A 72089-nucleotide genomic window follows, 5' to 3' on the forward strand; every position below is an offset into this window, starting at 1 on the left:
TCTCTGCCATTATCCCATCCAAAACTTGTAACAATAATATTATGTGTGACAATCCGCACAACACAACAGATTAAAGGGATTTTGCAGAGATTGTTTTTTTTTTTTTTTTTTTTTTTTTTTTTTAAGAGGAGTGAGACTTAAACAGAACAAATGTTGTATGGAAATGTCATCTTCTCGGATCTCCATCCAGGTTTAAAAAGAAGCACACAAGTGTGGACCGATTTACTACATTTATTAGTCAACTGTAGCGCTTGATCTGTACATAAAATAAAGTTTATTTCTTCAGGTAGAGAGTCATTGAGAAGTTGCCATAATTCCAGAGACACCTGTGGAAAGGAGAGAGAAACGTATAAGTGGGGGCTCTGGGCATGTCTATGATATGCGTGGATGATTCTGGCAAACTTGTACTTTCAATTACAATGGTACTTAACATATATCCAAACATAACATCCCATGTAACAACTTGTACATTATGTTATCATTATCCTTTATTTATATTGTACCCACATATTCTTCAGCACCTTACTTTACCCCTACATGCATGAAATACAAATACACACTATGTGAAATATGGGCCAAAGGCGTTTACACATTGTGCCTGACTGGCATTCCAAAAGGATTGTGCAATACATCTAGAAACCCAAATGAAATAAATAGGCCATTAAAATGAATGGGCCGTTGACATGAGTGGAGAGTCACAGGATTATTAATTCACTTAATCTTCATTGAGGTGTGAACAAAGCAGAGAGGTCAAGGGACTCCCCTCACCACCAGCCAATGACTCAACAGGCTAGCATGGGAAATCGTTTGTGATTGGCTTAGTGTCCTGTTGGATACCCCGTTTATCAGAATTGCAATCATTGTGTGGCAGAATTAGCTCGCAGAGCAGTTTTTGTCATCTGTTAGCAGTTTAATTTTCTCATTCTATATAGGAGAAGCTCTGTAATGCTTGTATTCTGGATGCATTAGCAAAAGCATGTTAATGCGTCCAGTGCCTATCAACTGTATGTGAACTGTATAAGAAACACTTAAAAGGACACATGTTCAAACTCACAACATTAATATGGATTTTCAGATGAGGTTTGCAATTACAGGTTATTAGTGCAAAAGCAAAGGCCCTAAACCAAGAGCTCCAAATTCTTTAAAATCTGTGTTTAAACTGGATGTTCAATTATTAGATATATTTGATCTACTAGGTTGCTCTAATATTGTGTAGGAAATCAGTTTAAGCAAACAATTTAGCAGCCCATAAGCATATGTATCTAGGTCAGGAATTGAAATCAAAACACACAATATCGAAAATTTGGCACACACTGGACGAGGCCTGAGTAACTAGTAAGCTGTATTTAACACACCCACCCTTTTTCCGAATAAATGTCACTTTGTGGAAAGACCACTAACCGTACAGCCATTTAATCTTCCAAGCTTGCTGATAGAACCAGGATATTCTTGTCCTGATGTATATCTATGTATTAATAGCATAAGTACAACTTTTATGTGTGACTTATTTCTATGATGCCATTGTCTGAGCGGGGAACATCAAACACAAAATTAAAGGTCTTGGTCCATAGATTTGCAGAAAAATATTGTTGCAATTGGCTGCACTGTTTTGGAGTTATTTTGAAAAACGTCCGCCGACCCTTTACAACAACGCATTACCATTGTCCTCTGGGAAATGTGACAGTTGGCAATACACCTGTGCACCTTCTGGGTGACCTGGAACATGTCACCTGCTGGGTGGTCTGGAAACTGTGACAGTTATTTGCAGCCACATATATCAGCGAGTCTTGCAGGGACCTCAATCACAGACTGCAATATTATTTCATTCTTCACTTATTTTCGCTTTGTTTACAACAAACATGCCAAGAGATCAGCCTCAAAGACATCGACATGGTGGAATCCTTACAGGTTGCACAGAGCGACACTGCTTTCCCTTTCTTGCAAACAATAGCAATTCTCCATAATTATTGCATTCGCCATGACAATAAACAAGAGACAAGGACAAACCCTTCAAATGGTTAGCCTGTTTTACCAGAACTGATGTTTACTCATGGACAGCTTTACGTTGCAATAGCCCGAGTGAAAACAGAAACATCTATCAAAATTAAAGTTGACCATGCCCAGCAATGTAGCTTCGATGGAAGAACTTATACATATAATGTAGTGTATAAAGAAATTCTTAAGTTCCTTTAATATAGTGAGTTATTTTTTCCTTATATTCCCTTGTTAACATTTCTACATGTAATGTAGTGTATATAAAAAAAAAAGTTATGGATTTCCGTTAAGTAATCTATTCATTACATTTCAGTTTAATTTAAGGCAGTTACCGTTGGATTTCCCTAGATTTTTTATTAATATAGTATATGTTTTTAAAGTGTAAGTCCACTTTTTTTAAATGTACAAATGTAACTAGGCAACACAGTGGCCTAGTGGTTAGTACTTCTGTCTCACAGCACTGGGGTCATGAGTTCAATTCCCGGTCATGGCCTTATCTGTGTGGAGTTTGTATGTTCTCTCCGTGTCTGTGTGGGTTTCCTCCCACAATCCAAAAACATACCGGTAGGTTAATTGGCTGCTCAAAATTGACCCAAGTCTGTCTAACTCTCTCTCTCTCTGTATGTATGTTAGGGAATTTAGACTGTAAGCTCCAATGGGGCTGATGTGAGTAAGTTCTCTGTACAGCGCTGTGGAATCAGTGGCGCTATATAAATAACTGATGATGATATTCTAGATCTAACTGTTGGCTGGACGGCTTTTTACACTGGCCGGTTCAAACAGCTGACGTTGGCAGAATGATACTGCGGTGTGGGTTGGGGGCTCGGGAAGAGGGCCCGAGAACTAGGTTCCATAATGTACATGATAGATTCACTTGACCACAGGGTATATCTAACCAATGGTTCAATACAGGCTAGTGATAAAATTTGCAGAATAGATCCCGAGGGTCTATCTTGCACATAAAACCCTTTACAAAAATCCTTTAAATATCATCTCATCATTTGACTATGATCTTCTAGAAAATGATATATACTAAGCCTGCAGCTCATCTTGAGAAACTTACTGTCAAAATCAATCTTTTCCACAATGTTTTTGGGTTTGATGTTCTCCTCCTGGTTGCAGATGAAGATCTTTCCGTTTTCTGCTTCCGTCCAGCCATATTTGCTCATCCAGACTCTGAGTTGCGGCTCTGGGAGAGGGGGGGGAAGATACAGCCAGTGATACACAGATAGTAATTAGAGAGCAGTGGTTTCCTGGACATTCCTATAGCTTGGATTGGTCAACCCCCCCCCCCCCTTCAGGACCAGACCAATTTTCACATTTTGGCCATGTGTCACAGTAAATATCTTATTTTTACTTCCTAATAAACATAAGTATTTCTACCATGACCAATATAGTTTCCTTATGGTAGGATAGTGGAATAATACCTAGTTATCCCAATATGCAATCACTGAGTTCTCCTGAGCAGAGACACGTACCAAGTAGACAGACACCACTGTAGGGATCAGGTACAACAGTCTTTATATTAGTCCTAATTTTATACACAGTACAAGGAGAACAATCTACCCGTCTGCACAAATCCTCATGGTGCAAGTAAGTTGGGATAGGACCAGGGTTAGGAAGACAAGCGTTGGGATGCTAGTAGCATTTGGGAAATTTTTTCATGCACAACATATGTGAGGGTTCCACAATGACAAAAGGATTTATCGAACTATGGAGGGCATTAGGGAGTTAAAGGAACGTTGTTGTTTTTTTACATCAACGTTTCCTCTATTTTTTTTTTTTTTTACTTTTATAATTTTGGTGAGGAGGGATCCTGAGGACCTCCCCTAGTGGCTATAGTGTTTTCTGGATCTCATGGAAGCTTAAACGTAAGCGGCTATGAGATAAAGGTTACACAATCCAGTGTTAGGGGAGATATGATGTTTACCTCCCCTGCAATAAGTAAGGCATTACCACATCCAAGGAGATCAGGACGATATTGTCTAGCAACCAGCCTTCCCTGAATGCAGATGCTTTACCGCATTTTGAACAAAGTGCTCACAATGAGCCATGTTCAAGCGATCAAGAGGAAAGGAAGCAAATCAAATGGCTGCTGCCTGCTCCCTGGACCCTTGAGCTGTCAAGGATCCATTAATTGTGGAATAATCATCAATTATATAGCACCACCAATTCCATAGCGCTCTACAGAGAATATTTGTCATTCGCATCAGTCCCTGCTCCATTGGAGTTTACATTAACAGACTAGGGTTAATACTGGCAGCAGCCAATTAACCTACTACTTCCTGTTTTTGGCATTTGGGAGGAAACCGGAGCACCCGGAGGAAACCCACGCAAACATGGGGAGAGCATACAAACTCCACACACACCCCATTGCTGTGAGACAGAATTGCTAACCACTGTCCTGCCCTATAAGGGCCAGTGGAGAAGTGGCTAAAGATGTTTAATGAATTATATTCTTAACAAAAAAAAAGTTAACTCCACTTTACCACCCTGTACCCAAATATTAAACACTATTATTCTTAATTTGTCATTTTGTCAGTTTAAAGACCAACAGGCTCCTCAGTGTCAATTATAAATTTATTTTATCTTTAGTAAAAAGGTAAAGGAATGTACACCTGTGTACAACCCTACCAGGCACACCTCCCATGTACCCTTTCAGCGCGGGTCCCCCTTGTGTCACCAATATAGGACAGTAGCTCATAGCAGAGAGCATCGTCAGCAAGGAGATGATTTAAACACCTGCGCAGTGTGTAAATAGTCAATGCGGCTCCGATTACACAGGAGAAGCATCTTATGTCTCCAATCCCTTCTCCGATTGTCATTCATTCTACATACCCGACAGATCTCCAAGCATCTCGGCCAAAAGCCACCGGTCAATGTGCTGGTAAGTGATTCCAACAACATGGCAGATAACTGTAATGAAGACAGAATCAGTCATTAGGGCAGTAGCAGAATTCTAGTGTGTACTAGAGAGTGTGACTAAAGGAACCACAAGTTCGGACTTTCCAAATAAACATTGGGGCAAGTTCTTTCCCATTCCCAGAGGGTTCTAATGCGGGCAACCACCGAGTTTCCAGACGTTTAAAATACAACACACAGCACAGCATGCTTTACCAAAGCCCAGAGAGTTTGGTTCAAGAAAGTGCTAGAGGGCTTCTTATACACCCTACTGCACAGAGCAGCCCTCCAGTACATATAGTACATGAAACGAGCATCTCTGAAACAGGAATTCCTTACGTTACATAAATAGTTACTACTTCTAGCATACGTACATTTCCTGACAGAGTCCTCAAAGCCGGCAATACCATCAAGTAGATCTAGATTTTCGTCCAGGGCTTGCTGGGAAGAAAGGAAAAAGAAATCACGATAAAACTTCATGGTGGCACAAGGTGAGTTTGGGAGGGTGAAGGGGATTGGGTCAAGAGAGGAAGAACATCATGTCAACAGCTTTGGGATCCAATGTTGAATTCTAAATGTACTTTATTTTAATTTCATTTTTTGTCGGGTACAAGTATATGTTTATTAAAACACAACTGTTAGCAAAGGACCTACTTGTTCAAAAAGAATATTAAAATACAGCAACCAGTCAGTAAGGTCAGGTACTGTAGACCTGATGTCTGACTACAAACAGACTGGTCTATGTAATCTACCTAAGTGTTTAGGTTTTTTTCCCCTAGGGTTGGGGAGGAGGGCTGTAATTTTCAGTGTGTGGAAAACCTCACATTAACATTAGTCTTGTGTGTATCCCATACATTTGTAAAGTATGAATTCTGCTGTGAGACAATGCCATGGATCCATCGCCCTTCCTGTAAACAGCCGAGTCCTAATGTCACCTTTCAGTCTCCCTCCCTCTAGTTTCTAGTTTTCTAGTCCTGTTTTAATATGCCACTTTCCAGTATTCAGTAAAACTTCTTGATATGTAGAGATTTTATGTCATGTAATCTGTTCCTTCTGCTCTACATTATAGATGAGGAGTATCTTGACAAGTGTTGTAGCCCATGCATTATTGTAGCAGCCCTTCTCTGAACGGAATCTTGTTAATACATTTGATTTTAGGAGAATCATAACTGTACACAATATTAATGAGGTGCCCTATACAGCGGCGATATAACCTAATTTTCCCCGCTTCCTATAAAAACAAGTACCCAAAGTATTTAGAACACATTCCTCACTTTCAAAAGGCAGTAACTGAAGCAGAGTATATAAATCTGTTCCCATTCTCAGATCACTCATACCGTTCCTATATAACCTGTTCTCACATATGTATTTTCCAGTGGATCTCATCAAGGGCTCTGTGTATTGCAATGAAGGACACTTACCCAAAAGGACTGGAAGTGACAGGTCTCTAGGAGGTCCCCCAAATACAGGATCTGCCTTATAGGTCGCTCCTCTTGCTGAGAGCCCAGGAGTTAAGGAAATTGTGTAGATAAAATAAAGTGTGAGCACAGCAGGGGAGCAGCGGCCCCATCCCAAATCGATTCAGTAGTATCTAAAATCTGTTCCAAGCATCACCAGACGCAGAGGGACGTTCCTCCGTCTGGCTTGGCCATTTTTCAATCAGGTTACGTAAAACGCTCTTAAAAGATTAAAAAACTTTAAATTCAAGTTGCTTTATACCGGAGCTGCCTTGAACACGCACATTGGTGAAACATTTCAAGACCTTATCAGAACGGAAGATGGTAAAGAATTGGGCAGATTGTGGGGAATTTCTCCTTTTGAAAACCCCATTATTAAACAGAAACATCAATCGTGAGAATATTATTAAGCCCTTCAACTGCCAACATGACCAGGTCCCAAATGAAATTAAAATGATTCCCAAATAGAGTTCAACCTGAAGACACAGAAAGTAAACATCTCTCAGTGCGAAAGGTCTGAACTTGGTGGGCAGACCAAACTAACAGATCTCAGAGTGGCCTATGTTGAATCTATGTTACCTAAAGGCCAGTGACCCCAACATGGGCGATTCACTCAGGAATTTACTCTGACTACTTGCCAACTTGGTATTATATTTTATGTTACAAATTTTGAGTAATCAGCAGGGAAAGGATTTCAAATGAATAATTTACTATTTTACCTATATAATCCCAATATAAAAAGTTATTTATTTAAAAATACTGCCTGGCATGGAAAAACATTACTTTGATACCATAACAAACAAAAATGTTATTCTGGGTTTAATCAAAACCTCCGACATTGGTCTGATCATGAAATGAAAACATACCATCAGTCATTATGGGGTTAATGAACAGTGGATCATACATCTCCCATGTTTGGAGATCATAAAAGGATACATGAGTCTGGTCGATCATACACTTGCAGAGCGTGAAGTCTGTGTGCGGGAGATTGGTCAAGGCTTTGAGGAGGATCTGGGCAGTGACTGTAGTCTGGAAGAAGGCTGGATTGAACTGATAGCTGCAAACAAAGAACAAGAGTCACACGGAATTCCTACAGTACAACAAGGTATCCGCACCAAAGAAAGAAAACCACTCCTATTTGTACACAGGCTCGACTACCATTTGATAAATACACAGACTCTAACAAGAACTATACAATCAAAATGTAGTTAGCTTACGGATATCCAGCTGTTGTGGAACTACAAGTCCCAGTCTACCCTTCCCGTGTCTGCCTTGTGGCCCAACAGCTGGAGAGACATTGGCTCTTCTATAAAACAACTTGATTATATATTTAAATAATTCTTCCAGGGTTCTGTTATAAATACACCATAATAATCAGCAGAATTTATTTTGCACTTTATATTTCTATTGCTGCTCTGGAAAAACATATAGACAATCTATAGAAAGAACCTTATTTATGCGTATTTCTATTTAGTAACATGGGAGGAAAACCAACATTTTTACTAGTTTGATGGAGCAAAAATATCTTTCACAAATTGTTAAAATAGTTTTTTAAATGCAGAAGACACGTACAGTTTTAGAACAGCCAGATTTGCTTCTAGATCATAAGCGTTTTCCTTAGCTTGGGTCTCCACATAGCGTTCTAGAGTTGCCAAATTTTCTGGATTGTACCTATGGAAGAAAGATATACACTAATAAAGAACACAGACATAATAAATATCTATTGATATGACATCACAAAATTCTGAAACACTATGTATTGGGAAAAGGGAGGCTAGTAAGACATAAAAGACCAACAAGCAAAATATAAAACATTATAGAAGCGTAAATGCAAGGATAGCAAGAAATTAAGTACAATATTGTACATAAGTTGTAAAAGATAATGTATATAACAAACAAGTGCTGTGCATAAAATATTAAGAGGCACAATACAAAGACAGACAGGTGGAAGAAGGTGGGATGGGACAAGATGACATGGGGAGAGGGGGGCTCTGCTCTTGAGAGCTTACAATCTAGTGTTTATCTAGCATAATAAAATGTCACTAGACTATGAAGTACCATGGCTTTCCAAGATATAGACTACATGCTGCCAAAGTATAGTATAGAGCAGTGGATTCCCAACTTTTTCAGTTCAAAGCACCCTTAGGGTCTCCAAAATGTTTTCAAGACACCCTAAACCAAAATAATTACCAAGTAGTCCCCCGCCTTGCTTTACCACTTGCCCTGGCCAAGGCACCCCTGTGAGATTTTCAAGGCACCCCAGGGAGCCTAGGCGCACAGTTTGGGAACCACTGGTATAGAGGAAGCATAATGCACTTTAAATAATATGGAAACACAAGATAGTGATGAAGAAATCACTACTGGGAGATAGTTGCAAATACATTATTTTTTTTGTAGGTAATGAGAGCGGGCTATGGCCTGCGGTATAAGAAAAGGAGATGGATTGTTTTGTGCGTGTGGGGGGGCTTGATACCCTCTAGTACTGAGGATCTCTGGATTTTGGAGGCAATGGACAAAGTAGGGATCTGGAGGTTTCTGGGAGTGAGGGGTTAGGAGTGATGGATTAGGGACGCTAAAGGTCAGGACATAACCCATATTCTGGGTTATGTGTGCTGGGATCAGGGATAAGTGGGGTGTATGATGATTTGCTGGACTGGGGGTGAGTCATGGTGGATTGCAGATATACATTGTTAGAGATTATGATCTGTGGGCATGGGCCTGGTGGGCACTGATAGAGGGGAGCTGAGAAGTTATCACTGGTCAGTATGACCATCTGGCCCTGCATATAAAGTAACGTGACCTCCTCAAGTGCTGAGCTACTACTATGTGCTATATACACAGCCAGCCGGCCATACACCGCTATTCACCTGTCGATGCCCCGAAGTAATGTCCCCACATTTGCTCTCATCTGCTCGAACGAGGCCATGTTGCTTACGGGTGGGAGAGAAAGAGCGGATAAGGAACCGGGCAGTGACTTCCTGTTCCTGGACGGCGCCAGGACGTTGAATCTCTTCCGCCCACACTTGAGTCACGTGTGTGGCAGATCATGACGCATGCGCGTGTATAGATGACACCTTCTTACACCCAAATGAGTGCAGTAAAATGGCGGCGTGGTTTCCGGTCATTAATAATAAATGTTAGGAAATGTAACCATATGAAAAAAAGAAACCTCTACAAACCATGCTGAATCTCAGACGACTGTTGTGTGTAGCTGGGATGTTGTAAACCAATATGTCTCTGAATTGCTATTAGGGCATCCAGTACCTCTGTATCTGTACTGTGCCCTGGAAGAGATCATGGGAGTATGATGATCACTCTTGTGAGTTTACAGCCTTGTATTCTTGCAGTTTATTCTAAATGCACTTATCTGTAAGGTTTAATAAGTCTAACTCTAACAGAAAAAGTGGAGGTGTTGCCCATTGCATCCAGAGTCTATATAAATTTCTAGAATGTACTAGATACATGATAGCAAGCATCTGATTGGTTGTTATGGGAAATCTCCACTTTTCCTTTTTAGAAGTTTTGCTAAATCTACCCCTTCGCATCTACTCTATTTATACTTGAACGTAAGTACCAAAGAATTCTCTTGCGATCATGCCAATAAGTCATGTTGATGGATGCAGCCATTTAAGTACAAACTACAGTGCACAGTGAAAAGCATTCCCTGGGTGTTTGCAATTATTATGTAACAGAAAACTATTCCCCTCATTGATAAACTGCCTTGCCATTGTCTAATGGAGTTGTACCAGTTTTCCATAAGTAATTGGTATTTGTGCCCCTGATCTGATTAGGACCGTGTGCACAGTCTGAACTCAAAAATCTTAGGGAACCAATATAAACGTTCCAGATCCTTCTGCTCTTTTAGTGTGTATGATGTACTGTATCAATGTTGTTTAAACACATTTATATTTTGGCCATCCATTACTTAGACAAGAACATTCTAACAGTCAATATTGGATCATACATAAGATTTATTAATGGCTATCAAAATCAAAACAGTTTTGTTCACAGACAAAATATGTCTATCAGTGTTAAAGCTCATTAAACCAATTAAGATTACAAAAAAACCCAAAACATTTTCCCTATGCAGAGGCACTGATCTAGCTTAGTGCAAGTACACAAGAAGGTGAACACTGAAAATAGGCAATACCCTGTCAAATGTATTACACAGCATCATCCTCCCTGTATTATAGGCCAGTAAGCCTTCCCATAGAATGTGCAGTGATCTCCCTATTATATCCTGCTAGTCTCTATTGCTTTTCCCCATATGTTAAACATTTGGTACAATAGGAAGCAGGGGTTCATATTAAAATTCCAGTATTTCCCCTCAGGTTGTAGTGCAGTCATGCAGACGTTTTCTTGTTACCTTATAGAAGGGCGACTTAAATATTTATTGGTTTTTTTTAACCATTTTATTATTAGGAAATAAAAATTCTGGTGTATATTGCTTTGAATACACGACCCTAGTTGACATCCAGTAACAAAGGCTTTCTACACACTGTTGACCTTTTAAAGCCAGAGCTGCAATGTTATAGTGCACCTGCCACCTACTCACAGCAAATGCTGCCATTTTCTGGGCTAAACCAATATTCAGTCTATCAATTCACTAGAAACCAGTTGAAGTGTCTCTGCAATATTATTGGCTCCTAGTGGATTGGCAGGCTACAGTCTGATGACAAAATGGCCACCTTCACCGTGTGTAGGTGACTTTGCACTTTAAAATTTCCCTTGTACCACAGAAGATGGTCTCTGCTACAATTATCCAAAACACACAATGAATATATATGCATTTAAAATCATAAATAGGATTTGAACATTTTGGATTTCCAACACTACAGTCATGAAATCTCAGGTTGTTTTTGCAACATCCTGAATTGCGTTGCTTATTGCGGACACAGATTCTATTACTAGAGCTGGGTTTGTTAAGGCTGTAAAGTGGTAGCTGGGCCTATCAGAGCAAACCCTTGTACAGTAGCTGCAGGGACACTGCTGCTTAAAACAAAGTCAGAAAAAAAACAAAACATTATTCAGGAACGAAGACCTTTCTAACACACCATGTAGAGTTAATCTGTAGTTTGTTTTTAGATACTAGTGGTTAATGGGCATAAACACCAGAAAGGCACAGAGAGAGCGAGACACAGGGAAATAACACAGTTTACACACCAAATGAGGATAGCCTACATTAAAGAGCACCTACAGTGGAGGCAGCCATTTTGTGGTCCAATATTTATAAGAATGATGGCCAACACAATGGCTGCCTTAATAGTGTGCAGGCTACATGGTGCTCATTAAGAAAACGGTTATTGGCACTTTACACCTGAGTACAGACCAGTTAGTCTAGTCACAAAGTTATATCCGAGGTCCTGACATAGTATCTATGGCAGCTTTAAGTAAACTCGTTACATGCATGTGAGGCTAAACACAACATGGTTCCTTCTACAATAAGATTCATGCAGATATCCGCGGTTCCAGGATTACTGCAAAATCTTCTCACGCAGTAGGTTTATATTCCAGTTGAAGAATAAGACAAATATACACAGATTTCCCCAGATCAAGTAATGTCTTCTTATTCAGTGCTTAAGTGTCTGGATATAAAAAGTGTTGAGTGAACAAAACACACACACGCTCAGTCTTCTCAAAAAAAGTCTCAGATCTGACTGGAAATGAAGGTCCTGAAGCAGAGCGTATGAATGCTTATCCAAGGTTCTTACTTCCGCAATTTGGAGAGTGGTCATAGCGATGAATTAATCCCATTTTTTCGCTACACGTTGAAGTTTGCCGTCGACAGCAAGAGATCTTTTGCCTGTATTTAAGCATTGATGTACTCGTTTTCTCAAAAAAAAAAAAAATTTATTGTGGACAATAATTAAACTGGAGTGTTCTATGCCAAGTACAAGTGGACATTACCACAGGATTTGAGGACAGTCGCTGTGAAACCATATCAATGAGTGTGGTATATTCAGGACAGCATCTCTTTTCCCTATACCTGTACAACCGAGATGAGTTTGCTTTGAAGTGCAGTTTAAAAATAATACCAATGTCCTTTAGACAAATTTTACAGCGTCTCTGAGAACCAATACAGTGGTGTTCCATTTAGAACAGTCACCAGGCACAAAACAGTTCTCCGATTGCCACCTGACCAATTTTGGGAAATGTAGCTTATCGACATGCGAGTAGTCTACTAACTCCATAACCCATTCAATAAAGTCAACCTAGACTTCTATGACCTGGCTACGTTTGAAATGTCTCAGACAAGCGCCACAGTTAATGTTTAGTGGTTGTTAGTGTGTCAGTGAAGGGTGATCACTCAGGCCGTTGATTCCTGCCCCGGGTAGCACCGGCAGCAGCCCACAGAGGCGAACTCTATCTCGGGTCTGGTGGTCTCACCCTCCAAGAGGACATCGGCAGAACTCTTCCACTCACTGATGACGTCTTCTACTCGGGAGACGTAGAGAAGTGTTAGGAGAACGCCAAGGAACTAGCAGAAAAAGACAAGTCAATAAATCTCAATATAAACACAGACAATGTTAAATCATTTCTAGGTTTTATAATATCTATTTCAGGGCTCACCTGTGGGAGGAGGATTCCCAGTAACGCCCCAGCCATGATGGTGTAGTTGTCCAAGAACCAAATAAACACTGCATTTGTACAGCCTCTAACATGGATAAACTTCTGAGCAGTGACTCTCTGAGGACAGGAGAGGGAGATCAGTTTGTCGGAGTGATGAGAGGAGGCAGAAAGCAGTGTCAAAGAGAAGAGACGTGTGCCGGAGAGAAAGGGGCTTTAGAAAGATTGACTCGTTTCAAACAATTCACATCTCAGTCTATTCACACTCTCTGCGTTCAGCCAACGACCATCTCCTCTCCTCCACCCTGATCACCTCTTCACATTCCTGAAACAAAGACTTCTCCAGAACTGTCCCCTCTCCACTGCAACAACCTCCCACGTTCTATCCAACTGTCCCCTAATTTGTGCTCCTTCAACGGGAACTTAATACTAATCCATCCCTCAAGGCCTACCAGCCAATCCACCTAACCCTCTCTCCATACTCTAATCTTCAAGTCCTTCTTCCCTGTCCCTTCTCGCGCCTCCTGCGCTTAATCCCTACTGACTCACCTTGTGTCTGCAGTCTAATTGCCCCTCCTTTAGGATGCAAGCTCTTACGAGCAGGACCCTCTTCCCTCCTGTCTCTATACCGTTTCGTCTGCTCCAGCCTCACTTCCCACCTACAGAGAAACTGTTTGTCTCTTAGTGGAGCTCCTCAGTGCAAGACAGGGTCTTCTACTTAGAACGTGAAGCGCTCCAGAGACTGCCAATGACAGCGGTGTCTTTCGTTATAGGAACTTAAGGCTTACTGGCCCAACTAGAGGATTAAGTAGCACGATAGAGGAGATTAAAATACACTAGAAAGAAAACCCATGACAGGGAAGAGAACATACACTACATATAAAAGCAGAGAAAGGTCACCATCATATACATACATCATACTTCATGGCCTGGTATCCACACAACGTGTTCATTACAACGGTCTGAAACAAACAAGAAGATTTAGGCGCTGGTTCCTAGTATGAAGGGTTAACATTCCTGGTGTTGTCAGACTACAATCTAGGTTTTTTTATTCTCTAAAAATAAAGTGATAAACACCTGCACAAACAGCCATTAAACAGTATAAGTGAGATGTGTACGTGCTTACGGCCTACTTGCATTGTATTACTCCCTGGATCAGACATTCCTGGCAATGTACAGATAAAGCGAACAAATGCTACTAGTTTTGCAGCCACGTAGAAAAATTAGATTTTATTTTGCAGGATGTGATTTAAATAAGCCGGCAGGGATGGTGCAGGCACATTTAGGGACGTGGTGCTGTTTTATAGGTGAATGAACAGCAGTTTTACCTCCACCCAAAAAAATTAAATAAGATTTTTTCCCCCTTCATCCTATACTTTTAATGATACACATTAAATTAACAACCACTGTATATCTGCCAAATAAACCCCCAAATACCTTGTTTATAGTACAGTGATTTAACCCAGTTTTATTTTACAGACTTGTAATAACATACATATTGCAAAAATTTATCACTTTTCCAAATGTAATGAAGTATTCAACACAAAGGGGCATATTCAATTCTTTAGTTTCCCTGCGGCGTTAAAACTATTACGGTAATTGTAAGCTGGATTTCAGCTCGCAGCTCCCTGAGCCGCAAGCTGAAATCCAGCGTGAAAAGTACCGTAATACCGGTATTTACGCGCGTAATGACGGTAATAGTGTGCGGAGCGCGAGATTTTTCGGCGTTTCTTCCGACAATTGAATATTCCCCAAAGTGTACAATGCTTTACATAGACTACCAGGTTATTACCTTGTTGGAGATACAGCAAGTGTAGGGAACACCGCACGCAAGAGGGCCGGGCGCTGTGCAAGAGTGATACTCGTTCTCTTCCCAATCGCTGTACTCTGCTCCCCCACAACATTTGAACTGGAAGCAGACAGATTTCAGATCAGGACCCAACCATTAGAACAGGATAGTAACTGGCTCTTTAACTTTATGACCATTGTGTAGCGATATTAGGCAGAGTAGTTTACGGTCATTGCCTTAGAACAGACCTGGCCAACCTGTGGCTCTCCAGGTGTTGTGAAACTACAAGTCCCAGTATGCCCCGACAGCTATAGTCTGGCTATCTCCTGGTAAAGCTTGCTGGGGTTTGTAGTTTTACAACACCTGGAGAGCCACAGGTTGGGCAGGCCTACCCTAGAATAGGTCAAATCTGCTGAGCTCTCCACATCCAACATAGTTTTATCCAGAGAGCAGCTTTATGTTGTAGTATAGGGGGCATGAAAATAAATACATCTGTCTAAATATATAACTGCACGGCTAAAATACAGAACCAGAAAAGTTAGACATTTAAAGCAGTGCATTTAGTAAAAGCTGCAGAAGTGCATGTACAAGCTAACAAATTAAAGTCATCTGAAGACGTAGAGCCTGATTCATTAAGGATCTTAACTTGAGAAACTTCTTATTTCAGTCTCCTGGACAAAACCATGTTACAATGCAATGGGTGCAAATTAGCATTCTGTTTTGCACATAAGTTAAATACTGCCTGTTTTTTCATGTAACACACAAATACTTATGTGCAAAATAGAAAACTAATTTGCACCCCTTGTATTCTAACATGGTTTTGTCCAGGAGATTACTTACTCAATTTTTTTTACTTAACTTTCCTTAATGAATCAGGCCCGTAGAGCTTTAATAATTTACTTTTTACCTTAATTAGCTTTGCCATTTAAATTTTAATAAGAAAGGATCAAAAAGCAAAAATCTACAGTCAGTCCACTAACTGCAACTTTTATATATTAAAAGACAAATAAAATTAATAGTAATATTCACAACTGTGTAAACTGTCAGAATTTATGATATTTCAGATAATATAGTGCATTCCCACAAAACACAGACTATGGATACATTAGTAGACTTCCTACAATTCAGAAGTCACTTCAAGTCTGTTATATATGTAAACTGTCGTTACTGTATAGGTTTCTCTATATGGGAATCATACCATTCAGAAGATGTTTCACATTGCATCAACTAGTATTTTATCTCTAAAACATATTTATTTAATTTAATGGTGTTGCAGGTACATCAGTGTTTCCAGACATCACAGTAAGTATACGGTACGTGTGAGCTTTCACCTGTTTCTGCACAAAATCCATGATATTTTTGAAGTCGAGGTCATCATAATAATTCTTTATTCCTCGCCGAATGTTCTTGTTCAAGAAATCCATGGTCTAGTAAGGGTAGAGAGCAATTATAATTAATCTTTAGAAAGGATGGGGAGGGTAGTAGGGCTTACTATTCTTTCTACATAAAAGAGTAAATATCACAGGGCAGGAGGAACCAAATTTCTAAAGGAAAATGAAAGCCTAAAAAAGCAGAGTCAGAAAAACAAGGGTTTTCTTTAAATAATTTATAAGTTTAGATAGCCCGTGCGGTCAGCGAGGAAGGCAGGCAGGGCATATTAAACGCCATGTAAAATGATACAAGCGGGGAACAGAAACGACTCACCTGGTTTTTAAAGATCAGGGCAATTACCCCACCGCTGAGCTCCAGTAACAGGCAGACCCCCAGTGTGTACATGAACTGCAAGGTAGAACAAGACGGTACGATAAGGGTACAGTAATCTGAACATTACAGGTTACTGGGGATGAACAGAATATACAGACTCGTACCACTTGGAGCAGGCACAGATTATCTCGGAGCGAGGCTAGGACTCCAATGAAGGACACAACGAACATGACCACACCCAGGAGGATGAGGATGATGGCAGGGGCAAGGAAGGCTCCTTGTAGAGTCTTGTATTTCTGCCTCTCCACTTCAGCGTATATCCCAACAGTCAGGACAAAGGCACCTATAAGCTGGGTAGGAGAGGAACAAGAGATTGGAGCAGACAGACAAATTCTGGCCTGCCGTGTATGCAGGCTAGTGGAATGCGAGTGAGCTCATCTACTACCAGTTATATACCAGTGTATCACCCAACGCTGCAAGAACCTAAACATGTGTCAAATTCAAATGGAACTAAAGAAAGACAAAAAAAAAAAAAAAAAAAAAAGCATGATTTCTGTTACTCTATTCACATCTATGAAAGTCATATGTGGATTAGATACTTGCATATACATAGCATTGATCCACATGGAGTAATAGACCGACTGTAATTTTCTGGGCTTGCACTAGAGATGGTCACTGACCCCCGTGTTTTGGTTTTGGATTCGGTTTTGGATCTGGATTACCGTCGTGTTTTGGTTTTGGTTTTGGTTTTGCAAAACCTCCATTGCGTGTTTTGGTTTTGGTTTTGGTTTTGTTTGGTTTTGTTTTGCTATTTTTTGGGAAAATCCATGTTTTTGGGCCTAAATTAACCCAATTTAGTGCTCCAACTGTTTTAGAGACAAGTAATCTAATTGTTGAGGTAATAAATCATCCCAAAAAACAGTTTAATTCTTCGTTGGTAGGCCTATTCTACACACAAAACAGATTGTCTTCCTCTCCATCTATGCATATTGGCAATGCAGCCATCGTCTTTGAATGTATATTACACCCTACACTTATAGTTAAATATGTAAAGAAATGGAAAAAGCCAGTTTGGTTTCTGTCTCTCAAGGCCCCCCTCCACTTGTATAAAATACCAAAAAATTCAGCCATTATAGACTGTACAATATTAATTGACATGGAGAAAGCCAGTTTGGTTTCTGTCTCTCAAGGCCCCCCTCCACTTGTATAAAATACCCAAAAATTCAGCCATTATAGACTGTACAATATTAATTGACATGGAGAAAGCCAGTTTGGTTTCTGTCTCTCTAGGCCCCCCTCCACTTGTATAAAATACTAAAAAATTCAGCCATTATAGACTGTACAATATTAATTGACATGGAGAAAGCCAGTTTGGTTTCTGTCTCTCTAGGCCCCCCTCCACTTGTATAAAATACTAAAAAATTCAGCCATTATAGACTGTACAATATTAATTGACATGGAGAAAGCCAGTTTGGTTTCTGTCTCTCTAGGCCCCCCTCCACTTGTATAAAATACTAAAAAATTCAGCCATTATAGACTGTACAATATTAATTGACATGGAGAAAGCCAGTTTGGTTTCTGTCTCTCTAGGCCCCCCTCCACTTGTATAAAATACTAAAAAATTCAGCCATTATAGACTGTACAATATTAATTGACATGGAGAAAGCCAGTTTGGTTTCTGTCTCTCTAGGCCCCCCTCCACTTGTATAAAATACTAAAAAATTCAGCCATTATAGACTGTACAATATTAATTGACATGGAGAAAGCCAGTTTGGTTTCTGTCTCTCTAGGCCCCCCTCCACTTGTATAAAATACTAAAAAATTCAGCCATTATAGACTGTACAATATTATGAAAAATGGACAAAGCCAGTTTAGGGTCACTCTGTCTATGACACCCTACCCTTAAGGATAAATTGCCCTAACAGCAGCCTTTCAAGATGGTATGTGATATGGAAATGCCACAAGTCCCTTTCCTCTTTGGGGGTAGATTGCACCCTACACTTACATAGAAAGTTTTAAAAAGATGTTATCGGCATCATCTTCAGCTTCATCCTCACCCTCATCAGTGTTATCGTCATCATCACAGACTATCAATTCATCGCCGCTTGAATCCGCCATTAGAGAACAGTCAGTGCTTGCATGTCTTGGATGGTGAAGGCCTTCCTCGTGGAAGATGTAGTTCATTTTTATAAACATCATTTTCTCCACATTTTTGGGAAGTAATCTTCTACGGCGATCACTGACTAAGTTCCCTGCTGTGCTGAACACTCGTTCAGAGTACACACTGGAGGGTGGGCAGCTTAGGTATTGCAAAGCAAGTTTGTACATGGGTTTCCAAATAGCTTGCTTTTCTTCCCAGTAAGGAAAGGGACTGTCTGACATTTCCATATCAACTACCTCTTGAAAGTAATCCTCCACCATCCTTTGCATGTTTATACTCATATTGGATGGACTTATGGGCAAAGTGACACTTTTTTTTGAAAAATCCTTCAAACCAGCCCAGATGTTAAATTGTTCTCGTCTGCCCCCTGTGTCTTCCCTGCTTCTTTTTTGGAAATTTAATTTTTTACGAGCAACAGCTTGAGAAAGTGAAGGAGGACACGTCGTCAAGCCGAGGCCCAGTTCAGCGGCCAACTTGCTGAGCAATAGCTCCTTGCAAAAGTTCACATCTCGCTCATTTACAAGTAAAGACTCAATGTAGGTTTTAAACCTTGGATCAAGCACAGTGGCCAAAACGTACTGATCCGAGTTCAAGATCTTAATAACTCGAGGATCATTGTGAAGCGAATTAAGTACTTGATCGACAAGGCCAACATACTTTGCTGAATTGCTTGCTTTCAGCTCCTCCTTCATTTTCTCAAGCTGCTTTTCCAATAGTCTAATTAAAGGAATGACTTGGCTCAAACTAGCAGAGTCTGCACTGACCTCACATGTCACAACTTCAAATGGTTTCAGCACCTTGCACAGCACTGAAAGGATTCCCCACTGTGCAAGAGTGAAATACATCCCCCCTCCTTTCCCAATGTCATGACTTGTGCAATATGCTTGGATGGCTTTGCGCTGTTCCTCCATCCTCTGAAGCATGTACAGGGTGGAATTCCACCGAGTTACCACCTCTTGCTTAAGTTGGTGGCAGGGCAAGTTAAACTGCTCTTGGAGCTGCTGTAATCTCCTACATGCTGTGGCTGAATGCCTGAAATGGCCTGAAATTTTACGGGCCACCGAAAGCATCTCCTGCACCTCACGGTTGTTTCGTAGGAAGCTCTGCACCACCAAGTTGATGGTGTGAGCAAAACAGGGAATATGTTGGAAATCACCCAGCTGTAATGCTCGCACTATATTGTTGGCGTTATCTGAAATGACATACCCTGGGGAGAGTCCGAGTGGTATAAGCCATGCATCAATCACATCTCTCAGTTTGCGTAACAAATTGTCAGCCGTATGCCTGTTAGTGAAGCCGGTGATACAAAGAGTGGCCTGCCTGTGACAAATGTTACGTAGTGGTGTACATGCTGCTGCTGTTCCTGCTGGTGAAGGTGAATGACCAACCCAGTGGGCTGTCACAGTCATATAGTCTTTGGTTTGGCCACTTCCACTTGTCCACATATCTGTGGTTAAGTGAACAGTGGGCAGAATGGCATTTTTCAGCGCAATCTCTACATTTTTACACACTTTTTGGTATAGTTGTGGAATAGCTTTACGGGAGAAATGGTGTCGCGATGGAATTCTGTAACGCGGACACAAAACCTCAATTAACTGTGAAAAACCAGCTGCGTTTATGGTGGAGATTGGACGCAGATCTAACACTAACATTGCAGCCATGGCGTCTGTGATTCGCTTGGCGACTGGGTGACTGCTGTCATATTTGCTTCCCCTCGCAAAGGATTGTTTCACAGTTAATTGCTGAAATGTAGGACTGCTCATTTTATTCACCTGCCTCTGGGATGACGATTCACCCCCAGCAGCAGCAACAGCAGCAGCAGGACTAACGCTTTCTTCAGAGGAATCAATAATAGTGCCGGAGTCATCCAGCCTTAAGTGGGATGCCGGGCTAACTCCGAGCGCTACTGAGGATATTGATGAGGATGGTGTGGTGGGTGTATTTTGTGGCCGTCGGTATGTCGGTGAGCGGAGGGTCTTAGCTGATGAGGGAGTGCTTGTATTCTTTTGGGAAGAACTTTCAGCTTTTCCCAACACTTTGCCATGAACTCTCGTTAAATGGCGTAACATAGACGAGGTTCCAAGATGGTTAAGGTCCCTCCCTCGACTGACTGTGGCTTCACATACACTACAAATGGCTATACAATTGTTGTCTGGATTTGGGTAGAAATAATTCCACACATAAGAAGTGGATTTTTTTGTTTTATGCCCAGGCATGACAATGGCCTTTTTCTTGTCACGTGCCAGAACTGCTGCCACTGGTGCAGGACTTACACAAACAACCTCATCCTCATCAACATCCTCATTAGCGCCCTCGTCGCCTACACAAATCTCCCCCTCATCCTCTTCTAATTCCAAAGTGGCATCCTCAATTTGGGTATCACCGGCTACACTCGGGCTATTAAGGCACACATCAGCAGAATGCTCACGATTAGACATCCCACTGTTGGATGGACTCTCCACAGGGATTGTTGTCATTTGTGAATCAGAGCAAATATTCTCCTGTAATGCCTCACTGGTATCTTGCAGCTCAGCTTTGACGCGTAACAGTAGTTGTGCACCAATTGTAGGCTGGGTAACTTTTTGGGATCTGCCACTAATAGCCAAAGGTGAAGGCCTCATTCTCTCTTTGCCACTGCGTGTGTAGAATGGCATGCTTGCAATTTTTTTTTTATCGTCACTTAACTTTTGCTCAGTTACACTTCGTTTTCGCTTCAATACAGTAAATTTTTTTTTGGTTTTTGTTTTTTGCACTAATTTGAAAACACTCTGTTGTTTGACATCGCCTTGGCCAGATGACGTACTGGGAACACTAACATCAGGACTGGTGACAGAACCTGGTTGCTCATTTAGATCATATGTGGACTGCTTTGAATCCATTGCGTAGATACTGCTGACAGATATGACTTTTGACAGCCAGAAATATTAATGCACAATTAGGGAGGACACCCCAAAAACACTGAGGAGTGCTTAAAATTATTGAGTAGATACTGCTGACAGATATGACTTTTGACAGCCAGAAATATTAATGCACAATTAGGGAGGACACCCCAAAAACACAGAGGAGTGCTAAAATTTATTGAGTAGATACTGCTGACAGATATGACTTTTGACAGCCAGAAATATTAATGCACAATTAGAGAGGACACCCCAAAAACACTGAGGAGTGCTTAAAATTATTGAGTAGATACTGCTGACAGATATGACTTTTGACAGCCAGAAATATTAATGCACAATTAGGGAGGACACCCCAAAAACACAGAGGAGTGCTAACATTTATTGAGTAGATACTGCTGACAGATATGACTTTTGACAGCCAGAAATATTAATGCACAATTAGGGAGGACACCCCAAAAACACAAAGGAGTGCTAAAATTTATTGAGTAGATACTGCTGACAGATATGACTTTTGACAGCCAGAAATATTAATGCACAATTAGAGAGGACACCCCAAAAACACTGAGGAGTGCTTAAAATTATTGAGTAGATACTGCTGACAGATATGACTTTTGACAGCCAGAAATATTAATGCACAATTAGAGAGGACACCCCAAAAACACTGAGGAGTGCTAACATTTATTGAGTAGATACTGCTGACAGATATGACTTTTGACAGCCAGAAATATTAATGCACAATTAGGGAGGACACCCCAAAAACACAGAGGAGTGCTAAAATTTATTGAGTAGATACTGCTGACAGATATGACTTTTGACAGCCAGAAATATTAATGCACAATTAGAGAGGACACCCCAAAAACACTGAGGAGTGCTTAAAATTATTGAGTAGATACTGCTGACAGATATGACTTTTGACAGCCAGAAATATTAATGCACAATTAGGGAGGACACCCCAAAAACACAGAGGAGTGCTAAAATTTATTGAGTAGATACTGCTGACAGATATGACTTTTGACAGCCAGAAATATTAATGCACAATTAGAGAGGACACCCCAAAAACACTGAGGAGTGCTTAAAATTATTGAGTAGATACTGCTGACAGATATGACTTTTGACAGCCAGAAATATTAATGCACAATTAGAGAGGACACCCCAAAAACACTGAGGAGTGCTTAAAATTATTGAGTAGATACTGCTGACAGATATGACTTTTGACAGCCAGAAATATTAATGCACAATTAGAGAGGACACCCCAAAAACACTGAGGAGTGCTAACATTTATTGAGTAGATACTGCTGACAGATATGACTTTTGACAGCCAGAAATATTAATGCACAATTAGAGAGGACACCCCAAAAACACTGAGGAGTGCTTAAAATTATTGAGTAGATACTGCTGACAGATATGACTTTTGACAGCCAGAAATATTAATGCACAATTAGGGAGGACACCCCAAAAACACAGAGGAGTGCTAAAATTTATTGAGTAGATACTGCTGACAGATATGACTTTTGACAGCCAGAAATATTAATGCACAATTAGAGAGGACACCCCAAAAACACTGAGGAGTGCTTAAAATTATTGAGTAGATACTGCTGACAGATATGACTTTTGACAGCCAGAAATATTAATGCACAATTAGAGAGGACACCCCAAAAACACTGAGGAGTGCTAACATTTATTGAGTAGATACTGCTGACAGATATGACTTTTGACAGCCAGAAATATTAATGCACAATTATGGGGGACAACCCAAAAGCGCTGGGGAGTGCCAAATATGAAGAAAAAATAATAAACCTCTATCCTCCTCTCTGCACTAGCGATTTTGGTTAGAGCAATTGCAAGAACAATATTGTATTCTTTCTCTGTCCCTGCTCTAATTAGCCTATGACTACACCCTGCTCTCTCCCTCTGTCAAATGGCGATGGATTGCTGTGGAGGCGTGTATTTATAAAGTTGAAGTATCGCGAGAACCGAGTCCCGAGATCCGACGACGTCACAATGACGTTCGGCCTCGATTTGGATTCGGAATTGGCGGGAGAGTACCGAGCTGCTCAGCTCGGTACTCGGATACCCAAAGTTCGGGTGGGTTCGGTTCTCGGAGAACCGGACCCGCCCATCTCTAGCTTGCACTAACTACATACATAAAAACAACTATGGAAACAAGCACAGAGAAAAATCCCCTAGTGACAAAGCTGTTAACCAGTAAAAGAGCTATTCTACTTGTGCATAAAATGCAGAAGTAGCCTTGGTTACACACATTTGCAAATATACGATAAGCCATCTACCACGTCAAGGCACTTCTACTAATAGGCTGGTCCTAACAAAGAACAATTAAAGTCCCTATATTGAGTCACACATTCATGTGTTTTTAAAAACACATGAATGTATGAAATAAAAACTACAAGAAATTAAAGATTTGTGGGTTTTGTCGCCCGTTTTCCCCTCAAATTAATGTCATAAAGATAGATTTAATGCCCAGGGATATTTAATCCAATATGCCACCAAATGAAAGTCTTCTCTCTTCAAAACAAACATATTTGGTTAAATTAAGAAACTAAAAAGTTTTTACCAGCAAAGCCAACACAATGCAAAAGTTGTTCTGTCATTAGGGCGCAAGCTATGGGGGCTAGCACTTCTGCCTGACAGCGCTAGGGTCGTGAGTTCAATTCCCGACCATGGCCTTATCTGTGTGGAGTTTGTATGTTCTCCCCGTGTTTGCGTGGGTTTCCTCTAGGTGCTCCGGTTTAATCCCACACTCCAAAAACATACTAGTAGGTTAATTGCTGCTATCAAAACTTGACCCTAGTCTGTGTGTGTGTATATGTTAGGGAATTTAGACTGTAAGCTCCAATGGGGCAGGGACTGATGTGAATGGGTTATCTGTACAGCGCTGCGGAATTAGTGGCGCTATATAAATGGTGATGATGATGATGAAGCTATCTACAGTCATGAAACACTAGCGATTTTCAATATATTTCTCTATTTATCACTATGAGGCATGCGTAAATATAAATCATCGGGTCCAGTAGAATAGTTTGGAAGGGTCAATGCCGATCCTTCCGCCAGCGTCCCCCCCGCTCTGCTCTACAGGCCCATGTGTCAGATTCCTGTCTGGTCTTCGCTGAACCAAGTTGGTTCAGCCAATAGTAGAACTGCCACCATTATGTCAGCTACAACAATGGCTGTAGCTCCGCCTCCATCATATATACATACAGCGTCTTCGGTATTCTATTTATTCACTTTCTGTAGGACAAACACCTGAACATTTTACAGAATTTAAAGGTGTTGCACATACTGTACTATAGGAACATACTCCCTACATTACAGGGAACTTTATTTGCTCTTGTTCACAGTATTTCTTATATGTAAAAGCTTGCAGTGAATTTAACCTCTTCAGCACCAGTTTGTTGAGGATTATATTGCCCGAGTATAATATGACAACTATACTATTAGATACAGTTCAGCATGTAGCTACTAGAATTGCTTTGCATGGGTGGCACAAGTTAGATTTGTCATATATACAGGGTCTGCACTCCCAACAATTTGGAAGCATCTAAAAACACAGTAAGAGTGGCATCATGTCACTCAATAAGTACTTTTGTTTTCCCGGCACCCTGTGCCGAGTGCTGGTACACCCTGGGTATTTAAGTTAAACATACATCCTGTCTCATTGGGGAAGAAGAGTTGAGTCTAATTATTTAGACTACTTGAGAGCACCCCACACGTTCCCTATCGTGTACTGCGACGCTGCACAAACTCCATGTCATGGCGCAATGCCGCACTCCTAGCCTGTCACCAAAATGGCAAAGCGGCAACATCGACTCCAACCTCTCTGCCCGTCTCCCTTACCACACACATCTAATATCCCTTTCACATTGCCAACCCGGCAAATTCCTGGGTCTGCAAAAAAAGCAAGAATGAAAAAAATGTCCACTTACCATTTAATAGATAGGTAGTATTTCCTCTCGCTAAGGTCCGGCAGCTACAGGAAAAAATTACATCACTCTAATGGCCAGGGTGAAAATTATGCAATAGCGGACCATACGCTTGTATAATGTAATCCAGGTGTAGGGTCTGCTATTGCCGCTTTACATGCATAATTTTCACCCTGGCATTAGAAGTGATGTAATTTTTTCCTGTAGGTGCCGGACATCAGCGAGAGGAAATACTACCTATTATATGGTAAGTGGACATTTTTCAAACACTTGTCGGTGGACTCAGGTTGAAAAACCCAGGTCTCACCGTTCAGACTGGCATCTACCCGGGTCGAACATGGGAATAACTCTGCAAAAGACCCGGGTCATCGGACCAGGGCAGATGCAGGGGACCCGTTTACATTGAGCCTAGACCCGGGTCGTCGTGGCTCGCCCGGGCAATAATCCGGGTTTTTCAGCCAGTGTGAACCGGGTATTAGTAGGCCATCCCTGATAACATCACATCAACACAGACAAAAAACACACACAACATTGTAATGTACATCTGTCATCTACACATGGTACCAGGAGACGATTTTGTGGGCTGAAGAACTTTTAGTCAAGATGATACAGCCTAAGGCTGGATACACACTACAGAAAATTTCTCCCGATGTGATATTTTTAACGATTTTACCAACAACTGAAAGTCCCGATCATCATGCCACTCCATGTGTACACACTATATACGTTTTACCTTCAGATCTGTGCTCTTCATCTGTCATAACCATCGGCTGAAAAGATCGTGACTCTGTGCACTTGATGGAGACCAGGGGATATATTTACTAAACTGCGGGTTTCAAAAAGTGAAGATGTTGCCTATAGCAACCAATCAGATTCTAGCTGTCATTTTGTAGAATCTACTAAATAAATAACTAGAATCTGATTGGTTGCTATAGGCAACATCTCCACTTTTTCAAACCCGCAGTTTAGTAAATATACCCCTGGTCTTGAGTGCATACACACTGCAGAAGTGGAACCCCATCGTTCCATCGTTGAACGAGATATTTAGTCCGTTTATAAATCAAACAATACAATATGAATTGTTACGATCTACAAGCAAACGGTTGTTTATCATGTGATTGGCCCAATAATCAGGTGAAAAACCTGTAGTGTGTACCCAGCCTAACAGTCAACTGTCCCCAATTTTAAAGATCCCTATATTCACGATTGACCCAACTGTGCAGCACAATTCCACTGATGTTACATATTGAATGAAATTTCAATGCTTTTTATTCCCTAGACTTTATAAGCATATATTTAGTAAAGGTGGACATTGTAAATAACAGCTTATAACTAGGTCTACAGTGAACACGTCCTGAAGGCAGTTGTAGTGCACTCTGGCTTATCTAGACATACACCTGACCTGCTGCAAAGTGTCCCTGAAAAGGATATAAATTGACAAAGAATAAAAGTAACATCACTGAAGGAGTAGATTTACTAAGCCTTCTACAAACGAAAAGTGGAGGTGTTGCCCAGAGCAACCAGACTGCATTCTCTCGGATATATTAGTACAGCCCACAGAATTGCTGTTTCTACTGGGTATAGTTGATAGTTACGCGCTTTTGTAGATAAATGCACAATCTCTGCACCAAAGTGACCATGGAAACTATTTTCCAATCTTTGCAACAATAGAGACATAACATTACACAAAACAATTAATTTATCAAAATGTGTGACTGGAATGCAGCGATAACCGGTCTCTGCATACTCTACATTATGTGAAGGAATGTCACAGACACCCTTACAAGCTTAGGCCTGACTAAAAACCCCCTTCCCCCAGCTCTTTGTAAATGAAAACATGGGATATTTAGCTATGTCATGCCCAAACACATAACGAGACATGTTATCTGGTGGATGTACAGTTATAATAACCAAGCAATTTAATTTGTATAATACACGAGTGATAAATGTATAAACTGAGTTTTGATGTCTAGCTTATAATTTATCAACAGAACTCACCTTCTATCAGTGTTCTTTAGGAAAACTTAAGCAACATAAGGAGTAACACACCTCTACTATTAGAAGTGAAACTACAAGTCCCATCATGCCCTGCCAGCTATCGGCTGGCTACCTACTGCCAAAGCATGCTGGAGTTTGTAGTTTCACAACACCGGGAGAGCCACAGGTTGGGCAGTCCTGCTGCTGTGTACAATAAATATACAATTTATATAAAATTTACTATAGGAGATAAATTGATTAGCATTGGTCATGAATTTATTTAGCCATTGTTAGAAACTCTAGTGTTGAAGCAGGCAACCTGTGGCTGTCCAGCTTTTGTAGAACTACAGATCTAAGCATGCCCAGCCATGTCAGGCTGGTTATGCTGGGACTTCTAGTTCCACAACAGCTGAACTGTCACAGGTTGCATAAAGTCTAGTGTCTTAAAAGCAAGAAGCACAACCCCAATACGTGACAAAAATGAGCACAAAGTAGTTTATCGGTCTGATATTTATATAGTGCTGACAGTTAGTAACGCATGTGAAGGGATTTGCACTAGCATTGTGTGTTTGGAGGTATGGCACAATTCGCAGAACATTATCCTGTAGGTGTGTCTGTAAGCTGTGTGAAATTAGGTTGTTGCTGATAATAAGGCACACCTTGCTGGGACAGGTAGTGATAAGGGGGGGTCAAAAAGCAATATTCTAAAGCACGGCAGGAAAGGGGGAGAGTTCTATGGGAAAAAGTTTCTCATTCTCTAGAAGTGCAGTCACTTGGTGGAATAGTGTCTCAGAAGAAGTGGAAGTGCACAGTATTAATATACTGAAATATTGTGCAGTGAGATCACCCAAACATCCAAGTTCAGCGTGATAGTCATACAAGGTGAAACACACCTATCCTCAGAGCCAAGCAGCCGCTTAAAGGATCCCCTTGAACTGGTCTGGCTGGTTTCATCAATTTTTTCTTGTTGGGGTTTAACCTGTACTCGAAGTATGTATAATCCTGTAACGTAGTAGCCTTTCACATTACCCATGACACAGCAGATTCTTATAAACCGGACAACCGATTACTTCTCTATAAGACCATATCCCACCATGAAATCTACACCAATTACATTTATAAGCATAAAGATGGACATAATAATGTAGAATTCAGGAACCTGTCAGTCAACTGTAAAAGCCGGCGGGGCAGAATCTTTTAAGGAGTCAGGGAAGATCCATTGAAATTACTCCTACAAGTTAAACACCCGCAACGGTTTGCTTAAGGCAGAGAGCTACCAGCAGCTCATGTTTTCAGGATGTCTTTAATCATGCACAGGTGAGTTAATCTATTTGTCCTGGCTCAGTAATGATCCCACCTGTTTCTACAGATGGAAATCCTGAAAACATGACTTGTTAGTAGCTCTTGAGGTTTGGGTGTGACTTGTGAGCACCTCTAGTTTAAGGTGTGCAGGCTACCTGGCACTTGCCCAGATCACTACACTACACTAAACTAAAATACATAGATACTAGCCAAGCAAAGACTAATTGATCCCCATGGGCATCCACCCCCCCCCCCCTCAAGTAACCCTCATCCAGGTCCCCAGAGGAGCATCTTACCCAGAATAAGGTGCAGTATGCGATGAGTGTAAATTTCAAGCACAGATATGGAAATCTGGAACAGTATCGGACCTCTTCGGAAGCCATGAGTACAGGTGAGATCCCCTCTCTCCGAAAACACTTAGGTACAGCTGTCAGTGCACAGGTAAACTGCACAGTCCAAAAGAAAACTGAGTGTAGCAGATAATGTATGACTAAGGGTGTGCTGATTGATTAGTGAGAGGTGGAGCCAGGCTGTTTACTTTGCTAGGCACTGTTGCTTGTGTTTAGCAGTGGGAGGATGCTGTGTAATGTGACATTGTGTAGTGTGAGGGGCTGCTGTATTGTCAGAGACATAAACAGGAAGCCGGGATACCCATGAGAACACAGCATTGCAGGCACTGTGTGTGTGTGTTATTGCTTCAGTGTAGGAGGATCAGCTGTGTGTGTGTGTGTGTGTGTGTGTGTGTGTGTGTGTGTGTGTGTGTGTGTGTTATTGCTGCAGTGTAGGAGGATCAGCTGTGTGTGTGTGTGTGTGTGTGTAGGATCTTGTTAGTTGTGCAATAAGCGTCTGCCTTTTGGAACCAGTAAAACCAGTTAGTCACCAGCTCAGTGCAATGGGTGATCCTCTGGCTGAATGAGGGTCTTGCCCTGGAGAAGGACTGGCAGTCACATGTGATTGGGTAATCCAGCTTGTGGCTGTGCCTCCTCCCAGAGTGTATGTCACTACATAACCCACACAGGCTCACTGCTGACTCCTAGTTATCCTGAATATCTAGATTAACCCCCTGGTGACCAGAGGGAATCTGCAACTCAATGAGTAAAACATTTTCTTTTTAATGTTTTTGTGTTGTTAGCTTTTTTTTTTTTTTTTTTGTACAAAAAATAGAGTTGTTATTTGGATTAATGGATTAAATATATTTTTATTTTATTTTATGGACTTTAGATAGGAAAATATGGTAATAAAAAATAGTAAAAAAAAAAATAGTTTTCCTTAATTTTTCCCATGGTTACTTTTATGTGATTAGCAAAAGCGGAGAAAATTACTTCAAAATGTTATTGCCAAGCTCTCCAGATAATTGTTTTAATTGTTTCAACCAGAAAGAATGGTGTTATTCAATTTTTGTTTACTTTTTTTTTTGTTTCTCCCCATTTTTTTTTTTTTATTTGGTTTTACCAGGGTAGATATTTAGACTCTACTAGGTGTCCCCCTACTTTTATCACTGAAAGAACCAATGGAAATTGGATCTAAAAGTAACTAGTACAGCCTATTTTTTCCCATTTGCATGGGTCATATCTCCAGTTAACACACGGGGGTAGATTTACTAAAACTTATCAAATAGACAAGTGGAGGTGCTGCCCATAGCAACCAATCAGATTCTAGCTACCATTTATATAGTACATTCTAGAACATGATAGTTAGAATCTGATTGGTTGCCATGGGCAACACCTCAACTTTTCCGATTTTGAAAGTTTTTATTAAATCTACATTACTGTGTTCAAAGAATAGCAACCGTGGGTCCAGGGAACACTATTTATGACTCCTTGTCCCATCACCTAACATTTCGGCTGTTGGTGACAAGGAAGGGGGGGGGGGGGGGGGCGGCACTGGGCTTACAGGCCGTTACGGCAATGTCTAACTGCTTGTTTGATGCTTTTTATAAATAGCACTACAGCTTGAGTCCCCCACCATGTGTGTGTATATATATATATATATATATATATATATATATATATATATATATATATATATATATATATTTATTATTATTATTACCGGTATTATTATTTTTAAGGATATAGCTACTTAATACTGGCACTGCCCTCGGCAGTGAATACTACCTACGTTAGTGCTTACACACTTCTTATGTGCGTACACCCTCTTTTGTTATGTTTACTGGAAGAGAAAGGTCTTTCATAAATATCAAGTAGCATAAACAGAACATTAGATGGGAAAAATATAAATTAAATCAACATAAAACCATCTACTCGTGTCTAGTTTGCTAATGTGCTAGATACAGGTCTGTGTTGAAAGTTGTGGAAACTTTTGAAAACATTAAATTCTTACATGTAAATCAGAACAAGATTAATCTGTGTAACTCAGAATTAATTCCATGTTTTCAGGAATTGTGAAAAATGATCTCCATACAATTTTAACATTAATATCCCCCAATTCACAAGGTGACTTGCAAATTCTACTTTACAGTCCAGCACCACATTATAACCGTGTCTAAGAAAATAATAAGAGTTGGACAGCTCTTTTGGCTTAATGCCATACTAAGTTGAGGGGAGATGTGAAATCCTGACTAGTATATTTTCCAGTATGCTAGAAAAGATCTCCTGCTTAGCTCCATAGACGAAGGCAGTAAAAAAAATATCTATTTAATCTATTTATCCTTTGCTAATGTACATCTCCAGTGCAAGAAGGTCACTTCACCATTTATATGGCAGCCCTAGAATTATTACCCATTGCATATGCAGGGCATGGCACAGACCAAGTGCTGACTCTCACCTAGTGGCTTACTGTTTCACCCTTATTGGGGCTAATCAGTGTAGGGTAGAGATTCTCTGCTAAGCATATAGATTACTTGCAGTGAGATGGAACCTGCAGTCTCAAGAAAAGAGAGACTTGGTTGAGGCACTTTAGAAGTTAAGGGGGAGATGAACAAGAGACAAAGAACGAGAAAGATAAGGGGGACAGACGAGACATAAAGGTTAGACGTGAGATGAGGTGGGGGCAATAGATGGAGAAGCCGCCAAAAAACATATGACTCAAAGGTGGAAGACAATTTATAGAGGGGGAAAATGGCAACATAGGTACAAAGCAGGGATATAAATGACTTGGTAAAAGATGTGATTTTTGTGTTTTCTGTGTGTAGTGATTCTTATTAAACTTGGTAATTTTTGGGTTGCGGGCAAGCTGTGAGTGGGGACCAGGTTCAGATTTGCCCATGTTGCCCACTTTTCAACAGATGCTATAATTATGTTTTATTGGTGCCAATTTGTTCTGTATTTTAGACCCTTGGGGGTATATTTAGTAAACTGTAGGTTTGAAAAAGTGGAGATGTTGCCTATAGCAACCAATTCGATTCTAGCTGTTATTTTGTAGAATGTACTAAAGTGATAACTAGAATCTGATTGGTTGCTATAGGCAACATCTCCACTTTTTCAAACCCGTAGTTAAGTTAATATACCCCTTGGGGTTGATCTCCTGCCATGCCCACTTGGCTATTTCCAATGCTTTCAGATCTTGTCTTTGGACCATTCTCTACACCAATGACATTGCTGCTATACATACTTTGTAGAAAGTTATGCAACGTGAGCCTACCACATATCAAGTGTCGATCAAAAGTGTGGCTTCCCTAATAAACAAAAATCGTAAAAAAATAGGCAGAACTTGTAAGATAATCATCACCCAAAATGAAGCATTAAGTGCAGCTATCCCATAGGTCAATGTTTTATGCGCCAAACACACGTCTTGATAAAGGGCCCTGTGTTCTGGCCAAAAATTGACCTATGGGACATCTGCATTCATCAATGAAGGCAAAAAATAAAAAATAAAGCGAGAAAGACTGATGGGAATTTACTATTTATCTTCAAATGTGTCATGCACAAGTGGTAAACCTCACATCAGTCCTCTTTTGGAACCTCAGGACAAATTAGACCACACCCGTTGATCCACCCAGATCACACCCTGAGCTGCAAATTCCTTGCCGACTTCTAGTTAGGTCACACCAATTTTACATTTCAAAAATTGGTACTTTACAGCCAAAATTCGAGACTGTTTGGGAGGTCTGCAATGATGAATCACTTTAGAAATAACGTAATGTTTTTACATTACAGCCATCTTTAAACTTTGGACATGTGCTGCTTTTTATAAGAGTACCACTGACCAGAGCTAAAACTTGGCATCCCTTAAAAACAATCACCACCCTCAATACGATGCCAGACTGAGGATGGCAATATATACTTACCTGTAGGGGGCAGCATTTTGCTGATTAAAGTTAACCCAGACTGACATACATATGCCAAGAACTAAATATCACACAGTCCCACAATTATGTATCTCTCCCAACATTCTAAAGTAAAAGATTGGGACAAAATACACAATACCTCTGCTCCACTCAAGTCACACCCCAGTCTACACGGGTGTAGTCGACAGTATTTACAGCAACATAAATAATCTGAATGTAAACACAGCGACATGTTAAAAACACAGACTTAAGTATACACAGACTCAGCACAGTTCCGAAGTGAGGGGAGCCCGACACTTTAAAAGAATGACACTTTGAACCGAGACTTGCATATTTAAAGCGGCAATGCAATGGACCCGATGTACGATCATGTAATGTAAGTATCCTAATCCTGGTACGGTAACGTTTATATTTACATTACATGAATGTACGCTGGGTCCATTGCAACCGAGACTTGAATATTTAAAGCGGCAATACAATGGACCCAGCGTACATTCATGTAATGTAAATATGTTCTTTACCGTACCAGGATTAGGGTTAGGATACTTACATTACATGATCGTACACCAGGGGGTAAATGTATGAAAGTCCGATTTCTGCAAGTCGCCGGAAATCGGCGACTTTGCAGCTAAAATTTAAAGCAGCAATGGCTTGTAAAGGCAAGTTTGCTAAAATTTAAAGCGGCAATGGCTTGTAAAGGCAAGTTTGCCTTTACAAGCCATCGGACAGAAATCGGGCTTTCATACATTTACCCCCAGGTCCATTGCATTGCCGCTTTAAATATTTAAGTGTCTGTTCAAAGTTATGTTATTTTAAAGTGTCGAGCTTTCTTCACATCGGAACTGTGCTGAGTCTGTGTATACATAAGTCTGTGTTTTAAAGATATCTGTGTTTACATTTAGATTATTTATGTTGGTTATTACAGCATCATTAGAGCAACTACCACCGGTCTACACAGCTAGACCCCATTTAGCTTTGGCTAGCTCCCCCCCCCAAAAAAAATAAAATAATTAAAATTGTGAATGTCCCATACAAATCGAGACTGTTAAGGGAAGGGGTATGTATTGTTCACACTAGTTAAGATTTTGGTGGCAATGTCCTGAGTTTTGACCCCTTAAAGGGTAGGCATCTTGAGAAGTGCGTATGTGGCATATATGGAACATGGGCATGGTTGATCGGACTGGCAGACAGTGGGTGAGGCTTGTTTGTTTTTCTCCCGTTGGGAGGCATGAACGTTGAAAGGAGCAAATAGGAAAGTTTGTCTCTATGATATCAGAGTTCAAATGAGGGCTGTCACATTGGAAGATACACAGCAGCATTTAAATTAATCCAGAAAGCTCATGATTTATTCCTAGAACGTAACTCGAGCAAATTATAATATACTTCAACATATAGAAAACTCCCAAACCTCACAAGGCTGGTTCACAACTGAAAGATGTATCCTGGGTGTTTTATTACCCCATATGTAGGTAAACACTGACTGTGTTAAAAACAACAGATGGCTTCTATATATAGGTACAGAAAGGGCAAAAAAACAATGTATTAAGTTTGTGAGCAAAATAATTTTCCAAGACTGGTGTCGTTTGTTTTTTACTGCGAAACTGTCACCTACACACAGGGGAGACCACAGTGTTGACAAACCAATATACAGGACAAGGCAGCATATAAAACGCTAGGGGGCCGATTCAAATCTGCCGAGAATAACGCGGCGTTAGCATTTTTACCATTAATACAGTAAATCTGCGCATAATTACCCTTAATACGGTAATTTCAAAGGTGGATTTTTACTCGCGGCTCCCTAAACTGCGAGATTAACTCCAGGTTAAAATTACCGTATTAACGGTAATACTTTTAACGCTGCGCTATTCGCGGCAGAATTGAATCGGCCCCTAGGAGCCAGTGACATCGCTAAAGAAGTTTGACTATATTCTCATGAAGCATAGTGCAATATATTATTTTAAACATCCAGATATATAAGGACACAATATTAATGCTTGTACTCAGTAGAATTATCCATGCCTAGAGCATGTCAGATATCATAGTGATGTTTAAAACAAACACACACACACAAGCCTTGACTGAATTAGAGCTATTGCTCTCTGTTATCAACTATTTTCTTCTATTAGAATCGCAAGTTTATCTGAAATATCTTCATGATAATCATTACATTATACCATACATGCCATTTACATGATATTGTATGCTCAATGGTTCTTTAAACCGCTGATTTATTACTTATCCCCCAGCTGCAGTGGGCGAGGTGGGATTAAATTGTTAAGATTATTTAGCATAAAATTACGACTCAACTCATACCAACCAATAGCATCAGCAGTCATTGAAAGCTAATATCTGATTGGTTCCTATGGATTACTGCACTTTTGCACCCACTTGTAATTCATGTCTGTACTGGAAAATTGCACTGCTGTGAATAGAGGCAGATACGCTGTTGTTTATTTCTTGGCAGATGAAAGGACAGCAATCATCAAAAATAAAACTTGTGCTATTTCTAAAGTTTTGCAGATATCCATCATCATCACCGTTTATTTATATAGTGCCACTGATTCTGCAGCGCTGTACAGAGAGAACTCATTCACATCAGTCCCTGCCCCATTGGAGCATACAGTCTAAATTCCCTAACATACACACAGAGACTAAGGTCATTTTTGATAGCAGTCAATGAACCTACCGGTATGTTTTTGGAGTGTGGGAGGAAACCGGAGCACCTGGAAGAAACCCACGCAAACACGGGGAGAACATACAAACTCCACACAGATAAGGCCATGGTTGGGAATTGAACTCATGACCCCAGCACTGTGAGGCAGAAGTGCTAACCACTTAGCCACTGTGCTGCCCAAAGATGGGCTCGACTTGAGCCCGCTACGTTATAGATATTATGAGTGACAAGTCCCATCTAATCCTTCTCCAATGAGCAAGATGCACAAATCCATGTTTAGTAGATTTGCCTATACAGTAGTTCCATTTGGATTGTTATGTTTGAGAATGCAGACCTGTAAAATCTACCAATTTTTGGTGAGTCACCTGCATCCTCACTGTTGCAAATAACCAATTATTAGTTAGAAAAGAAGCGTTCTCCTGTAATCCTGTATAGAACAAGCAGCTCCTGCTGCTGCTACCACTGGGACTAATCCTTCCACTGCCAAAGTAGTCTTCAACAATAATGTAGGTAAAGGCTGAGTGATGGAGAAAGGAGAAGTAACTGTAATAGCTCAAGTGCATTCAATAACATTTCTTAAAATAAGAGAATCACTCTTACAATATCCATGTGAGATACAGGCATGAATTGGTTAACTTTTGACGTTCTCAGCTTTCAATTCGGAATCCTCCCTTCCTCTGGCAAATTTAAGAACACTCCAGAGGAAAGAAGGTTTCCTAAACACGTAGAAGAGAGTGCCAGGTGTTAACCCATCACCTGCATTGCTTTTGATAGCAGTCACTATAATGCACTATATATTGTATAGTGGTCACTAGGATGCTCTCTGTATTGTACACAGATTTCTAAAATGCTCTCTCTATTGTAGGTTGGTCACTAGAATGGTCTCTGTATTGTAGGCTGGTCACTAGGATGGTCTCCGTATTGTAGGTTGGTCACTAGAATGCTCTCTGTATTGTAGGTCAGTCACTAAAATGCGCGCTGTATTGTAGGTTGGTCACTAGAATGCGCTCTGTATTGTAGGTTGGACACTAGAATGCGCTCTGTATAGTAGGTTGGTCACTAGAATGCGCTCTGTAATGTAGGCTGGTCGCTAGAATGCGCTCTGTATTGTAGGCTGGTCGCTAGAATGCGCTCTGTATTGTAGGTTGGTCACTAGAACGCGCTCTGTCTTGTAGGTTGGTCACTAGAATGTGCTCTGTCTTGTAGGTTGGTCACTAGAATGTGCTCTGTCTTGTAGGTTGGTCACTAGAATGCTCCCTGGCATGTAGGTTGGTCACTAGAATGCTCCCTGGCATGTAGGTTGGTCACTAGAATGCTCCCTGGCATGTAGGTTGGTCACTAGAATGCACCATGGAGTGCAGGTTGGTCACTAGAATGCGCTCTGTATTGCAAATTAGTCACTAGAATGCTCTCTGTTTAGTAGGTCATGCTTGCCAACTTTATGTACATGGCATCCGGGAGATCCTGGGGAGGGGGTGTGGTGGGAGGGGGCGTTGCAATTCACGTCATTTTGTCCTTCGCCTCCGTGACGGAATTGTCATTTTGTCTCGGGCGGGGCTAAAATGACGCGATTCCCAGCAAATTAAACAAGACATGCCCAAAGGTTTTTGGTTATACTCATTTATTTATGTGGTGTCCCCCAAAATCAGATTTTCATCCTTCTGGGTGAGGATTCAGAGGCGACCCAAGCTATTAGTGTACAGATTGTGCTATTTTACACAACGGCAAATAGGACACAGAGCAACTCTCTAGAGTGCCACATCTATAGATGTTCATCTCCTGCAGTCCCCAGTACCTTGCTGTGAAAGGGAGGTGGGCTTCATTACAGGGGTGAGATTTATTGTAGGACAATAGCGCAATATGTACAAAAAAGTAAGTAGTAATTGCACCAAAACTTAGCTGCTCGCTCTACGCTGGGTGAGATCTGGTGTAGGTCAAGTTTCTATTTCATCAAAACTTGAAAAGTTAAAATAACATCTTTGCAGTATTAGATAGATAAATATACATTTATCTCTCAAGTGCGAAAGAACCTGTTGTATGTAAACACGTGTTATTTATTTCTGTTTAACCTCTCGAGATTCTGTAATGCATTTTCTATGGGAAAAGATGTTTCTTAGAAAAAAAATTATAAAAAATAAATAAAAAAAATCAGTGTTTCCTGTCCTTCAAGCAATGTTCAGGCAAGTAATATATTGTGAATATGTGGTGTGTGCCCAGCTTAGTGGTGATTTTAGGCATCTAAACTCACCATTAAGGGGATGGTGTCACATTATTATTTTTATGAAGTGGATTGCCAAATGTTTTTTGCAGGGTTGGTGCTACCATAAGCTGAATCTTGGAGCTTGTCTAGGGCACATCTAAAACACAGGGTGAGAGACATAGGTCTAGATTTACTAAACTGCGGGTTTGCAGAAGTGGAGATGTTGCCTATAGCAACCAATCAGATTCTAGCTGTCATTTTGTAGAATGCACTAAATAAATGAAAGCTAGAATCTGATTGGTTGCTATAGGCAACATCCCCACTTTTTCAAACCCACAGTTTAGTAAATCTAGCCCATAATGTCACTCATCCAGTGTTTTTAAGTGGGGGCGCCAGCTGCAGACATGGAGGAGAAACAGCTGATAGCGTCTTACCTATGTCCCTCAATGTCAGTGGTGTGCTGGCAGTGTGCTGCTTTGCTATGTTTTGACAGACAAGAGCCACACCATGATGGTGGCACACCGCCGGAGGGAGGGGACACCAGCGGGGGTGCCCCTGGCCTATGTGCCCGTCCTGGTCTTCTGTCTGGTTAGCTACTGGCAGATGGCCCCATATCTGTCACTATTAAGTCACTTTTAAGAATGCTGTGTATAATTCTGGTAAAATGTTCCTCAATCACGTCCTTATACCTCACTGGAAAGAGGAGCCAGTAAGAAAAGCAAAGTAGAGGGACTGAAAAACGTACTGGAGGCTGCCATCTTGGCCATGTCTTAAGGATGGGGTATGTACATGGGTACTGTACCAACATGAAGGATATCCTTCTGTAAGTAAAATATGGTGAAATATTATATTGTAAATTTATCCCCATCCCCCCACCCCCAAAAAAAAAAAAAAACACACAACAATTTTGGCCCTCACTTAAAAACGGATGTTAATTGTTGTTGATGAAGCAATAATTTTTATTGGTTAATAAAAAACCAAACAGAACAGTTGATGGAGGTTGACTTTTAAAGTTGCCTGTTTGCATACATGGGGGTAAATGTACCAAACTGCGGATTTGGCAAGCTGCCAAATATCGCCGACTTTGCAGGGGGAATTTAAAGCTTCAATGGCCTTTAAAACTTGTCTTTTTGTATTTTTCTAAAATAAGGAGCAGGATTCATGCTATATTTAAACTTGATTTTTCTCAGTATCTACATTCCTTTAATTTACACAATTCCTCACTTTATAAATTATGTGTATATTATAATAACTGACAGGTAGCTACTTTTAGATCCAGGTTGTACTGGGGACCTCGCCTCGTGACTTCACGTGAATTCACTGCAAATGCAAAATAGCCCAACTTGTTTCTGAAGTAAACTGTTAATATCATCTAAACTGTATAATTACTATCAATATACATCAAAGGCTGCATATTTCTGAACTGAGTAATATAAATGAAATAAATGGAATGCATATACTTAAATATGTCTCAGTTGTACTCTATTGTAATCCCCTGCTGCGGATTACCACGTTAGGAGGGAGGTGCTTCTCTAACACAACATAGACTGACACACTTGGCAGACTTGTTTTGCAGAAATGCAGAATGAGGGTTGGAGTTTTCATACACAAGAGGGCCTGTGATGTCACAGTAGCTCAACTGACTGCATTATCAGTTTTTGACCTGCTTTAGATCTCAGTAGAACACTGTTTAAATATGTCAGAACTTTCAGTTGTCTGCAATGTAATGGGGTGCTAATACTTTTTTTTTTTTGTAAAGCATACAACTCAAGCAGTTTAAAAAACTCTTAACAGTAGTAGTACAGCCTAACTGCAGTTTAAAGCTAGACTATTAAACTGTGCTCCTCCTACTTTTTCCTATGCTATAAGCATTATTTTAATTGGCTGTTGGTGTGGACAGAAGTTTTGTAGAGGCACCTAGATTCAGTACATAAAGTAGAACCATATATGTATTAATCTATATTCCAAGCACAAAAAATAGTAGTGGGTGTGGTCATACAATTGGGGGGATGGCTATGCATCATTGGAGCGTAGCTAGCAGGTCAAAATCACTAGGCCCTGAATTCGCCGGAGTGTGACATATATGTCCAAGCACTCCTGACTCTCAGGACATCTAGCACCACAGTGTAGTATAGAAAGAATGCAGTGTGTACAGAAATAGTTCAGTCTTGGCCTGCACCTTACATTGGTCAGAACACTCACCAAAAATTGGCATTGTCCCACTAGAATTACAACATTTCACACTCTCCTACTCTCTATCTGTTCTTGTCACTTTCACCACCTGTGGCTGCAGGTTTTGTTAGTTGCGGCTTGTCTGGATGCTGGAATGTTGGGGGCCCTATTTGGGGAAAAAAATGGGTACATTTAGAAAATTCCAAACAGCCCTGACGTTAAATCAATACCACCCACAATTAATAATTAGGCTTTCCTCCAGCTCCAACATTAAAATAATAGTATTCCCATTTAATAAATAAACCTATTTCCCTCCCTACAAACAGCCCCAGCAATAAATTAATAGCATTTACATTTCACAGACATACCTATTTCCTGTAACAGTCACTGCCATTAAATAATTCATAGGCACATTTAATAAAGAGACCTCATTCTCCCCAAACTCGCCTCCACATTCAATAGCCCCCAAACCACCCCATCTTAAATTAATAGTTCCCAGTATTACATTGCCCCACCATCACCCCACAAACAAAATAGCACCCATTAATTAGCCACCACCTACCTCACACACACTACATTGCCAAAAGCTCCCTGTGCCATCACACACACCTCCATCATTGCCACGCTGTGCCTCCTTATGATCTCACTGTGCCCCTTCATCACAACCATGCTATGCCCCCTTATGATCACACTGCGCCCTCCATGCTGCTTTTGCTCCCCCCCTTCTCCTGGCACACCTTCATCACCCTGTGCCATGCGGCTTTTGCCCCCCTTCACACTCTGCCATACTGTCCCCCCCCTTCATCACTCTGTGCAATGCTGCTACCCCACTATTCGTCATCACCAAACCAAACTGTGCCTTTCTCTCTCTCCTCCCCCTCCCTCTTATAACGTTGTGCCTTTCCTCCGTTCCTTTACTTACCTTTGTATTGCTCCTCACTGAATGTCGGGCGTGATGTGATGACATCACGCCCGACATGCACTGCAAACGGAGGAGGGAAGATGCTGGTGCCGCTGTCATGTTAGTATTTGTGTACTCACATGATTGCGGCGTCGGTGTCTAACCCCCCCCCCCCCACCCCTCCCGCAGCAGGAAAAAAAAAGTCAAGCAGATTAAAAAAAAACAAAAAACAGTCGGCAGTGAGAGCCCGGGCTGACCCCCCCTGGCATGCCCGGTCAAATAGTGTCCACCTCCCCCCCCACCCCCGGCCCTCAGTGCATGCCAAACTCAAGCGCACGCAGCTACGTCCAATCCAAGCTCTGGGCATCTCTCAGCTACTTGTTTTTCAGCCGTATCTCCAGCTACAGGTCTGGTCTAAGTGCTGCTTACTAATGATGACGGCTGTGTATACAGCTATAACAGGTGTATGCAATCAGTCGCAACTGTAAAAAATTATTTTATGTATAGTAGACATTAAGGACATCCTAATAATTGGTTTTTTTTTTTACCAAGGAAAAATAAATTCAATATTTTTTTTTTCCTGTGCGTTCTGTTGGATGTATCCTGCAATGTTCTGTGTAATAAAGCAGACCTACACCCGTATTCATCACCACACGTATCTATGTGCCGGTGTTTGGTATTTGCCTGTCCGTATACAATAATAAACCTTCATCTTCACCCTGGAGTGCTGGCTGCTTGGTATACAAGTGAATACTTTGCCTCTCCTGTGCCGTGCATCGGCTCTCAGTCACCTAGCAGTGAAAATAAATACATATTGTATATTCCAGTTAGTGTGGACATAAGTGCAGGTGTAAGTTGAGCAGTGCAAACAAGATGTTTTGCTAAGCATTGGGCACCAGACCAACAGTCTCATAAAACAAATAAAGGGCATCATTTTATTGAACCACTCAGTATTGACTTGTCCCAGGGCTTGATTTTATGGTTGCAATAAATAATAAAACATGATTTACATCTCCTCTCCTTCTGTGCAGTTATTTGCTTAAATTTGTAATAAATGGGTAGATTTGCATGAACAAGTCTCTCCGCAGATTCTCTCCTGCACAATCCTTAAGCTGCAATGAGATAAATACGTTGATTATTCACACTCACACTTGCATCATTAGCCTGTGAGCTCTCCTATGCTTGCAGACAGCAGCTCTTCTCTCACAGCCCCTGGCCGGGCTCTGTAGTGCCACAGCTTCTCACTGTTAATTGGCTGGCTACTCCTCTGGCATACAGGCTGGCACACCCAGTTATCTAGACTCTCTGGCAGCCCCCAGTAGATCGGCTCTCAGCCAAATCCCGGCCTTCTTCTGTCACTCTGGGTGGTTACCTCTGTCCCAGCTGCAGGCCTACGGTCGCTCTCCCTAGCAATTTACTTCTCTCACATGCAGGCCTGAGGCCTTCACTCTGTCTATGCAGAACTTTCTTTTTGGGACTTCTGTTCTCTCTATGGCCAAATACTGCTGCCCTCCGTCCTCAGGAGCAAGAGCGCCACACTTTTTTGGGTTGTTGTTGTCCATTGTGTTACAGGGCCATCTTTTCCATTGGGCATGAAGGGCAAGTGCCCGGGGGCCCCATGGGCAAGGGGGCCCCATAGGCAGGGCTCTTAATTAGAATAAATAATCCTGCAAAAGAAAAAACCTGCAAAAAAACCTTCAAGGGTCACTGAGCAAGTACATCTATCTATCTCTATATATATCTGTATCTCTATACATCTATATATATATATGTATGGGCCCTGGTGCACTGCTTTGCCCGGGGGCCCATAATGTTGTTAAGATGGCCCTGTTGTGTCAAAAATGCATATAGTTTAAGCTGTCATGTTGTCAAATGTAAGGAAATGGTATGTTTAATTTTGATTACTGTTTAAAACTCTTGATAAAACTGAATACCCCTGTGAAGGGCAGACCTCAGCCCCCCCCCCCCCACACCCCCTGATGTCACAACTGCTGAGGAGAGAGGGGGCAGTACTGCTCCTTCATTGGGCACATACACAATGGAAATAGCCAGACAAGAGAGTGACATCATCATACCTGCCCAATGAACAGTGGTGTTCTCTACTGGTGCAATGATGTCATTACACACACATTGGCACTTAGGACGTAGGGAGGGCAGGTGGGTTTAATAAGCCCACACTCTGTGCTCCCCTGCTCTTGCTTCCATGGCAGACATGGACACAAGTATAATGTCGCCTTTCTCCACCTCCCCTCATCACTCTCCTTTCTTCTTTTTTCCTACCATTGAACATATGAATTGATTGTCGGATACATGGGGGTGGCTGTGGTGACCCTATAGGCTGCAGAGTAATGTTATGCAGAAGTGTTATGAGTAACAGATGGGAACAGTGAATATATGAGAACAACCTATTTATGGTTTTTATGTGATATAATATATACATATAGTGATGGTATGGACAGGGACGTGGAACCGCTGCGCCAAACCTTCGATTCAGACTCCTTTATTTTTCTACTGTCTGAAATTTACTGTAGTAAAATGGTAGTACAGCATTTCATCACCACTACGTAAATCATCAGGGTACTGTGGAACATAAAATATATTTATTTGATTACAATTTCTGAACAAGAAAAGTTCCCTAAATTCATGTGAAAGTAAATATAAGTTATGTGCATTTAGTAAATAAGTTGTTTTTTTTTTGTTTTGTTTTGTTTCTTAACTACAGAATATCTAAAATGAAGACAGAACATAAACTACTATGAAACTCTCTTGGTACATTTCCAGAAGCTTTCTTCTACATATATATACATATATACTTTGTATGGTAAATCTTAGAGAAATTTTTGATTAATTACAGAAACATAGGGTATTTCTTTACTAAAAATATGTACAACATTAGGATTAATAGTCCACAAAATATATGTAGAAAAGCAAAAAAATGCAATGGTATCTCAAGCCACCTTAATAAACTGTTTAAGCCCTAGGTTCCCAAACTGTGCGCCGCGGCTCCCAGGGGTGCCGCAGCGATGTCATAGGGCTGCAGTGGCCAGGTAGAGAAAAAAAACCCCAACAAAAAAAGCTTACCAATCTGGCGGCCCCGAGGACCCTGCATCCTCCTCTCTCCTGCCATTTGTCACTGAATGTCAGGCTTGATGACGTCACGCACGACATTCAGTGACAAGCATCCCACAGAGCGGGAAGAGCGAGGGTGCAGAGCGGAGATGCAGAGGTGGCAGAGCGATGGCGCAGAGCGAGTGGATGCAGAGGGGGCGCAGAGCGAGTGGATGCAGAGGGGGCGCAGAGCGAGTGGATGCAGAGGGGGCGCAGAGCGAGTGGATGCAGAGGGGGCGCAGAGCGAGTGGATGCAGAGGGAGCGCAGAGCGAGTGGATGCAGAGGGGGCGCAGAGCGAGTGGATATGATGCAGGGGGCACAGTGTGTGTGGAGATGATGCAGGGGGCACAGTGTGTGTGGAGATGATGCAGGGGGCACAGAGTGAGTTAGCTGTAAATTATTCTTTGACAGAAATATAATTGAAAAAAATATATAAAAATATTATTTTCCGTTGGATTTATGTGTATTTTTGCATACAACTAAATAAGTATTTCTGTCCTGACCTAAATACTTGTTACGTTTTTTGACCCAACTACTTATAAAATTGACTGCTCGGTAATTATTTTGGAGGGGTGCTTTGAAAAAAATATGGAGACTCTAAGGGTGCCGCGAACTGCAAAATTTTGGGAACCACTGGTTTAAGCACTGCGGATATTCATAATATACATTTATTATATAAACATACAAAAACCTCACATAAAACTGTGATAACACTACTCAGTGTCAAACCATATTGAAATCACAATATTAACTAAAATGTATATAGAGAAAGCACAAAAATATATAGGTGCACCTATATTCAATATCTCTTGTATCTCGTTATAATTGAAGCAAAATGTTGGTATCAAATCAATGAAGTGTCTTGGAAGGAAAATTTATACCAAACAGTCTCACTTAATCATGAAGCGATATTGTAATAAAGGATTAATAGTCCCTTACAACAGAGCCAATTTCATGTAACCAGATGGACATTTAGGCATTTGAAAGCGGGGATTACGATCCGCAAGGTCTAAAATTAAGACAGAAGTTACTACGAAACTTTCTATAAGTACATTTCCAGAAGCTTTCTTCTAAATATATACACTACTATATGGTAGATATTAGAGAAATTTTTGATTAATTACAGAAACCTAGGGTATTTCTTTAATAAACATATGTACAACATTAGGGGCTAGATTTATTAAGAGGCGTGTTTGGCGGCGTTTTTAGTAAATCTGGAGGGGGCAAAACCACCGGCAAACTAGCCGAAAAGCGGCGGGTTGAGCAAACCACCCTTTAGTAAATCTAGCCCTAGAGGACTAATAGCCCACAAAATATATGTATTTGAGCAAAGAACCTAAACAATAGAATGCTGTCAGATGAAAATATAGAATACACAGCTACGCATTTAGGGCCTGAGTCATTAAGGAGAGCAAATTGTAAAAAAAAGAGTAACTTTGCACCTGGGCAAAACCATGTTGCATTGGAGGGGGAGGTAAATTTTAAAATGTGGAGAGAGAGTTATAGTTGGGATAGTTCATGTCATAGATTAACTTTAAATTTCAATGTAAAAATAAAGCTATCAAATATTTGTGTGATAGCTGAAAAACAACCAGTATTTATCTTATGTGCAAAAATATAAACTAATTTGCACCCCTTGCATTGTAACATGGTTTGTCCTGGAGAACATTTACTAATTTTTTTGTCTTACGGTCCTTAATGACTCGGGCCCTTGGTATTTCTAATACATCTATGAGGAATTTGTCATCAGAAATGGAATTACCTCAGTCAGGTGGTTCTTCATGGATTCCCCTAAATCCGATCTAATTATTCTAAGAGCAGAGAACAACCTCTCAACACCAACTTGGGTCTGTGACCACAGTAACCACCAGGGCAACATCTTGGACAATTTTAGGATATACGGTAATGGCCTCTTTGGGTTTGGAGGAATGGTTGTCTATGTGGAGACTTTTTTGGACTCTCCTTGTGATCCAAATATTTTTCAGTTTCATGAAGGGGCTGAAGACATTGCGGCAACACTAACCTCTTCCTCCTGACATTCCTGTAACCCATTCATCCTAACTGCTACCTCAAGCAGAGCATCTTTCCCTTTAGTCATCCGTTGGTCATCCAGCAGAATCCGGTGCATTGAGTCTGCTTAAACAGCTGCCTAAAGAATGTTCTTTTCTTGTAATATTTCTAATAATAGGGCCTCTCTAAGTTTCATGGAAGCATCAAAGCCATCTGCAGTTGACCCTCCTCTTTGGGATTTTTGATACATCGGGTTCCTCCACTCCTTCAAGAAAACGCCTGGAGCCAAGTCCTCAGCTTTGTAATATTTAGTCCCTGTGGGTGATGGAGCAACTCTTCCAATTCCGTCACCTGTGTCCACCGACCTTCGCTTAGTGTCACTTGAGGGCTGGTCATGTCCACAAGACACGGCTTCAGGTCAAGCAGGCGCTGAATCATTAAGTAGGTATTGCCCCAACGTGTATAGATATATAGAATTATTTCTAAAATAGAACCCTTGTAATTACGATACAAATCTCAGGTGTGCTCACTTTATTCTGCCATGTACAGTCTAAGGAGCCAACTGCAAGAAGGTTTTGTAAACTTATATAGTTTTTAGTTCTTTTGTGTAATAGCATTGGTATATGATAACCTAGACTTTTACTATAAAATGCTGATGAGCGTATGCCCTCTAGTGGTGGCAAAACTAGACACATCTCTAGTTTTTAGTGTTTGTTACCTTTTAACTGTGCCATTAATCGTTGTTATTACAGTTAAAAAAAAATAATTAGTGAATGCAATGGTGGTGCCCACTGGTGATGAAGCTGTGTGGCCAGATAACATTATCAGATGCATCCCCCAGGAAATTTGTAATAGAGAGAGAGAGAGCTGTGGGTATCTTTATTACCCTCTCAACGCAATATCAGTAAGGCTGGTAACACGCTGGCATTAAGAAATTGTCAGTGGCACTGCCTGTTAAACTCGATCAGTGGAAGAAGTCAATGGGGAACACTTGCAGTGAATGTGAGTAAATAGAGCATATAGCGTCGAAAAGACAACAATGCCACTCCCCACTGCAGGGGCCAATGGGTACGGGATGATTAGAACCAATAGGTAGAAAGTTTAAAAAGGCTGTGTAACAACGAAAATAGCGTATAAAACGCAAATTGCATTATGTCTCAATAATGAGATTAGTTATTAGCAATAAAATATGGCACTTGCCTTGTAATTATTAGGAATAAAATACACATTTCCTACTACAAATGGCAAGCCATCCAAACTGCTTTAATTGGGATATTCAAAGGCCTAGAAGATTATTATTATTATTATTATTATTATTATTATTATTATTATTATTGTAGATTTGTAAGGCACCACAGTGCTCCGCAGCGCCGTACAGTAGGGAAAACAGGACGTACATAAAACAAGGACATACAAGGTAGACAAAATAAATGCAGACATGAAAACAAAGGTTATGAAGGACCCTACTCATTAGAGAGCTTACATTCTATGGGGAAGAGGGCACAGCTGAGGAGCGCATGGGACTTAGAAGATCCATTATTAATTGCAGCCGACCTTCTGAGTTGTTTTTCCATAATGGTGAGATGAATTGCCTTTAATAACTATATAATCTACTCAAAGGAACATAGGGGCAATCTACCTATGGTTACTGGTACAACATCTCTTTTTCTATATGAATTAGGTACTGAGAGTTGGACAGTAGTGGGTTCGATTGTGCACTAACATGAGAATTTGTAGGCTATTGTAATGTTTTTTTCTTTTTTGTTAAATGGATAATTGTGCTCCTGTTTTGTAGAATCCGAATCTGTTATTTTGTTCTCTGTTCCAGGGTATCCGCACACTGACCTTGCATAGCATAGACTCCATTGAAGTCACCTCAACTTGATATTTCTAGCAGAAACTTGTCTAGTGGGTACTTCTGCGATGCTAATGGAATTCTGAGTAGACGGAGCGCACTGGTTACTGGGGTAACGCCATTATTTATCATTTGGCCTGGGTGAATTCAGGTCTACGAGACAAATCCATCAACTCAATTTCCACACAACAGACAGCGGAAGTATACACACAGGTTGGTAAACACGGTCAGGATGTTCATCAAACTTAACATAGTGGAGTAAATGTATCAAGTTGAGAGTTTTCCGGCAGGTTTGAAAAAATTGTTTATCAGTGCGCATTAATTCCAGATTTCTGTGATCCGTAAGAACGATCGCTGGATGGACAGAACCCTCAAGAAGATGTCTCTGTTCCCCAAAAAAAGACACTTGATGGCCAGGAATTCCTTGTTTCCAATATCAATTCTTACCTGATGTCCTCTGGCAAGGAAAATAAGTACAAGATCTTCTGACCTATATCAAGCTGAGCGTTTTATGGTGAGTTTGAAAAGTGGAGATGTTGCCTATAGCAACCAACCTGATTCTACCTGTCATTTTGTAGAATGTACTAAATAAATGACAGCTAGAATCTGATTGGCAGTTTAGTAAATCTAGCCCTAAGTTTTGAAAGAGTTTCTGCACTGCAGTTGGAGTGAAGTTGATTGGTCCTTCTTTCCATCCACAATCTAATGGACAAAAACTGAAAGGATTAATCAGATTGAACAATACTTATGAGGTTTCATCCGTTACCTTCAAGATGATTGGATAGATTTCCTACCCACTGCTGAATTTTCTTACAACTCTGAACACAGCTCCATTTCCCAAAATCCTTTCTTTGTCAACTTTCCCAGTTTCTACACCAATACCGATACTGTGACCGATAGAATCACAATTTTACAGGAAACTCAAGAGAGGCTTGAGACTTTGAGAGAAGCTCAAGAACATTATAAACCAGCTGCTGACAGACACCGTGTGCCCAATTTCCATATTGGAGACAGTCTGGCTATCCACTAAAATCCTCAAGCAACAGATACCTTCTCTGAAATTGGGCTAGAAATATATTGGACTGTTTAGGATTCTATCCCAAATTAACCAACCAAGTTGCTTTCTGCTTAGAGCTTCCAGCCTCTATGAAAATGCATCCAGTATTCCATGTTTCTTTGCTTAAACCTTTTCATAACCCCTTTCCTGGTCAAATTCAGGCCCCACAAACCACATGTCATTGTGGAAGGAGAAGAAAAATGTATTCCTGAAAAGATCCTAGAGTCTAGAATCCACCGAAATAGATTACAATATCTTTTGGAATGGAGGGGATATGGTCCAGAAGAAAATGCTTGGGAGCTAGCATAAAATGTTCATGTCTCTAGATTAACTAGAACGTTTCATCTAAGACATCCCAACAAGACTGCTTCTGAAATGTCCAGATTTGATTGCGGAGTTTCTGTCTCTGAAGGCCACTGATCTGCTGACTGAGCTATTGTGGCTGCTGGACAGCTCCCTGCCTTTACTCTGTGTTCTAGCTCAGTTTAAATGCTTTCATGTTCTAGCTCCACCCTCTGCCTTCCTATATTAGCCATGCCTATACCTGTCTTACTAGCCAGATGATTGTGCTCCTGCCAGTAATCTAGTTCCTGCTGCTGTTGCTGCAACCTGCCTCCGGTTATCCGTTTTTTGTATACCGACCCTTGTTTGTCCTAAACTACGCTTCTGCCTGAACCCTTATTTGCTTCTCTGTGTACTGAACCCGGCTGCTTTTGACCATTTTTATATGAACCATTAGTGGCCTGGTCTTCTTGCCATTGGACCCCAATCCACTCTCCAGATGGTTACAGAGAAGGCGAACCAAGCGACCATTAAGTTGGAACATGACTCCATTATAATTTCACCGTCCGCACTGTGCATACGCCAGAAAGGGACCTTCGCCAATTAATGCAATTCATGTTAGAACAAAAAATGCTCTTACGACTGCCACAACTTTAAGGGGCGGCATGGAGTGGGAAGGGGCGGATAAACGTAGGAAATGTACATAGGGCGTTCCAATGTGGATGAGGCAAAGTCAAGTCCTGGGCATCTTGTAAGTAAGCTTTTTTATTTTTTTTATTTTGGGCGTATCTCTTGCACAAGCTACGGGGCAGGTGTAAGTGCTGACTGATAGTGAGATGGTCTTTGAATTAAAAACTACACATATGAATGCCACTAGATGGCACAGAACGTGTTTGTGCGCAAGTAAGAGACTATAAAAACACATTGTACGTACAGTACACATTAAGAACATCATCATTTCTATATGTAATGTACAATTTAAAAAAAAATATTTGTACAAAATTGTGCTCTGATGTGACTTTACATTGCACATATACATGTGAGTATCCTGTATTCTGTTCTGTCTGTTAACATACGGCACATAACGTTTAGAAAGAGCGTCAAATCAAAACGCATCTCGAAATCCGCATGGACTTGAATACAGGCACAATGACACTCCAGTTCCATGCTCTTTTCTTTTTTCAACCAGAGGTTGCGTGCAAGTTGCGTTTGGATACGAATTGGGCTCATTATCTCTCGTACAGCACTCTCGCACATGCTCACATCCCTCTTCACTTATTCGAAACTCATGCATGCTTGCTCTCTCTCTTTCTCTCCCAACATATACATATAGACACGTTTACACATACGCAAGCACACATTATTTCTATCTTTATGCTCATATGCAAAGATACTGTCACGGCTGACTCGGCAGAACTATGGATCCCCGAACTCTGCTGAATATGACTGAGCTCTCTCACGGGCGCGGAGTTTAACGGGTACGTGGTTTTCACCAAGGAACCCCGCAAGGGGGTATGGACTTGGCGGCACCTATTCTGCAGGTCGCGGCCCCACGAGAGAGTATACAGCAGATAGGTAAGGAGGAGCCAGAAGGAGGTAGGAGACTCACTGGAACAGCAGTGGTACAATGCTGGAGAAGAGCAGGCTGATACCACAGAGGTAACTCTGGACGGCTGCAGAGGAGTCACGGAACAGCGGTAGCTCTGAGAGGCAGCGGAGTGAGAGAACCGAGGCTGGCACCATACAGGTAACTCAGGTAGTGGTAGAGGAGTCACTGAAACAGCGGGGTTCAATGCTGGATGAGAGCAGGCTGATACCACACCATGCAGGAAGACAGGAGCCAGATCCTAGAGCTACAGGAAGTAAACTTGAAGAATAGGCATTAGGTGAACACGGGATGTTTAAATAGTGCTCCACGATCCCGTGGCCAATGAGGGAACTGCGATTCAGCACATGTGCAGACCAGACTGCAAGATGGTACCTGCTAAGAGACTGATGCCCAGATATGCCGACATCACCGCCTGTGAGGGGAAGGTAAAGGCACAGGTGCCCGCAAGCGGGACCGGAGCGTGACCGATATACACACTAAAGGTTCCCTGTAGTTAAATTTATACACACAAAGGATTGATAAAATAGTGACTTAATATCATAATAGAGTAACACGTTACTGGGATTTAAACAATACTCACTTCTGAGAGTGGTTTAGTGACATCTTATAATATCTTGCCTAGTAAGCTATAATGTTATGTATCTAAGGATTATATCATATAATTTATATGTACCATATATTTGATCTGAGTTATCTCTATAAAGTAAAATATTTTATGTTTGTCTGGTTCTCTGATAACAGAGGATAGGTATTTGTAATATATTATAGTGGGTTTGATAACAGAACGGTGGGAATTTAGCAACTAACAAGAATTTGTGTGCTATTGTATGTGGAGGTCAATAGATGTGTGATATTTGGGCAGTATAGAACCCGGTCAAACAAGGGAATTATTGCATGAGTAGCAATCTCTGATTCTTAGTTGGGACACCTGTCTTGCGTTGTAGTGGTACAAGGCCAATGTTTAAAAAGGTTGAGTAAAAAGATGCCTCATTAGAACGTGTGAGATGTCACGGGTGTGTAGGTAATTTACACGTGATGAAAAGAGAGGATAAGTTGCAAATTGCGTTATGTCCCAGTAATTAATGAGTTTAGTTATTAGTAAAAATGATGGCACTTGTCTTATTAGGAATAAAATACACATTTCCTACTACACCCATTTACATTATTTTATTAGTTTAAAAAAAAAAGCTGTTAAAAGCATGATTTCTACCACCGGTGAGGAAGGGCCTTAGTGTTAAATGTAATGTAAAATCTATGTGAAGAGTCATACATCCAACATACAATCAGATGGTTTTTGCTTTTAGTATTTTTAGTTTGCGGTATCTCAGAATAATTCGTCTGAAAACTTTGCTGAGCTGATGCTTGCAAACCTAAAATATTTAAAGCATGCCAAATTAATGCCTCCCCCCCCCCCCCCTTACTTATCTTGACAACCACGGCTGCAGAACAGCAGTGATAGAGACACTGCGCTGAGATTTTTTTTTTTTAGCAATTTTTAAGCCTCCACACTTGCCCTGTATGAGGGAGGTCCGGGTAATTTCAGAGAATAATGGGGGGGGGGGGGGGGGTACTTTGTGATGAGTGACCGTAGTAGCATTTCCCAGGGGCATTAGACTCCCCTGTCATCTGGCATGTCTGTGAGAATGCGGCACTGGCTTGTAATCTGTGGCTTATTAAAAGCTGACGCACAACCCTCACATCATGTGACTGGACACGGAGCACTCGGTGCCACAAGAGCATAACTACTACTGGTCTGTATAAGTGGATCAGGAGGAGATGTGACATCAGTAAGGTGAGCTCTGGTGGTCCTATGATATTTTTACTTAATTTACGAAACCTCAAAAAAGGTCAGTTACATAGTAAGTGTATGTCCATTGGGAATGTGTACTATTGGTGGCATTACTCGTACCAATGAAATTATTGAACATTACTGGTGACACAATTCCTATTGGTGGTATTATTGGGCATTCATACTATTGGGGGTGGCATTCGGGGGATTACAACTGGTGATATTATTGGCCATTACCACTACTGATGAATTAATGGGGTTTTCCACTTCTGCTAACATGTTTGGCCATGATAAAACTAGTGACATATTGATGGCAAATGTTATGACCTCTGGGCATATGACTGAGGAAGTGCAGCCTGTTAGATACTATGATAACAGCTACTTGCAGCGAGTACCGCTGGCCTGGGGAATTTGACAGGGGTCTTTTGCTCTTGACCTCTTGGGAATGTAGCAACACCCTTGGCTTCAGGAACTGTTAGATCACAAGCACAGGATCTCTAATGCCGCCTGCATACACCAGCAGTTGCTATCATAGAGCAGGTATTTGGAGCTGCTGTTCTCTGCTAGTTGGCAAACACTCTAGTAAAGACAGTGTTGGTGACTCACCGTAAAGTCCCATTGCACCCTAATAGAGAAATTGTGATACACTCAAATTCCAAACAATGTGATATATGGCATCGGAAATCTAGCAGGTTGCCCACCACTGGTTTAAAAGGAAACTGGTGCACTACCATAACCATCATAAATAGAACAATAAAGTAACCAGCGCCAAAAGGCAAAAGTATAGGGTCAAGGATAGCAGCCAGGAAGAGAGAAGCCTACTGTAAAGCAACGGGCATGGTGTATGGTGTTACAACCCATTAAGATAATCCATACCTGAACTGCACATTTTAGCCATGTTGTTATCAGGAAGTATCAGTGATGTAGCTATAACATCTCCTTGGAAAAGTATTTCAGGGGTTAAATTCCACCTCCACAGGGAACACTCAGGAGTTGAGTGAATTTAGCTACCATTCTTATTTCTGTTTACTCCCTGTTGTCCACTAGTGAGCTCTACAGACAGCCAGGAGCCTGACCCAGCAGGGGTTACCTGAGGGAAGACACCTGGGGAGGTAGGGGAGGGGGCTGGATAGTGTAAGCAGCCCACCAATCAAGACCTTTTGCAACTCCCCTGGACAGGCAGTTCCCAAGGTGGGATTAGGAGGTAATAAAAGAGGCTACCCCGGGAGCTGGACGGTTGTGACTAACTTTTGGGCAAAAGGTGATGCTCTGCCAGAGATGCGCTGTGGAACATATCTTACTTGATTTATTTGAACTGATTTCCTCATTTGTTGGACCTGTTATCGTTAAGGGAGCTGTGCTGTATGTAATCCTGTTCTGCAGAATAAATCATCCTTCTATTGATCCCTTAATACCGTGTCCGAGTGATTTGGGAACCACGTATCTTCACACCTACAACCCAGCTTCTGTGGTTCATCTAAAGTTAATTCCTTGATCCTCCAGTGTAAGATCAGAAATAGTATAATAGTGGGTCTGGCACCTGACAAACTTCACGCGGAATTCAGCTTTGTTGTGTTTAACAACTACCGGTGGACATCAGTGTTAGATTGTCCAAAGCATTGGTATTGTCAGCACTGGGTAGCGCTCTTCTTTACTAAACTAAAATGTACTCACCACACGTATAGTATTATACTCTTTCTGATATTACACTAGAGTTTTCCAGATCCTTTCACCTAGGTTTGCATTGAGCTGGAAAAAATCTGAAGAGACGCTCTATGCAAAAGCGTAAAGTCTCATCAAAATCCATTTATTGACTTAACCCCTCACTCATGATTAATTTATCTGCACTGACATCAATACATATGGCACTTTTGTGTGATTTAAAACTTTTTTTTTTTTTTTTTTACATTGGGCAATGTACGCCTACAAATGTGCTTTTCTCCCAAAGTGCAACTGGGACGGAAGAGGACTCCCATTACAAGTACAGTGCAGGGAACATTGTTAGAAATCTGCTCTATCCATTTCATCTCATTGTAAGCATCTCACTCCTGTTTTTGCACTGCTCTGCAAAACTAGGTGCACTTACATGGCATTCTTACTCTGCAAGAGTATTTTGGTGGGAATCTTGAAGCTAATGTGCAAATTGAGACACACTGCTACCAAAGAGGAGTCTACGGTATGCCATGGCTGTTCTGATGTTGTAAAATACCTGCATGGTTATGTCTGGAATAAAGAAGTAAGAAATGGTCTAGTTTTTAAGGTATAGTTTAAGCTATAGTACTAACTATGGACATTGAATATTGCAGGTTTTCTGGCTTTATCCACAAATAAGAGGACAGCTGTGTGAAATATGCTATTTTTCAGTAATCGTTTTAATCCAACTGTAATTTCGTAGTCTTGTAATCATTTTTTGTATCTCGTTTTTTTTCTTTGCATGCAGTATTTCCTCTTATTGATATAAATACATGTCCTCTCAGTCAGAATTTCAGTTCTGCTTTTGATGCCATGCGAGATGCTAAGTTTCTGCTATAATTATTACCAGTGACCCATAATGACTGCATCTAGAACTGAAAGTAAAAATATAGAAACCAGGACAAACTGTTTAGTGGGAAAAAAACAAATTAAGTGGATGAGCTGATAAATAAAATGTGTGCAATAATAAATAACGAAAAAATAGTGACGATGGTATAGTAAAGTCATAAACATAAAACATTTCCTAATCCATAAAGGTTTATAGTTTGTGCAGCAGAGGTCCAAGTCCTTTTTTTTAAAAATAGTATTTAATTGACATTTGGGTTCTGGGTGGGGGGACGACGACAAAAAAAAGAGACCCAGGGAGGGAGGATATTGAACTACTGTCACATCTGAGGTAGGCTGGTGACTAGATCCACAAAGCTGGGTGGCCTGATAATGTTCCTTTACATGAAAATGAAAGGACTGGTACAGGTAGTTATAGACTAGCAGAGGACACCGGGCTGGGACCATAATGGAACTGGAATACTGGAACTGGACTGGAGCCTGAATTCACACTGCACTGTCTGAGCTGGAACAAATAGGAAAGACTGCAGACTGCTGGGATACAGGTTGGAGTCTGAAATACAACATTGCACTGGCAACAGGTAAGGGCTCCAGGAAGTCCTTTTATACTAGTTGTTGTTTCCTGATTGGAGACTGCGGTCAACTGGGCAGCAGCAGCACTCTGAGTTGCTGAGATGGATCAGGTGACTATATCCAAGATGGCAGCCACCTGGAACTGGTTTTGGCTGCTATCTGACTGGCTGAGAGGAATCGTGACCGAATCCAAGATGACAGCGCCCATACCCTGCTTCTGGTGGGATCTTTGGAGTTGAGACAGACTGGACAGCATCTTGCAGAGATATCTGAAATCGGCAGAGCCTGAGGACCGCAGGGACGGCTTAAACGGCGGAAATGTAAGTGACAGGACCTGAGAGCCTGGTGTGTGATGACTACAATCAACACAAATGATCCTTATTATTGAAAACAACATGAACAGGACTGAAGTGGATAAATACGCGTCTGTTCAAATCCAGTGAAGAGGGAGGAGAGGTCTAGGGGACGTAGGAATACTAGTGGATGGTATTAAGGGGATGGAGAGGCAGAAAAGGAGGGACAGCGGAATGAATGAAGATGCTGAGTTCTCTAAACACGTCAACAATAGAAAAGGATCCCCAGTATCAAAGTAATCTGTCCAGTATTGCCATATAAATTGATTGGAATGATCATGGATTATGCTGGTAATATGTTCTAATTTCTATAACTGTCATACATTATTAATTAGTGTTGGGATTGTAGGAGGATCAGGATTTTTCCAATTTCGGGTGATCAGACATCGAGCTGCAGTAAGAATATGGCCAGCGAGTTTCCAGATCAACCTATGGATTTCAGGTGGTACACGAGACATGAGATAGTAGGAAAGGTGCAAGGGGATTTGTAGGTGAGTGACCTTATGAATAAGATCTGACACTTCACACCAAAAGGGCTTAATTTTAGGGCGGCTCCACCAAATGTGGGACAGGGTACCCAGATGGTCGCAGTTCCGCTAGCCACAGTCTGAAGATGCTGGGTAGATTGCCTTCATCCTGGAAGGGACCAAATGCCATAAAAAGAGAAGCTTATTTTAGTTTTCCCTAATCCTAGTACATATGGAGAATTTGACTATTGCTTCGCGGATAGCAGACCATTCTTCTAGATCAAGCAACTTGCCCATGTTGACCTCCCAACAAAGCTCATAAGGTTCTTTAGATGGTAATTGTAGCAATAGTGAGTAAAAGATAGAAATGAGGCCTCTGTAGGATGACCTGGAAAGACAGAATGTTTCTAGTGGGGAGGGATGGTAGGGGGTGTGCAGATTAATTTGGCCATTATAGAGGTGATGGATTTGAAGGTATTGGTAGAAGGAGGTAGTTGGAAGGTGGAGGTGATCATGGAGCTCAGGAAACTCTGGGAATTAGCCCGAGGGAACTATATCTGGGAGAAACTTAGTTGTGTTTAGTTCAGTCAGGAAAGGTCTTGTGGTTGAGACCAGGTTGGAAAGACAGGTTGTACCATAGAGGAGTAATCCTTTTCAGGTTAATGGCACAGACACAATAATTCCAAACACAGATGGAAAAGCGTATCGTGGAGGGTAGATGATCCAAAGGGGGCAGATATTTGGGATATAGCCAGTACAGGGAATAGGGGGATGACATATGCAATAAATCCACTTCCACATCAACTCACAACCTGGTGTGAGGGTTGGCGTGTGTAGAACAGCTTGGGTGAGATGTGCTGATAAATGATATTTGTGGAGGCAGGGCAAACGAAGCCCACTCGCTCTTAGATTGACGAAAAAGAGTCCTCTGATGGCCCCTTGGGCGTCTCCCAGACCATATAAATCTGGAGATACTGGCCTGGATATCCTTTAGAATGACAGAAGGGACTTGGACTTGCAATGCCGGAAACAAGTAGATTGGACTCTGCCTACCCAAGATATGAAGGGAGAGTTCCAGGTATTCAGATCCAGTAGGTACATTTTTTTTACATTTTTTTTTTTTTTTTACAATGTTTATTGGATGTCCTTCTATATGCATTCAAGTGTATTTTGGCTCATTTAGAGTTGGCCAGATTTGTGCACCGAATGTGCAAAGGAAAAGACAGGCACACAAAAAAAGCGTACATACGTGTATTTGTTGAGCCAGACGTATCTCAATGTGCGACTATCTTAGAAATAGTAGAATTTGAACCAGGCATACAAGTGTTTTTTTCCTACACTCCATGATTGCAATGCGACCTGACAGTGTTAATAGTAAATGCTATTGTCATCTTACCCTATTCGTAAACAGAATAATAATGTAATGAAGTGTCATATACACGAGAGAATATGGCAGATTAGTGTTTTGACAGTTCTAAATAAATGTGAAAGTCAATATAAAATGTTATTACTAACCCTTCCACATCTGGGGGTATATTTACTAAACTACGAGTTTGAAAATGTGGAGATGTTGCCTATAGCAATGGGTATGTAAATAATATACTTATGTATATAATGGGTGTTGTCACAGGATGACCTCCTATGCCACCCTGTCTGTTGTTGCTGGGAATCGGCTGGGCTTACTTTGCCACTGTTCCCTTTTGTTATCCCAAATGCGCCCTCTTTTCGCAGTAGGAGGGGCTTACACGTGCAGCCACCACTGGACTCCTTGCCGGAATCCAATACCGGGTTTCTTCTGGGCTGGTACTCCTGACCTCTTTCTATGGATCAGGGAAGCTGTGGATGGATCCCCCTGGCCTATCACACTGACCAGGGCTGCATGGGTAGCAGGTAGAGTGGTGGTACTGGAAAAGCTTGGGTCCAAACCTCAGAGACAGCCGGAGAACAGATTAGATTTAGGGTCTAATCTACAGGTCACAGGAATACAGCAAGATTGAAGATGTTTCCAAGCAGGTCTTTGAAGCAAGTTGTTTATTTGCTATCATGCTGGTTAAGGGTACCAGTGATCAGGTCAGATGTTGAAATCAGAAGAACCAGTTTCCAATACAAATAAGTGCCTTTTATACAGTTCAGACACAGGCTATTTTGAGCATCAGGATATAACCTGTTTACACAAACATGGATTTACATGCATTGCAAAGCCAATAATATTTACACTTGGCTATGAAATTCTTAAAAACCTTGCTGTGATATCTTGCATCTTATTTCAGAGGCAGGATACATACTAGCAAGTCAAAATGGTCTATCTGACATGAATACCTTCTTCAGACATTTGCGAAATACACATTCCCACAGAAGAGCAAAACCCAAAACAAGCCACTTCCCCACATCACAAAACACCAAATGCTTTGTAAACAAGGACTCATTGTATCAGATATATACATCAGACATAATGCATTTCCTCTAGAGAGGCTAAACAGAAAAAACACATTTTCTACCCTGGTCTCAGAAATAACGATTTCCTATCTCAAAATATACACAATATTAAAAATAAGTGCATTGGCAATTTATATAAATAAGCGCCCTGTGCTATTTACTTTAAATAAATTCATACCATAAGTTATTTATATGTGATTTATAGGTATGTATATAATATGGGTAACCAGTAAACAGGCAGAGGTCAGGGGCAATCTGCGTTCAAGCAGAGTCACTATCAAAGCCAAAGGTCACAACAGGAATCTGGTCAAATGCAGAGTATCTACAGGACAGAGCTGGTCAGCAAATGTGCAGCAGATGGACGCTAATCCCTGCAGGGAGGCTGTCCCCTGCCTTAAACGCAAGAAGTGGCCAATCAGGAGTTAGGGCCATGATGGGTACTTACTGGCCTCCCAGGAGGGAATTAACTAAGCCTGTTTGCGCACACGTCCGGATGCCAGCAAGCAGTGCTCATTCTAAAGGCGCCCGGCCATTGCCCAGGTAACGGCCAGGACAGAGCTACCGGAAGTGATGTCCTGGCTGTTGCTAAGACAGCTGGGATGCAGGAGAAAGCACCCCTCACAAAAGTATGTTCACAGTAAAACTATAATTATGTCCAAATGAACACCATTGTATTTACATACTTTCAGTTTTCTTTTTTCTCTTTCACTATTGTGTTTTAATATTGGTGCTAACTGGTAAATAAATTAACAATTCACTACTTTTGCAGAATGGTTTTGCAGCCAGATTGAATTTATCTTCTAACATTTATTGCTAAAATTAAACCGGTTAGAGTGCATTTGGCAACAATGCAAGTTCGATAGAAAACTACATTGGCCAAATATAAGACTACAAGCAGGGTCACCTGGTGTTGCATGGGGCTGATTTGTAATGTGTAGTAGTAATCATTTTTGATTCCGAGGGCGTGCGAAAGTACCGAGCCGGCTCAGCTCGGTACTCGGATCCCCTAGGTTCGGGTGTGTTCGGTTCTCGAGGAACCGAGCCTGAGCATCTCTAATAATAACAGTGTTCTGCATGGACATGCAGTATCCTCATCATCATCATCATTTATTTATGTAGCGCCAACATATTCCGTAGCGCTTTACAATTGGGTATTCAGTATATTATCAAACCATCTGCATGTATATATCTACATAAGACTATTACTACCTGACTGCTGAAATTAACATCTGTCAGTACAGTCATTATCATCTGTTATAAGTTCTATAATAAAACCAACATTTTTGTTAAGTTTAAAGTGTGTGTGGCTTAACATCCATATCCAACACTGATGCTGACACCTTTTACAGACACCCACAAAGGTTCTGCCAATATATTAAACCTAATTCAGAAGAAAACCAGGAAGTCCACAAAAGTGTACCTTTTAATGCAGAAACGAGTTTATGTGGGTGCCAGGTCAAGCGTTGGCGTCACAGCAGCTATTTTTGTGTACGAGATGGAAATGAAAGTGTATTTGTATTTATATAGTTCTGGAGCACAATAGGAAGAGGAACTAAAGCTTGCAGAAGCTTGTGGCCAGGAGGCAATTTGAGGGGTGTTGGCATGAAACGGGGGGCGAAGTTGGTAGCATTGATGCTTTTCAGCGCTGGGTTCCATGGATTCAATTGCAACCAGGGCACTATCTTTGTGGAGCTTGTGTGTGTGCTCCCCGTGTTTGTGTGGGATGCCTCTGGATGCTCCAATATCCTACCACACTTTTATGTTGCCTGTACCTGTATGGGAAACACCCATAGCCAATTGCTTGCCTCTTACAGGCCGCACCGAGTTCTACTCTATCGTAAACGTCCACGGGATGTACAATGTGTTACAGATCACACAAGAGTGAATGACTGCCTTTAATACCAGACATGGATATCCTAGATATTTATTCATGCCGTTTGGTAATGCAGTGAGTTTTTCTGTGTTTTTTTTCAATAATATTTGCTAGACGATTTTTACCTTGATGGAATGATATTCTGTTGTCTCTTGGTTGAAAAAATATTTGCATATTAAACTTGAAAAAGGTGTTTTTTGAAACTGCTGAAGTTCCATTTCGATATATATTTACCAGCTCAATGTTAGAGATGGAGCCAGGGAAGGTTGAAGCCATATTAGAGTAGATTGTATCCAAGAATTTAAAATCCATTCAGATGTTTTTGGATTTCACCAATTATGCTAGACTGTTCATTACAAACTTCTGTTAGTCAAACCCATTACTGATTTGATTAACAGTGCAGTTTCTCCAGAGAATAGGCCTCCAATAATGTTTATCTTTGACCCAGAAAGATCCCCCCCACCCCCCCCAAAAAAACTTGAAGTCCCTGGGACTCCACTACACCTGCAAGCACATCACAAGCATTATACACTATTGGCCAGTAAAGGGGAGTCTGACTTTGATCATTTAGCGGTGGTGGGGGCAATGTGGGTCTTCTTTATGGGTATCTTCTTGGATTAGGGTTTTACTCAATTCAACTGTTGTGTTTTTTTGTTTGTTTTATGCTTGTTGGCAGGTGTCTAGGGGTCCCCTGTCCATTATACTGGAACTACCAGTCCCAATCTTAATTACCCCAGTTCCCACAGCCCAAAGGGTTTGGGAAGAACCCCAGCTTTTTTTTATAGCCACTGGGTGGGGAAATGCGATGGGATTAGCTTACTATGCCACCTGCTCCACCAGGTGTTCAACACCTAGTAGTCACTGGGGCTGCTTGGCCACACCAGACACTCGCCAACTGAGTGTACAATACAAACCAACAGCCAACGTGCTATTTGCAGTTTAGCAGGGCCAGACCCAGGCTTGAGGAAGCAAGTTTCCCTCCGGAAGGGGTTCGGGCTGGGCGACCCAGACATTGCTGCACTTAGTGGCCGGCCCATCCCCCTTGAGCTAGCCACCTTAATCTACCTCCCCCTCCCTCTCTCTCAACTAGTATCGTTGGTCTGGTCACAGACCTTGACCCAGATATGCCAAGTAAAGACCACACACCTCTATATCATCTACTAATAGTCTGTTACTAGCAGGACTAATCCTTTTATTTCTGAAAGTGCGCATTGTGGGCCAGCAGTGCAAGTGATGTGTTGTGGTACCTTTTTTGAGATTGTTTATACACAACATAAGGTTTGCATAAACAAATGAAAGCATCTGCGGGGTGCAGTATACAGCATGTTCTGATAGTAGGAGTCGTGCGGATCAGTCCGTTGAAAATTAAATGTGGGCCGGGCAAGCTTGTGCGCCTCGTTTTATGTCCATAGGCAAATAAGACATTTTGCATTGTGGAAGGAGGTATTAAAATCCTATGTAGCAGGTGGAGGGGGGTGGTGCATTTATGGGAGGCTAAGCCTGATTTGCAGGCAGAACATCTTTTCTGGTGCATGATTGGAGAGGGTTGGAGGGTGGTCTAGAACTAAGCAGGCCTCTGATGTAGCTTGGTTATTCTGGATTTCAACATCGGGCCTCTTTTGGACTATCCCCCTGAGCAAAAATTTCAAGTTAGCATTTACATTTTATTAATAGAAATTGACACTTCTCAGGACCACTGGCATTCTCCTATCCAGATTTTCATGTCACTGAGACTCAGTATTATAGGTAAAAAAAACCCAGCATGTATACAATATACATTATAATAGAACTTGCCCAAAAGAGAATATAGAACAGTTGTACAACCATTACATGTTCTGAAAGAGGGATCTTTGGCAGGATGAACCTTCATTGACGATGACCAGTGTACACATCTCCAAGCCATATTTAGGCTTCAGGAATATGGGAACCAGGTCCCAAGATGCAGCAATAACAATTGGGGCTCAGGAAACGCCTCTATGGCGATTGGCCGCCTTGGTTTCTCAGGAGGCAATTTTTTCTTTTCTGGGTTCGTTCGAATGTTTTTGGAGAGGCTGGGAGGACTTTCGGTGCTGCTCGTTGCTCCACGACTCTGCACAGCCGAGCGCCACTGTCAGAAAAACACTGAACAAGTATAGAATGGAACGGTAGTCAGGAGTAAGCCCTTTCTCTCCCCAAATAAGCACATTGCACTATGGCAAAATGGTATCTGGACGAATCACAAGACTATTCCTCCAAAGAGGAGGAGTTCGGCCAAATGCACTATACCATGTTTGTAAAAAAACAACCGAACGCAGTATATAACCACAAGGACCGCATTGCCAAGTGATGATGAGGGTGGGGTGGTGTTGTCACACTGCTGTCAGCCAGCAAAAATAGACTGAAAAAGACAATTTATAAATAAAATGCAGAAGTCTTGGTTACACATTATTGCAAATATAGAATAAGTCCTCCACCGCTTCATAGTGTCATAAATATACTAAGCTATAACAGCAAAGTCCAAACCTCAACACTATTTAACTTCTGTTGGGGGGGATATTATAAATAGAGATCTGCATAAACAAAAAAAAAACACACTTAAAATATCTGTAAACTGTAGCAGTGTTGTAAGTAGGGGCTGGCCACAATCCCACAAATACAATTTAAGACTCGGACAAAACGAAGTTATTGCTGCTACAAGCTGCTGAATCATGGGGTGTATTGACTGATTCACACATGGCTTCTTCATGTTGGCTTATTTTTTTGTTTAATAACGTAACATCTGATGTGTTTGTCCTATGAAATGATATCTACCAAGTTTTAGGACTTGGTGAGGAGTAGATGATTATGTACTAATATGTTAAAAACACAGATTAGAAAAGGGTGTAGTTTTTTTTTTTTTGTTCACATGACTGAATTCATGTACTTACCCGCCACACATAACAGTCAGTACATCTCCATCCTGCAGCTCATTACTTTCCTGTCCTGACCCCGCACACACACACATCACTACACCTCCATCCTGTCCTGATACTCACTATTCCTACAGTGTGCATTCAGTCATTCAGTTGTGTCTTTGTGTGCAGCAGTAGTAACCTGTACCATTGTACAAGAATGTGTCTAGGGAGCAGATGGTAACGCCAGACTCAGGAAACTGTGAGGACTTTTATCGACCAATCAGAGTGTAAAGCTTGCAGCCTCTCACTGACTGCTTGTGAAACTTGCACGCTTGCAGTGTGCAGGATGGATGTTCAGTGTCGGCTGGATATTTCCAATCGAGACCCCCAGGATGTGTACGAGCTGATAAACCGATTGGGCAGCGGGAGCTATGGGGAAGTTTTTAAGGTAAGAATAAAAAAACATTTAACATGCGAAAGCCTCTTGAAAAACTAATAATCCCCCCGTACAGGGCTGTCTGACCGAACCAAGTAAGTGCTGGAAATTTGAGCTGTGAATTAGGATTGTTAAAATAGTGTCTTCATAGTTAACACTGGACCAGGTTTGGTCTGGAAGATCTGTGTTCTGGATGAAGTCTAAAGTAACTGGCTTTTATACTGTATTTCTGAACAGATGCATAGTATCACTTTACTCATTCTGCATGTTGGATGTAAATCTTAATCTTATTTAATATCAGTAGTCAACTGTAGATCACTGCCTACAATCCTCTGTATCTGTTATGCTATATGCATGGATGCCTGCACGGTCTCTTCATGTGTGCAACCTTAAGTGCTCCTTCGTAATCTGTTTTTTAAAGAGGGGAACTTCACCTTTTTTTTATGGCGCTATGTGCTCACTGCATAGGTAGAAAGGGGACTCTGTAGGAGAGGGACTAGTTGGACTGACTGACTTTCTTTTCTATGCACACTTTGACTTATGGTTACAATTTTTGAATTATTTGCGGCTACAGTTTCAGCTACATTGTCGGTTATCTTATTAATTGACTGCCTTTGGAAGGATTTAAGACCTGTAATATTGTGCCAAATGCTCCCCCGAATACCTTCTTTTAAATATTTATTTATTAAGTATGCCTTTACAGACTTTTTAGATTTAATAGTTTGTTCAACATAAATGTTTGTTAGAGTTAATATTTGCACCCTGTTTTATGAAGTAGTAATAGGTTATATCATTTTGGGAGGTTGGTCACTAAAGGCAACTATGCACTCCTTGGCCTCTTTATTAGGTACACCTGCTCATTAATGCGTATATCTAATCAGCCAATCACGTGGCAGCATCTCAGTGCATAAAATCATGCAGACATGGTCAAGAGGTTCAGTTGTTGTTCAGACTAAACACCGGATGGGTAAGAAATGTGATCCAAGTGACTTCGACTACAGTAGGCACTGGCTCACCAACACTCGACAGTTGACGATTGGTCAGACCAGGCAACGATTTCTGCTGCTGCAGGCAGATGGGATGGTCAGAATTTGGAGTAAACAACATGGATCGATCCTGTCTTGTGTCAACAATGCAGGCTGGAGATGGTGTTGTAATGGGGAATGTTTTAATACCAGTTGAACATTATTTTAATGCCACAGCAAATTCAGAATATTGTTGCTGACCTTTCTACCCATCTTCTAATAACTACTTCCAACAGGAAAGTGCTCCATGTCACACAGCACACGTCTTCCCAAGCTGGTTCCATGCACACGACCGTGAGTTCAGTAGAGCACCTTTAGAATGTTCGATTCGCAGTATGAATGTACAGCCAACAAATCTGCAGCAACTGTGTGATGCTATCATGTCACCATGGACCAGAATCTCTGAGGAATGTTCCCAGCACCTTATTGAATTCAAGCACAAAGAATCCGGGCTGTTCTGCGTTCAAATGGGAACCTACTAAATTATATATATATATATATATATATATATATATATATAATGTATATATAATGTGTGTGTACATATGTGGCATTCCCATTGTGTTAAATTTTGGGACATATGTATTCAGACAGCAGGCTTTATTTATGAAGTGCTCTCTGGATCCCATTTTCCATTGGTCGTACGTCAGTTTGTTTGCGTAAGATATGCATTTCCACACTGCGCATTTGCACCAAAAATGTGCACACATATATTGTTTTGCATATTGTTGACTTGTGTAACTTTACGCCAGGCGGTATGAGGAAAGGCAAGGGCGGGCAAACATAGGCTGAGTATAGTAAGAGCTTGTTCGCGTAACTGCGACACAATTAGACGTGGACGCATCGGCAGAGACGCCTTTTAGGAGGCCGTTCTCTTGCAGGTGCTGGAGAGCTGGTGCAATGAGACGCAATGGTGGTGATGACAACGATCAGGAGCAATATATAGTCACTTCTGATTGGCTGATATTACTCAAGCCATCAGAACTATATTATATTATCACATTGCTTGGACTACTACATCTATATTTTGTTTTTAATCACATTTTATATTGAAATTGCGACTTTAGCATTTATTATTAACAGTCAAGACACTACTCTCTCTTGTGTATATGACACTTCATTATACTGTGTACAACTGGGGTGATGTATCAACCTCTAAATCTAAGTGCCTGTGGGTTCTGTTAAAAGTATAAGGTAATACCCGAGGACCGGGATCTCCAGCCTGGTGCAAGATTCATATACTTGTGGAGATGTTCTCCTCTGCAAAACTGCTCCCTCTCCTGCATTTCATGTGATTTCTGCAATAGCAAATGTTGTTGTTTTTCCCTTGCTCCGCAAAGCTAGGTACACAGCTTGCGCCTACTCAATATTTGGCCAAGAACCCCCCTTCACCCAACATCGCCACTCGGCCTCTGCTCCCCTCAGATGTCACCATCTTACTCCCCAAACCTATGGGCTTTGGCAGAAACCTACGCTCGCTTGCGCAAATTGAGGCTCTCAGCGGAACTCGCCCTGATATTTACGCTGTGCGTCATAAATGACCTTCAGCAACTTCAACTTCTGTTTTGTTATCTGTGGGTGCAACACTCTTAATTTTTTTTTTTTAAATGAATGTATATTTATTTTGTAAACATAGTGTGGTTAGCATGCCTGAGAGCAGAGGCCGCGTGATAACTCTTATCGACCCTGGTGATGTCATCCAGCTGGAGCCGTGTACAGTGCTTTATTCGGTAAATTGCAATATTAAGGCCATCTGCTGACTGAGACTTGCGTACCCCCCGTCCATGCTGTGTTTTGTGGCTTCCTGTTCTTGTACATGTCACAGGTGCATATAGCATCCTCTCGGCTTCCTGTAAGAGTGCACGCGGTATCTGCTTGCTCTGCACGCCCTTTCTCATGGTAACTACTTCAACGCTGGGCTGTGTGAAAGGTCCAGAACTGAATCTGCTTTCTGTTTCATTTATATTATCGTATAGCAGCAAATAATCACAGTAAAAGGACATTTCTCATCCCCACTATAATGTGTCTTCAGAACATCAAATAAGAATTTCTCTAGTTCCCCATTATGTTGTAGTTCTCTGCCTGTTTGTTTTCCCACAATCCCAATCCTATTTAGAATATGTGTTTAGCAAAAATATAATTTCAAAAATTACTTTCTTCCTCCTTTCTGTGGAAGGCCTGAGTTCTTGTTTCTGGTGGCAGTAGAGATACATAGGATTCAGTGCTCAGGGCCCTGGCACAGATGTAAGGTGCTAGCTTGTGGGGCAAGCGGAGCGCACAGCTTGGCTTTCTTGGCTATATCATACTTGCCAACTTTCCTTAGGTGGCATCCTGGAGAGGGGTGTGTTGGGAGGGTGGAATTTGTCATTTTGCTGTGGGGGGGTCAAAATGACGCAATTCACCGCCAATTGTGTCATTTTGGCTACTGGTTTGCTCTCCTGGGGGTCCGGAAGACCTACCCGGAATTTGGGAGTCTCCCGGACATTCTGGGACCTAAATATGAAAAGTGGTGATAAGAATCTCTTATCTCAATTTATCAATAAAAATCACACCGCGGCAGATTATACTCCGTCGCCTCGACAATACTGTCCCGGAGAGGTAAATTTTTTAAATGACTTTCTTCTGTTATCGCTCCTTTTTTGCTGACCACAGAGCAATTCTCCCTTTAATACATCGGCACCTCAGCTATGAATTTACACTATGTCCTTCTTGGCTAATTCTTTCATCCCCCCCACCCTCACTCATCACTTAGAGGTCCATAGCCCCACAATCTATGCACTACCTACAAAATAATTGTTTTCCAGCAATAGTTTAACTCATTGTTTTTTTGTTTGTCATTCTTGTTGGGGAAGTCATAGTTCCGGAGACATTTGCGACCAAATAATTATATTATAGATGCGCACTGAGCTACCTGGTTTGAGCACAAATGTGTGCAGAAAACAAATCTGGTTTAAATAAGCTGTCCAGACCCGGAAATAAATAATTTAAAGGGCAATCAGTGTCCTGATTAAAAGTCGCAAAGTATTACATACATATTTATTGGTTACAACACCTACTATCTATTGTTTTTTTTAAGATAATTGAAAACTGATCAATATTCCAGTGATCAGAACATGGCAACATAATTGTTGAAGTGTGAAAATGGAGAAGGTGGGAAGACGTGGGTGTACTGTTAGACTGACTAATGTAGTGTAGAAGTATTTCTGTCGGGATAACTGATCATTTGTAGGGTAGTGTTAAGTCTTATTAGGGAATCTTCACTGTGTTGTGATAAGTTATGTGTCTGAAGTATTCCTTCATGGTGGGGTTATTCAGTAGATGGTAAGACCACCTAGTTATAGGGGAGTTTTTTCCTTGGGGGGTGGGGGAAGTTTTTAGCGGACCACGATATCTGATGGTGTAGAGGAGCTTTTTCTGGGGGCGGTGGTTACTGAGTAGATCATAAAAGCAACTACAGATGTGAAGATGTTTCTTCATGGGGGAGTATTGAGCATATTACGATAATAGCTGGTGGTGTGTAGGCGATATTGTTTCTTCATGGGGGTTGTGATGGGGGAATTTAGCGGAAGGTGTTTTTAACAAATGATTATGACCATATTCTGAAGAGATCTAGGGGTGGGGAACATTTGGTTTCTAATTTGTGTCTATCATTCATGTTTATTTGTTAATGAGTTCACTGAACGTTGTCCTAGTAGAACAGGTAAGTGAAGGTGACTCAAGCATGGATTAAAACACTGATGCACAATAAAATCGGCTAACTCTGAAGAAAACGGAACAGACAGAGATTTTCACGACGCTTGTTTAAAGCAAAATCCTCACAGTTACCTGGGAAAATATAAAATTAGAGCACAAAGCCATCTAATTTCATGGGGCAGGAAATGGAACTGCTACCCATCCACAGCTTGGTGGGAATGACACTTGTGTGTATTTCATGCACGGTGCATTCATTGAGTTGAATAGCGTACTGCCAAGTGTGCAAAACATGCATGAACGATGCAAGTGCATTTACAAAATGTGACTATCACTGACCTGTGAGTGAGTACAAAATTATAATTAGAAAACTTGGTTGTGTACTGTCAGAACCAGAGGCAGATCTAGCGAGCTGTGTGCCCCAGAGGAGCAGTGGGGATGACCGTGGCCCCATGCAGCGGGCCCCATTAGCTCCACCTACCAAACCAATGGTAGTTCCACCACTGGACAGATCTACAGCAAAAGGCTACTAATCCACTGGTACTCCAATAATGTCACTTTAATTACAAGGCAATTAGAGGAGTACAGTAGCTTTAAAACTATTTTATGTGAAGTGAGGATGTGCTCAAGGATATTTTTGTGTTGTATGTAGTAATATGTTATACAAGTTAACCTGTGCATGATACTCATGCATTCTAGTCAAATCAAGCTACTTAAGGTGTTTAAAAAGGTTCTTGTCATGCATTTGGGCCTAGCCCAGGCCTCCTCAGGGGAAGAGCGTTACTTCCCGACGCAAGCGTGGACTTCAGATTTCTTGGTATTAATGCTCAAAACGTGGTTTTGTCCACATGTCACCACCTCATCATTTTTCTCCATCACCTCATCCTTCATCTTTATCGCCATGTCTATCCAGACACAGGGATCTCTCTCAGTGGTCCTGAGTATCACACTCCTCTCGCTCTGTCACCCCCGGCAACCACCAACCACTCCCAACTGTCACTTCTTCTTCAAGAAATATATATATATATATATATATATATATATATATATATATATATATATATATATATATATTTTAAAAAATATATATATCTTTATAAACACTTTTAACAATTAACAAATTAAATTACCAAATTAAAAACATCTTAGTATACCAAATTTCAGCCCTTTCTGAGTTTTTTTTCCACACACACTAAGAATTTAGTAGGTCAGTGTATAACTTCGCCCAGCAGGTGGCGCTGCAGCTTGGTTTTTTTTTTTCACACACAGACACACGCCGCTAGGCTTTTATATAGTCGATTGGGCCCCGCATAGATTTAGGAGACCAAACAATGTTTTTTTGCTCCTGGACAAACTGTCGCAATGCAAGGAGGACAAATGGTTTTATATTTCTGCATGCAGGGAAATAGTGACTGCTTTTGCATGTAGCACACAAATACTGGACAGTTTTGTTTTTACTCTTCAGTTTAGACTTGAGCTAGGACACGATTCTTCGGCCCCCTTCGCTATATCTGTCCACATATTTTACATTTGCTGACCCTGCAGAGCAGCATGGTTTTGCCAAGGTGCGAACTTACACCTTTTTTGCTTTGCTACTAACTGTAAATGAAGCCAATTATGTTTATTTTTAGGCATTAAATTTACAGTTACGCACAGTTACTGGTGTAGGAAAAAAGCATTGCTGATTTGCACTGGTTTCATGCCAAGATACAATTTAGGGCTCATGGATTTGCAGACAAACAAACCATTTTTCACTGCAAGGGGTACAAATGCAAACCTTTTTTTTTTTTTCTTTTTTGCATGCAGAACACAACATTCTCTTGTATGCTACACATGCACATACTGGCCACCTCTACTTTTACACAGCATTTTAGAGTTGGGCAAGGCCACTGTCTCCTCACAACTTAGTGGTGTAATTTACATTCTTCCCCTGCAGAAGGGAGATTTCAGTGGCACAACGCCAGAGTAGGGATAACCATGTAAAGGTCATGACGATCACTTTAGACCAGTGTTGGCTAACCTGTGACACTCCAGGTGTTGTGAAACTACAAGTCCCAGCATGCTTTGCCAATATATAGCAGCTTATTGCTGGAAGGGTATGATGGGATGTGTAGTTTCACAAGACCTGGAGTGTCACAGGTTTAGACAGTGCTAGGCTGCTCTCCAACCCCTTTCATTCCCCTTCAAATACACAGGCGGTGCTGCGTGCACTGCTGTTAGGTGCACACAGCTCTCCACGAGCAGAGCAGTGTGAAGTGGGATATGCCTCCCAACTGTCCTTGCGATGGGACAAAGTCCTTTCTGAGCTGGACAGTCACCCAAAATCGGGATGCCCCTTTAAAATCAGAACAATTGGCGGACCGCCCTGCTCTCTGCTACCTGTTCTTGTAGCTGTCACTACCTGCTGCAGACTTAAGCTTATTTGCTGCTTTTCTGGATCTGGAAATGTTGGGACCCTGCTTGGAAAAATGATAGGTACATGAAATATGGAAGGCGGAGCAATGAGTGAGCACTCTAGTCCCCCTTCCCTGCCACTACCAGCCCTGGAGTTAAATCAAAAGCACCCATGTTTTATAATTGGGCCTCTCACCCCCAACATGACAGTAATGATATTTACATTTAATAAATAGACCTATTTCCCCACCAAACTGCAGAAACATTAAATGAATTGCATTTGACATTTAATAAACAGATCTATTTCCCACAATCAGCCCCAATTTTAAATTAATTAGTATTCACATTTAATAAATAGCTCTCTTTCAAACTCAGCCATGTATTTAATTAATAGTCCTCAAACCACTCCAGCATTAAATTAAGAGTCCCATACCCCACTTTAAAGTAATAGGTTCTACTATGACCCCACTTCTAAATTAAATAGCCCCCACTGTCAAATCAATAGCCCTGACCATTACCTCACCAATATTTTAATAATTGACCCCCACCATTAAATTAATAGCCCACATGTGTGACATGCTGTTAGCAAGGAAGACACAAAGGGGAAGGAAGGAGAGGAATAGATCAGAATGATCTGCTGGCCGCATGCATAAGGTGGCTGACCTCTCCCAAGGGACCATACGTGCCCCAGGTCTGTGCTACGACCTCCCCGTTCCCAGCCAAGGGAATCGGAAACCCCAACTAAGTGCGCACCTGATATTTTTCCTCTTGGTGCAACTCAATTCCATGCCGGGATTTGCTCCAAACTCTAAATCGCTCCCATAATCAGTATGCTG

General features: G+C 41.2%; 3 protein-coding genes across 6 annotated transcripts in view; 1 reads left to right on the forward strand and 2 right to left on the reverse strand.

Moving 5' to 3' along the window:
- Positions 1-215: 215 nt before the first annotated feature.
- Positions 216-9353, reverse strand: EIF3K (eukaryotic translation initiation factor 3 subunit K). The gene is made up of 8 exons (XM_075186846.1): positions 9221-9353; positions 7926-8024; positions 7290-7410; positions 6318-6392; positions 5271-5337; positions 4834-4911; positions 3059-3184; positions 216-326 (listed from the first exon to the last, which is right to left on the reverse strand). Exons 1-8 carry the CDS (start codon positions 9277-9279, stop codon positions 295-297), a joined length of 657 nt encoding a protein of 218 aa, XP_075042947.1. The 5' UTR covers positions 9280-9353; the 3' UTR covers positions 216-294.
- A 953-nt stretch (positions 9354-10306) lies between these two features.
- Positions 10307-29639, reverse strand: TSPAN15 (tetraspanin 15). The gene is made up of 8 exons (XM_075186851.1): positions 28985-29639; positions 16578-16763; positions 16414-16488; positions 16041-16136; positions 14713-14829; positions 13835-13882; positions 12924-13040; positions 10307-12831 (listed from the first exon to the last, which is right to left on the reverse strand). Exons 1-8 carry the CDS (start codon positions 29069-29071, stop codon positions 12661-12663), a joined length of 897 nt encoding a protein of 298 aa, XP_075042952.1. The 5' UTR covers positions 29072-29639; the 3' UTR covers positions 10307-12660.
- Positions 29640-48210: 18571 nt separating this feature from the next.
- The window catches only part of MAP4K1 (mitogen-activated protein kinase kinase kinase kinase 1), a 71726-nt gene continuing 47847 nt past the window's right edge, over positions 48211-72089 (forward strand). For 3 of the 4 annotated variants that reach the window (XM_075186847.1, XM_075186848.1, XM_075186850.1), the window contains exon 1: positions 63793-64156. In XM_075186847.1, coding sequence (XP_075042948.1) covers positions 64055-64156 — 102 coding nt within the window. In that variant the 5' untranslated portion in view covers positions 63793-64054. Of the gene's footprint in view, positions 48373-63792; positions 64157-72089 lie in introns of those variants that run through there. The other variant, XM_075186849.1, reaches the window with a different exon arrangement.

This window comes from Mixophyes fleayi, chromosome 9 (assembly GCF_038048845.1).
Source record: "Mixophyes fleayi isolate aMixFle1 chromosome 9, aMixFle1.hap1, whole genome shotgun sequence".
Taxonomy (NCBI): domain Eukaryota; kingdom Metazoa; phylum Chordata; class Amphibia; order Anura; family Limnodynastidae; genus Mixophyes; species Mixophyes fleayi.

Coding starts and splice junctions, on each gene's coding strand:
- EIF3K (XM_075186846.1), bottom strand. CDS start 9,279: ATGGCCTCGTTCGAGCAGATGAGAGCAAATGTGGGGACATTACTTCGG. Junction 8,025..9,220: donor TTACTTCGGGGCATCGACAG/GTGAATAGCGGT, acceptor TTTCTTCCATAG/GTACAATCCAGAAAATTTGG. Junction 7,411..7,925: donor AATCTGGCTGTTCTAAAACT/GTACGTGTCTTC, acceptor CTTTGTTTGCAG/CTATCAGTTCAATCCAGCCT.
- TSPAN15 (XM_075186851.1), bottom strand. CDS start 29,071: ATGGCTTCCGAAGAGGTCCGATACTGTTCCAGATTTCCATATCTGTGC. Junction 13,883..14,712: donor CTTGCTGTATCTCCAACAAG/GTAATAACCTGG, acceptor TGTTTGTTTCAG/ACCGTTGTAATGAACACGTT. Junction 13,041..13,834: donor ACCAGGCCATGAAGTATGAT/GTATGTATATGA, acceptor TCCTGTCCTCAG/AGAGTCACTGCTCAGAAGTT.